At 38.3% G+C, this 72,089-nt stretch overlaps 2 protein-coding genes and 1 long non-coding RNA gene across 3 annotated transcripts in view; 1 reads left to right on the top strand and 2 right to left on the bottom strand.

Annotated features, from left to right (window-relative positions):
* The window catches only part of cd79b (CD79b molecule, immunoglobulin-associated beta), an 8,465-nt gene extending 1,457 nt beyond the window's left edge, over positions 1 to 7,008 (bottom strand). Inside the window, exons 1-4 of the mRNA XM_067369527.1 lie at positions 6,837 to 7,008; positions 6,077 to 6,373; positions 5,874 to 5,992; positions 4,843 to 4,896 (exon numbers count right to left, since the gene is read on the bottom strand). Of these exons, the coding sequence (XP_067225628.1) occupies positions 4,843 to 4,896; positions 5,874 to 5,992; positions 6,077 to 6,373; positions 6,837 to 6,888 (522 nt within the window). The 5' untranslated portion in view covers positions 6,889 to 7,008. The remainder of the gene's footprint in view (positions 1 to 4,842; positions 4,897 to 5,873; positions 5,993 to 6,076; positions 6,374 to 6,836) is intronic.
* Positions 7,009 to 10,508: 3,500 nt separating this feature from the next.
* On the top strand, positions 10,509 to 13,307 carry LOC137008111 (uncharacterized). The gene is made up of 3 exons (XR_010892753.1): positions 10,509 to 10,815; positions 11,809 to 11,885; positions 12,976 to 13,307. It is a non-coding gene; the product is annotated as an uncharacterized lncRNA (long non-coding RNA).
* A 6,252-nt stretch (positions 13,308 to 19,559) lies between these two features.
* scn4aa (sodium channel, voltage-gated, type IV, alpha, a) lies at positions 19,560 to 60,723 on the bottom strand. The gene is made up of 26 exons (XM_067370175.1): positions 60,695 to 60,723; positions 53,664 to 53,967; positions 53,419 to 53,539; positions 53,220 to 53,319; positions 51,481 to 51,609; positions 49,323 to 49,414; positions 48,828 to 49,082; positions 47,542 to 47,605; positions 47,211 to 47,352; positions 46,937 to 47,131; positions 46,633 to 46,791; positions 45,117 to 45,237; positions 43,169 to 43,407; positions 39,995 to 40,168; positions 39,449 to 39,805; positions 29,346 to 29,711; positions 27,559 to 27,685; positions 27,292 to 27,446; positions 26,961 to 27,134; positions 26,090 to 26,212; positions 25,211 to 25,483; positions 24,842 to 24,895; positions 24,129 to 24,266; positions 23,924 to 24,028; positions 23,518 to 23,788; positions 19,560 to 21,952 (listed from the first exon to the last, which is right to left on the bottom strand). The coding sequence occupies exons 2-26, from the start codon at positions 53,913 to 53,915 to the stop codon at positions 20,652 to 20,654; spliced, it is 5,487 nt and encodes a 1,828-aa protein (XP_067226276.1). The 5' UTR covers positions 53,916 to 53,967; positions 60,695 to 60,723; the 3' UTR covers positions 19,560 to 20,651.
* Between the last annotated feature and the right edge of the window lie 11,366 nt (positions 60,724 to 72,089).

Here is a 72,089-nt window from a genome sequence, read left to right as displayed (position 1 = left end):
TTCAGTTCTCAAAACAAAGAGACATTTCTTAAAACATTTAAAGGGTTAGGGGTTAGTTCACCCAAAAATGAAAAGTCTGTCATTTATTACTCACCCTCATGTCGTTCCACACCTGCAAGATTTTCACACCTGTGATCTTTTTGGTGAAATCTGAGAGTTTTCTGTATCTCCATTGACAGCTACGCAACTACCATATTCAAGCCCCAGAAAGGTAGTAAAGATGTCATTATCCATGTGACTCCAGTGGTTTAACCTCAGTTTTATGAAGTGACACGAGTGCTTTATTTGCATTAAAAAAAAAAAATTTACGAGAGCGTTCACGTGATAAATGCGTGTTGTGTTGACGCGAGAGCAGATGTTGTTGCGTGAATGCTTGTTGGAGATGAATATTTTGTAAATAAAATGGTAAATTATTATTTTTTTATGTAAACAAAGCACTCATGTCGCTTCATAAAACTGAGGTTAAACCACTGGAGTCACATGGATTACTTTAATGACGTCTTTACAACCTTTCTGGGGCTTGAAAGTAGAAGTTGTGTAGTTGTCAATGGAGGGACAGAAAGCTTCATTTGTGTTCTGAAGATCAACAAAAGTCTTACGGGTTTGGAAAGACATGAGGGAGAGTAATTAATGACAGAATTTTCATGTTTGGACGACTATCCCTTTAACACGTCACACATTCCAATTTTCTCCATGATTTCTGCAAAACTCTACACAAAACACCCTCACTTTAACCATGTTCTCATTCATAAAACACAAAACACATAATATAATTAACTCAAGTGTCTCATTGTGAACTCAAATAGCACACATTTATCCATCAGTAAACATGAGTTTTTTTCAACTGCTTACACACATTTTCAAAACTTGCCTCTTTTTTTCCAAACTTTACACACAAATCCAAGAATTGCACACACAAAATGCAAAATGCCTTACATAAATGAAGCACTGCATTCAAAATATCACAAACACATCTCAAAAGCAAACATTTGTCTTATGTTGCAAACACCTTTGCTGTAATATTCTATTTTTGGATATATCATATGCACACAGTTATTCAAAGCCTAAAGCTCTTCTTTCATGAGCTCCTATGTGCATTTCTGTACAAGACTGGAAGTAATTGACAGAGAGATGTTGAAATATTCATGAAAGTAATATTGAAACCAAACTATTTCTTTATTGTAAGCATTTGTGGTTGTGAATGCAGTATTACACAGTAAATAGAAATTGTGTGACAAGTAAGGATTTTCTGTGTAAGCTGTTGAAAAAAAACTGTAAGTAGCAAACTGATGATCAGAATCTCAGGATAGTATAAACAGGAGCACAGATGATTGTGTGCTTTAGAAAATGCACTGGAGAGAGAGATGAAAGATCTACAGGGTTTTTAACCTACTTACACATATAATTACAGTACAGTACAGTAGTTTAAATGAGGGAAATGTCACTATACAGTAAACAGAAAATGTTGTACACCCTCAAACTCGTGATTGACAAATTTATTTGTAGCCGTTTGTTTTACATGTACTATATTTTTGCAGAACTGAGAAATGCAGAGAAAGTTTTTGTCAGAAGACCAAGAAACTGCTATAATACTGTAATGAAAGTTGCAGCGGATTCTTGATTTATTTACTTTTTACTGCACTGTAATTGACAGTATACTGTATTGTGTTGCATACCAAGTACATATTCAATTCTTTATAGTAGTATAATGAAAATTATTACATTGGTTGTATTTTACTGTATCTGCACTCTTTCGTTTATGTTGTATGCTATAATAGACATAAAGCAACACAAATATTCCTGAATCTCAATAGGAGGTGTTTGTTACAGTGTTATGAGTTGATCTCATTAGTGTTCACTGGGCAGGAAAGTAGTCTGAGTATTTGTAGGTTTTGTGTGTCATCTGAGGCCAAAGTTTGATTCTGACAAATAAAATATTTGATTTTGACATGACAGATTGAGGTTTGTATACACTGATGTGTGCAGTTGTGAGAAAATTGTTCCATGAATTGTGTTAGCAATCGAGCAAAACTATAATATAGACGTAATAAACTATTCTTCTTAGACCAGAAAAAGGTTTATAATTCATTAGTGCTAGTTAATTTGTCTATTTTAGTTCCACCAAATAAATTAATTCCAAATGAAGCCAACGCAGAATCAACTGTCGAGTGGTTCCTAACAATGCAACGCAAAATATGGCGGAATAAGTCATTGTGTCACTGCAGCTTGTTTGAAAAGCTCTGGTTGCAATAGAAACTGTCAGTATTTTGAAACATGTGCCTATGACTGCACAGGCGCATTGGCTGGTCCAGCATGAAAAATGCAGGTTTTTTTTTACCATGATTTGTGTTTAGAAACAAAATATACGAGACAGTCGTTGTCATATTTCATTGGTGATTTCAAATATGAAATTTAATTGTAAGATTGGTGAACAGATTTGGAGAATTTGATGTTTCCCCATGCAAAAAGATAGGAGCTGCACTTGCATGACTGAAATAGCTGCCTGAGAGGCGTTTCAAAGATGGCTGCCAAGTGAAATGACTTGCCTGAAATGGACTTACAGTCAACAGAATGTCATAAGGTACTATATTTATACAGTAAAACAAGTCAAAAATACATATTTTGCAGTACAACAGGACAGTCTGTCTGACAAAGACCAAAGGAACTCTTGGAACGCTGCTCAGCCAATCAAATTTGAGGACCGGAACTTGAAAAGGTTAGAAATGTTCCAATAGAGGGTATGCATTGATGTCACGCTCCCTCGGCCAGACCGGGTGACAAAAGAACCTGCTGCATGACTGGATTTAATAGAAGAAACTGAGAAAACATGAGTTAAACAAACGATTACCCTGAAAGTTGGGCTTGAAAGTGTTCCTTATAACGTCAAAGAAACCTAATCCATGGGTATTGACATGCAGCCAGGAATCGGGTTTCCCGACATTTATATGTGCCTGATTTTGACGCCGGGAAATACATAAAGCAAATCTGCCTTTGAATGCTTTTTTATAAACTACACTATAGATATGTCTAAATTGGAGTAATCACTTATATCTGTGGTTCCCAAACTTTTTAGCGTGGAGTACCCCCTGAAGGCATTACCATCCTTCTGCGTACCCCCTCTCTTCCACTTCGACTGCAGTCACACCTTTACCATTAAGGGACAATATTTGCCCCTAAATTGATTTTCCAGTGCATTTTTTTAGCTTTATGAATAACTTTATGAAATAAATAATGTTTTAAATAAAAATGTTCAATAGAGAAATATGAAATGATGGTAAAACTAAGTAAAACTGTTAAATATTAAACTAAAACCGCCAGTAGGTGGCAGCAAGTCACTGTTTTTAGGAGTGAGTCATCGAGTCATTCATTCAGTAATGAAGCAAGTGGCTGTGAATGAATCATTGAATCGACTCTCACAATTCGTTCAAAGCCGCAGAATTGTTCGTGAAACACAGACGTGTGTTGTAGTTCTGCTGTGGTTTTCGTTATTATTTCATTGCAAAATAGAGTAAATACTGGCAGTACTGTGTTTAAAATGTACGTTTTGTTTTTTGACCTATTGTATAATAATGTCATGTTTGCAGTCATGTGGATATTTGGGAACAAATGCATTCTTGCTCGTTATCATCATTAAATACAAGAACTCACACAAGGTATGTTTTTGTAGGCCTACCGGAGAAAGTTTGAGTCTTAAATCGAAATTAATTCATTAGCCTATCTGTGTCTATATTTGTTGTTCATGCGAGTAAGTGCTAAATCCCCACTTTTACAAAGGTGCACTGTCATGAACGACAGTAATTTAGTGCAATTTAAGGCAGCAGATTCGGCACACAATCTATAATATGCTGCTTGTGTGGACACAACTCACATGTGGAGTCATTTTTGACTGCAAATGATGAGGTAATCTGACTAAATGTACTGGATTTACGACATTTTGGCAGTTAGAAACACATGCTCTATTTTAATATTATTTTAATGTAGAATTAAATGAACTACGCAGCATTTTGTTCGCGTACCCCCTTTTGTCATATCACGTACCCCAGTTTGGGAACCACTGACTTGTATCAATGTTATTTGGTCATATAGTCCAGCCCTAAAACTTGTATAGTTTTTGTCAGTATTTATTTAAAAACACCCAATTATGCAGAATATAAGATGCTAAATATTTAATTTATGAGTTGTCAACACAATATTTAACAATACATAAATAAGGTATGATTTTACCCCAAAATACAACATTTTGACACAAAATGCCTGGAATACAGCTGTTTCTGTGAATTGCAGCGACCTTTTTGCTTTCTGTAAAAAACAAAAAAACAAAGCTCTTTCCCGTTTTGGATGTATTTTGTGTGTTTGCCGCAGTCATAACGGTCGACGGTGACATCACATGCATACCTTCACAACAGCGCCATCTTTGATTTTTAACAGGAATGAAAGCGAGGCTGAGGAAAAGACATGCATCTCTTCAGTGGCTTGTACTGTTATTTAATGTGTTTTTGGATTGTTCTGCAGACAAACGCTGCAAAAAATATCTTTTCAGTAGAAAAAAAACTGGAATATGTAATCTAGGAGCTTTATACAGCTTTTTACGACGGATGCTATTGAAAACACGGTAAGTCTATCCCTCACAGCCTCGCTTTCATATAAGGTCTGTTTGCTTTATAAAATCGTGTGTACAGCACAAATATTATTTCATGCATTGTCTATCACAACAGACCATGTGTGTTTTCACTTCCTGTAGTGCATGCAACAATAGCTGCAGCACTCTGAGCTTAAAACCCGGCCAACCGTAAACCAACACAATGACAGTAACTAGATAACCGAATTAACCAAAACACTCACCTCATATATGTGATCATCCTCAGGTTCTTCATAATCCGCTTCTTCTTTCTTCTCCTAAAACCGAACACAATGAGAAACCGCTGTAAGTGCTTACTACGGCAACAAATTGAGGTAAAAAGTTGGGTAAACTTTATTTTGATGGTCCACACTACTATGTAACTACATAGCAGTCATGAGAGTATTAGCCTAGTACACTCTAAAAATCTTGAGTTATTTTAAGTCCTGGGTTGAGCCTTTTGGGTCATTTTTTTGGGGGGTTATTTTTCCAGATTTTGTGTTACCCAGCTCCTGGGTCAGACGTATTAACCCAGTGTTTGGGTAGTTTTTGTTTTACCCAGATCCTGGTCGATAAGAACCCAGGGGTTGAGTTATTTATTGCTTTTTGCGACCTCTTCAGGAGAGAGCAGTACAGCTCCGTCAAATTGGTGCATGTCTTCTGTAAAATACAGGTTTGTGTAAACTCAGGACGGCGGTCTGAAGTTAACAGTTCCCCCGCCGAATGTGAGACATCGGCGCCATTACGATGGAAACAGGACAACAGAAACTGGTCGATTACACTTGAATTTCTTCTAAATATTTAGAGGATTTAAGTTCATCCGTAAACATTAATTCATGCATGAAGTAAAAGAAAAAATAAGCTAGAATTATAGTAAAAAGGAATCAATCCATTGATGGGTTAAATAAACAACTTAGTTTGCTGGTTAAAATTAACCCAACATGTGTTCTGTTCTATATTTACCCAGCCCTTGGGTTGAAAACAACACAAATTGAGTTGTTTTTAACCCAGAGTTTTTTAGAGTGTATAGAGTCTGCTTCCCAAAAGACTTTCCATTGACTACAAGTAACTTTGCAACTACATGCCAACTTATTACTAACCCTAACAGTCTACTTATAGTCTAGTTGCAAAGTTACTTAGTAGGATGTCTAAAATGGACTATCAAAAATAAAGTGTAACCAAAAAGTAATGGATACCTCACACATTAAATACATCAAGTGCACAAAGCAATAGAGAATGTTTGTGTGGCTCTTACCAGCTTGTAAAACTGAATCAGAGGAACGACAATGCATAAAATCAACAGAAAAGCCTGAAGGAAAATGATAACATCCTTGATTCTCGATCTCCGCATGACAGCTTGGGGCTCACTGTATCCTGTGGAAGAAACAAAAACTAGTATGGTACACAGGCTAAGCGAAGAAAGAAAGTGAATGACATCAACAACAAATCAACACTTACTGGACACTTGTAGAGCAGTTCCCGGTCCATGCGTATTATTCAGTTTGCAAAAATAATTGCCACTGTCTTCAATCTCCACTTTCCTTATCGTAATGGAGGCATTTCTTTTATCAGTCCTCTCGTTTATTTCTATTTTTTGGTTTTGGTTCTTGAGTGGATTGGAATCCTGGTCTTTGAACCACTGTACATTAGCCGGCAAAGACGGTTGAGACGACACACAGTATATTATCACACTCCGACCCGTCTTAACGCCAAAAAATCGTGGCTTCTGGTACACGTGGATATTCCTTTCTTCAGCTGAAATTATGAGATGGATAAAGAGAAAATATATAAGACAGAACCGGTTTAATATCGCAAAGGTGATTTGCTGTAATTTATCAGCAGAAGTAAAAAACACACTTGGCATTATCACTGAAAAGTATGTGCATCCCACATTAAAACGGCTTATTTTTAAGTTCTGAGAAGGATATCTGGCAAATGCAAACTTGTTTTGAAGCGGTGGGACTTCCTCTTTCACTCACAGATGGAAAGGAAGAACAACAACACTGAAAACAAGTCTTGGGCAACCGTAATATGCAAAATGTAATCATGCAACTTTCAAAGGTGAAACAAAAATTATATGAATTGGTGGTAAAGACCTGCTGTCCTAAAGAATTCCTTCCAGAACTTAAAAAGTGCAACAAAATGTAGCATTTAAGTGAGCAACATTTTTAAAAGTCAAACAAAAATGCAGTTTTTGATGTGTCGAGCAACCATTTACCTGAGAGGTAAATCAGCGCCATGACTGAACATCCCAGCAGGAAGTAATGCATGATTCTTGGTCATGAAATGTACCTCTCCAAGAAAATGTAGAAGTCAGAGCAGATCACATAGAACAGAAATAAGACAGCTACACCAGAGTACAGTCCTACATCTCTCAGAAGGGTGCAGTTCGTGAAGCTGTGATGATACAATTCCGTTTCAGAGAAACATGCAAATTGATACACTCATGCATCAAAATGTTAAGGAGCAAGTGAATCATCTCGATGCAAAATACATCAAGACTGATGAAGGCTACTTTACCATTTATGCACAAAGATGACTGACAGATCATGAAAATGACCAGTACATCGCAAAAAAAAAAAAAAAAAAAATGTACTGTCCATTTTTGTCTTGTTTTCCAGTATAAATACTCTTAAATTAAGATACTACAAAATTACATAAGTCTTGTTTACTGAAAAAATGATCAAAATTAAGTGAAAATTAAGCTTAAAACAAGAAACATCTTCCAATGGGGTAAGAAACATAATCTTGTTTTCCTTATAAAATTAAGTTGATGTTATAAATATGTTATATTCTTATAATTAAGTTTGAATTTCTGACCTTTCTGGCAGCTCTTTATTGATTTAAGATATTTGCAATGGGATGTTATCAACGTGATTGATATCAATGTGTAATATCAATAAAATACATCAACTTATGAAAGGATTGTTATTGCCGCTTCCATAGACATCAGTGCGTATTTTTAAAACTAGAGATGTTTTTGTTTCTAATAGGCTACTATGTGTATTTACATTATGTGGTTGAAAACACGGAACAGAATAGTGATATGACAAGCACTGAACGTGTCCATCTCTGGTTTAGCACCAGCCAAATAATGAATGCAGATTTGAATGTAGCAGTGTCACGTGACATACTGAATGTTCTAATTATACCAGTGTGATCTTATCAACTGTAAAATAGTATTATTTCTGTTCTGAGGGGCATGTGAATGGGCATAACACCTCTGGTATGCTATTGGACTGTATTTTTTGGACTTGAAGTGTAGGCCTCAAAAAAAGAAAAAGAAAAGAAGAAAGAAATGTTGCAAATTTAATACCCCTATGAAGAGTTAAATGCAAAAACCCTGATACATATATTGCCTTCTGCAATTATTGATTACTTAATGGGATAGTTCACCCAAAAATGAAAATTTGATGCTTATCTGTTTACCCCCAGCGCATCCAAGATGTAGGTGACTTTGTTTCTTCAGTAGAACACAAATGATGATTTTTAACTCCAACCGTTGCCGTCTGTCAGTCAAATAATGCTAGTGGATGGGAACTTCTACTATAAGAATAAATAAAACTTGCATAGACAAGTCCAAATTAAACCCTGCGGCTCGTGACGACACATTGATGTCCTAAGACACAAAACGATCGGTTTGTGCGAGAAACCGAACAATATTTATATCATTTGCTCTGACAGCGGCAGTGATGTCTCGCGCATATACTTCAATGAGAGCTAGACATACCTGCCGCTGTCAGAGCGCGATCAGACCAAACGAATCGAGTGATGAATGCAGTTGGACATAGTGGTGTATTAGAGTTAAAAAATGATATAAATACTGTTCGGTTTCTCGCACAAACCGATCGTTTTGTGTCTTAGGACATCAATGTGTCGTCACGAGCCGCAGGGTTTAATTTGGACATGTCTATGCAAGTTTTATTTACTCTTATAGTAGAAGTTCACATCCACTAGCATTATTTGTTAACTCCAAACAACATTATTTGTTGTTTGGAGTTAAAAATCATAATTTGTGTTCTACTGAAGAAACAAAGTCACCTACATCTTGGGAAGATTCAGCCTTGTTGTGTATAGGGTTATAATGGCTGCAGACAATAGCTGTTTACAGTTTTTTTGTTTTGTTTTTTCAACTGCTGACACACATTTTCAAAACTTTGCTTCTTTTTATTTTTGAAACTTTACACACAGTTCCAAGAATTGCATGCAAAATGCCTCACATCTCTTGCAAAATGAAGCACTGCTTTCAAAATATCACAAACACATCTTAAAAGCAAACATTTGTCTAATATTGCAAACACCTTTGCCATAATCTATTTTTGGATATATCATATACACACAGTTATTCAAAGCCTAAAGCTCTTCTTTCATGAGCTCCTATGTGCATTTCTGTACAAGACTGAAAGTAATTGGCAGAGAGATGTTGAAAAATTCACGGTAGACATGAAAGCAAGATTGAAACCAAGCTATTAATTTTTTTTACTGTATGCATTTGTGGTTGTGAATGCAGTATTACACAGTACGAAAGAAAGGAAATACATCAACCATGTGTAGTTGGACAGAAACAATGGTTGTGTTTGAAAAAGGAAATCGAAACTTCCTGTTAGATTTTTGTGTTTTACATAGAATTGTGTGTTGTGTTCTGCAAAAAGTGTTTTATGAAATTGAAAACTGAGTCGAAGGCTAAAAATTAGTGTATGGTTTTTCAGATTTGGTGTGTGGTTCTGGTGTTTGAGTGTCAGGTTTCAGAAATCATGTGACAAGTAAGGATTTTGTGTGTAAGCAGGTAAAAAAAATTTAATTTGCAATTATATTCTATCCACTGGCGGTCATATTTCAATGTGTCTTGTATATACGCCATGTTCACGCCATGATGTAATTACGGTAATTATGACGTTGTACTCTGAGCTGTTATCCATTTCTGTGGCAACACTGTCAACAGTAAAATGAATCTGCAGCAGTCAGATGGTAGTGCGGTCACTGGTCAGAGCTCCTATGCTCCGACATGGTGTGAATGTCCATTATATGGGTGTTCAATCCTGTTCTTGGGAGCCACCTTCCAACAGAAGCTGCACCTGAAAGCTTAGGCAGCTGACTTGTTGCCTCGCTGACTTTGTAGGCAGGATTTGCACAAGAAGGTACCTCACGAAACTGATTTTGGTTAGATGTCTGAGGCAGCATAATGGTTTAATGAAAAAAGTTTTGGTGATAACTAAGTGAGTATTTAATTACTACAATAGCAATTTCTTACTAGAAAAATGACATCAAAACAAAAGTGGAAATGTTGGTCAAAAACATACACTATAAAACGAATAGTCCCACCCCTTGATTCTGAATGGTTGAGCTGCATTCGAAGCCGTTGTAAAATTCCCAAAAACATACAACTGACCGCATTACATAAGTATTGCTGCGCCACTGAGTGTGTATGTTGCTGCGTCTGTCTTAGCAACCACTCTTAGCAACGTAAACATATGTTTGAAAAAATTGATTTTGTTCATTGAAGCTTACTGCATTATGTAAAAGAGTATTGTGAAAGAGATATTGAGTGACCGAGTGTATTACCTGCATTCAGATTTAGCATTTTCCTTCAGGTCAGTCCAGTGTTCATAAAAAATCTGTCTGAATGTCTGCTGCGATCTTGTCCTTTTAACATTTAAGGGGTTTTCCCGTGCCCTGCTGACACTGACAGCACAAGCCAAAGCATTTATCATTTGCGTCTTGTTCCATGTTCACAACAAGTTTCAACATAAAAGTCTTTGCGACTGAGTTACTCGCTCATAAAGACAGTCTTTGCTGCCATCTAATGTTGTAATAATGTAACTTCGGTTGCTGTTCACAGTCAGGGACTATTTTTTCCAGCGGAAGGGAGGCTTTTACACTCTAAAAACTCCTGGGTTATTTCTTTAACCCATTTTCTGGGTTATTTGTGTTGGGTTAAAATTATGGGTTATTTTTTCAGAGAGTAACCATTTTCTGGGTTATAGGGCTAATATTTTGACCCAATTCCTGGGTTGTTTAGGTTTCTGGGTTATTTTTCAAAGAGTAACCCATGTTCTGGGTTAACGCCCCTTCCCCCGCTCCCAGATGTTCTGGAATTTTCTCACAACAGTCGTTTGAAATAACCGTCACTTGAACTTGAACGCACTCGATCCGTTTTGGCCTGGGCTTCTTCGGTGCAACTTCGTCGCGTATTCAAGGTAAGCAAGTATTTTCAGTGTCAATGTAACGTTAAACGTCTGTGTCCATGTCCCCGTTGCTATTTTAGCACCATTTGTTAAAAAAATGACCATGGCTTACCATGGTAATTCTGTGGTGAGCATGTAGCCGCCTGCGGATATCGCGACAACATCTACATTAACTAGCTTAAAGTCTGTGTAAAGTCAAAATAAATATGTGTTTTGAGTTTGTCAGACTAAATAAGAAAGTGTTATTAACCACCCAGCCAAATTTGACGTAACGTAATAATACGATAAGTACAGTGCAGCTAGTGGCGACTTCATGCCGCGTTAAGGGGGTCGAACACCGGACGAGAAGCACCGCGCTGCGCCGCGTCTAGGACAACTCGAGGTATCATGTACTTTCTCAGTTTATGGCCAGCAATATTGTTATGTTTTAGGACATTGTGGAATTAAGATAATGTCAGTACTATGTTATGGTTGTACTGTATAATTAAATACAATTGTTGCTGAGTCTGCAGTCTGAACACTTTACCTCAGAGTGTCCGTTAACTGAATGAATTGAGAATATCACCTGAAAATCCAATAACATAAGCAATTTTTATTCATGCAGCTGATTACTGTAAATTAATGTAAAATTAACTTTATATTGCAGCACATGGTGAAGTCAGTATATACATTAACGACGATTTGAGACAAATAAGTGTAAATTTAATATAAATCTATGTACGTGGCACTGCAGGATTTTGAACAAGGTCCTGAACCGTTGCTGGGCGCCGCCGGTGTGTGTACACTCATAGAGAATAATGTGTTTCAGTTTTAAATACGCATCTCTTCCGGTGTGCGACCCCCTTTAGCCGCGGCTAGAGCGACGAGGCAACACAATAGTTGAGTTATGTTAACCAGCTGCGCTGTGCTTATCATATTATACAGTGCTCTACGGGCTTAAGTAGTGAGAGTTAAAGAAGTGTGTCAAGTGTTCAAATTGTTGCTAACCTCTATTGTTTTCTCCAGGTCATTTTAAATGGACAGCTTTGTTGCCGATAAGCTAACTGAGTGGCGGATGTCTGAGCTGATAGAGAATTTTAGAGGTGAGCGTTTTACTCTTTTAAGGGATAGTTCACCCAAAAATGAAAATTTGATGTTTATCTGCTTACACCCAGGGCATCCAAGATGTAGGTGACTTTATTTCTTCAGTTGAACACAAATGATGATTTTTAACTCCAACCGTTGCCGTCTGTCAGTCTTATAATGCGAGTGAATGGTAACACAATTTATAAGAGTCAAAAAATATGCTTAGACAAATCCAAACTGAACCCTGCGGCACGTGATGACACATTCATGTCCTAAGACACGAAACAAACGGTTTGTGCGAGAAACCTAAGCGATTGTTAAATGCAGTTGGACATGGTGTTTTAGAAGTAAAAAATTATATAAATAATTTTCGGCTTCTCGCACAAACGTGTCTTAGGACATCAATGTGTCGTCACGAGCCGCAGGGTTTAATTTGGATTTATTTTTGGATTATTTTTTGACTCTTATAAATTGTGTTACCATTCATTCGCATTATAAGACTGACAGACGACAATGGTTGGAGTTAAAAATCATCATTTGTGTTCTACTGAAGAAACAAAGTCACCTTGGATGCCCTGGGGGTAAGCAGATAAACATCACATTTTCATTTTTGGGTGAACTATCCCTTTAACTGCCCTCATATCATCTCTCTATACTTAAATATTTTCTTTAATATGGCTTTAATATGTCAGTGCAAGATTTTGTGACAGTCACAACTTCTTCGACAGTGGGGAATGCATCTCTATAATAACCCTTATAGTTAAAAGATACTTGTGCCTTGTCTTTAAACTGTTATGCATAATAATGGGCCAGATATTCACCTTTGAATTAATGTCATTATTACACTTGTTAATGAAAGAAAAGATGTACAGTATAGACTGTCATTCACACAAAATGGGTAATGCTGCAAAAGAACCACATTAGTTAACTAGCAAATTGGGCCACGTTTTTTTTTTTTTTTTTTTTTTTTAACAAAAAAAAACAACAACATCATTCCCTTAAAAGTGATTATTTGTTAGCTTGATAATCAAAGAGTGTCTGGTGAGTGGTTCACAATTGTCTCGACTTATTAACAATACTCATGTTGTCTTGTTTTCTGTCTTTCAGGTGAAGACAGAGATGAGGAGGCATTTCTTCTCTTAGATGAGGACACTATCAAAACTCTTGTCCCTCAAGTTCAATCCAGTTATTGAATGTTGTCAAATGTTTGAGAGAGAATGTGTTGTTTATTTTTCTATTTTTTCTAATGTCTAATGTTATTACAGTGTGACCTAAAATAAATAGGTCCAAGTGTGTAGAGTTTATGTAGAGTTTAATTTAATGCAATAAAAATGTAAAAGTGCCTGAAGTGTGTAAGTGCCTGAAGTTTTATTTTCTGAAATAAGGCATACTGGCATAGTAACCCAGGTTATTTTTTACCTTTGACCTTTGGTTAAAAAGGGACCTACTAATTTCTGGGTTATTTCAACCCAGATATTGGGGTTGTTCTTTTGACCCAGAAGTTGGGTTATATTAACTACAATTTTGGGTTATTTTAACCCAAAATTTGGGTTAGGTATTTAACCCAGAAGTTGGGTCAAAAAGAATAACCCATTTTTCTGGGTTGAAATAACCCAGAAATTAGTTGGTCCCTTTTTAACCCAGGATTTGGGTCAAAAATAACCCATTATGGGTTATTTTTGACCCAGGAGTTTTTAGTGTGTAATGATTTTACTTCATGAAAGTTGCATTGATACATATTTTTTGTCTTTAATATTTGTATTGTGTTGTAACCGTTTTATAAAAGCAATAAGCCCCAATAAGCCGTGGTTTACAGTGAATTTATAACAGGGCCATTGTTAGGCACGACACTGGGCTTATTGCTTTATTTTTTAGCTCAGCTGTCACAGAATGGAAAGCACAGGATTGTGGGAGATCAAAGGCAGTGAATGATACATATATGCTGCCTTCAAAAATATATCAAATGAAGGTATCTCATGAGACAGGAAGTGAAGCTAACATTGGATTGGGATGTGCCTTGATACCTTACAACCTTGGAATGCATCTTCCGAAGGCAGCATTTTTAAGCTTTCAGACGCAGCCAGAGTTTAGCTCCAGCCCTAATGAAACACACCTGAACCAGCTAATCAAGGATCACTAGAAACTTCTAGGCAGGTGTGTTGGAGCTAAACTTGTCCTCCAGCTTATCTATTATCTTTATTTTGAGTTTTTACTCTTGCTTGTGTTTGTTGTTGCTGTTTTTGCCCTTTGCTGAGGGTGGTCAGGCTGAATTTTGTTGTTTCCCATGCAAGTGTCTTTAATTTTCATGCATAAGTTGGTGCTTTCCATGCGCATCTGCTGTGCAGTCCGTCACAGTGGGTGGAGCAGCAGTCGTTGAGCTGAAGTGTACAGCACTCAGTGCAGCTGTAACCACACTCACACGGACCCAGTTATCAGCTAATGTCAGAATTGTTTGAGGAGGCAAGGGAAGCTATATACCCTTCAAAAAACTCAGATGTGGAAATGAGCAATGGTACAAAAATAAAACTAAATAAGTAAGCAGTAGCCTCCATGTGCTGTGACTGACTCAATACTTAATGTTATAAAGCTATTTCTGGTTAATTCACCCACTGTCTACCCCCCACACACGAAACACTTCACTGCCTCACATTCTCATTGACTCAGATGCTGTGGGAACAATTTCATGACTTTCACTTAAATACTGTCTAGCTGTTCTAGGAACAGTATTTTTATAAAAGTTATTTGTCCAATATAATCTTTTGTATAGCATTTCTAAACACTGAACAGTAATACAGGTCAGCATTCAGAACAACCACCTCAGTTTATGATAGTTCTATCAGTCAACATGCTTGTGAAAGATAAGTTACATAAAAGTCGGCATGAAAGGGAAGTTGCAATAATCTTTGCTTCCCTATTGTGACGTACACTCATCGGCCACTTTATTAGGTACACCTTGCTAGTATCGGGTTGGACCTCCTTTTGCCTTCAGAACTGCCTTAATCCTTTGTGGCAGAAGTTCAGACAGATTTTATGGTCTATTTTGCTGGAATCAAAGATTTTGGTCAAAATTGTCATGATATCATCATGCAGTTGCTGCAGATTTGTCTCCAGTTCCAGCACATTACAAAGGTGCTCTATTGGATGTAGATCTGGTGAATGTGGAGGTCATTTGAGTATAGTAAACTCAATTTCATGTTCAAGAAACCAGTTTGAGATGATTATGACATAGCCTGTTATAATGCTGGAAGTAGCCATCAGAAGATGGTACACTGTGGTCATAACCAATACCCAGGTTGGCTGTGGCTTTTAAATGATGCTTAATTGGTACTAAAGGACACAAAGTGTGCCAAGAAAATATCCCTCACACCATTACACAGGATGGATCCATGCTTTCATGTTGTTTACATCAAATTCTGACCCTACCATCAGAAGATTCATTAGACCAGGCAATGTTCTGTTGTCCAATTTTGTTGAGCCCGTGTGAATTAGCCTCCGTTTCCTGTTCTCAACTGACAGCAGTGACACCGGTATTTCTTCTGCTGCTGTATCCCATCTGCTTCAATGTTCAACATGTTGTGAGTTCAGAGATGCTCTTTTGCAGAACTTCCACTCACTGGATAGTTTCTTTTTTTCAGACAATTCTCTGACACTGTGGCTAGAGGTTTTCCAAAGTTACTAGCCACACGGCATTTTCACTGGCCACAATTTTGACCTTAATATCATGGGAAAAAACTGCTATATAGATATTTTTATTATCTCATAATTTGGCAACAGGTGAATTAGGCTGCTGTCACTTTAAGACCTGATGCACAGATCCATTATACTGTTACGCATGCGTTTAAGCATAACTGTGTTTACGTGAATACTCACCAATTTTGACATTATTTTGTGTATTTGACTCTTTAAGCTCAATAAGAGGTGGAAAAGAACTCAGTTTAGTACTGAGAGGAGGCTTTATGTTTGTGACATTTCCGCGCAATACACGCAATCCCACGCTAAAATTCAAGCCCTTTAACACCAACAATATTCATCCGGAGCAAATGAAACAAGTGAGTGAGGGGAGGCGGGTGTGTGTGTCAACTCGCTGTCAGAGAGATGAGAGAAAGAGAAAACGCAGCTGGTAACATGTATCTATTCTGTGGAAAATGAGCATTGGAAGCGTTTTAGATATTTCAGTATCGATATGTATAAAAAAAAAAAATAATAAAAATCTGTATTTTTTGACAATACTACATTGCACTTAGTTTATAATTTCAGATGTCTAAAAATGACTACAATTGAAAAATGTATGTTATATATAAAATTCAACCCACCAAAGTGTCTAGTAGGAGTGACTGTGTTACATGCCACTAATGAAATCCACTATAATGTCAAGCCCTGATTTTACATATTACATATTTTTTCCATCAAATAAATCATGGAAATATTGATGACTTTGGCTTTTTTTATACCCTAATCGGGCAACTGGGAGATACAACTCATAAAATCCAAACTATATCAAATATTTCAAAAATTCCAAAAATTCCAGATGATATAAAAAGAAATGACATCAAATGATTTTTTTGCTGATCATTTTCCACTTTTGCTTGTTTAAGGGATAAATACCTACTCAAGAGAGTATGCGATTTCAGACAGCCTAAATCTGAGTGAAACGGCTTCTCGAATAAGAAAAAAATGTGGGGTGGGACATGAGGAAGTGATTGGATGGTTTGCTATTTGCTTTGTTCAAAGGTTACGAGAGCATTAAATATAAAATATTGATGTGCACAGATAAATATGTTAAATACTGCAATATTCTATAAAAAATAAGATATATCAATTTAGATTTCATTGCTATTTTAAAAATGTAAAATATGTAATTAGCCAATTAAATCCTCTTAACACGCATGCCAATGTATAGACCACTGGATTCCAAACTTATTAAGACTGGTTACCTGAGGTGTAGACATCTCTGGTTGGGGGTAAAAATAGAAAGTGTGAAACGAGAACAGCTATCTGGGCAGGGGCCACTGTGACACACAGAAAAAGTCATATGGAGCCCAAGTCTAATGGAAAAATGGGCTTGATAAACACCTCTGGGGAAACATATCCACAAACAACACATGATAGCATGCTAAGGCTGTAAACGCCACTAAATCTTCACATGAGATGAACTGTGATATTGAAGAATTGCAACCTGAGACCAATTCAAACCTTTAAAGCACGAAGAGACCCATGCTTATCTTATCAAATTTATTCTATGAACATTTTAAATGCACATTGAATGAAATGTTGTTAAGTTATGGTACAAAGAAAAGACAGCATCTGAGAAATTCGCTTCTATCTGCAAAATGTATATACAGGCAATTAGAGGCGAGCAAAACCTAAAGCACTGCAATGTCTGTCTGCTTGATAAAAATGTAAACAATAGAAAATTATATGCATATTAACAATATCAATATGAAACCAAAAAGTGCACAAAACTGCACACAAGCGCCATGAGATTTTTTGTTTTTTTCAAAATTCATTCTCATTCAAGCATACAGTAAATGAACATATGAGAGATAACATAAGTGTTAATGCTTTTTGATAACGAGAGACCAAATCTAAAACTATACAAAAGGTAAATATAAATATCTAAAAAGTGCTTAATTTATACATTTAAGAAATAAGACATTTGCAGTCACATTAAGACTTCAGAGGAAATCTATCATTAAATGTCTCTAAAACATACAACTCACAGGTACTAAAACACTGAATGTAGTTGGGGAGAATGAACTTAATGGTTTAAAATGACAAATTTTAAATTTTGATGAAAGGAATTCTAAGGAAGATGTAAACATCATAACCATATCTTCAGTATGTAATAATTATACATTTCACTTAAAGATTAAGTAAGAATTGTGTGTGGCGCCTACAGGACATTTCATCCTCTTTTTGTAATGAAGGGAATCGGATATAAAGCAGCTAATTGGGTAATGCCCTTGTCACCAAACACATGTTCCTTTCTAAGTTTGAGTAACATCTCATCTGCATTTTCACAATTTAGTTATCAATTTATGATGACAGTATGACACTCCAATAAAAATGGGACACATTAGTGCTGATGATGTCTGTGTTAAAGGATTAGTTCACTTTAAAATGAAATTTTCCCCAGCTCTACCCACCCTCAAGCCATCCTAGGTGTATATGACTTTCTTCTTTCTGATGAACACAATTGGAGTTATATTAAAAAAATATCCTGACGCATCCGAGCTTTATAATGGCAGTGAACGGGACCAACGAGTATGAAGCTGAAGAAAGTGCATCCATCATAAACAAACTCCACAGGTGGGGTAATAAAGGCCTTCTGAAGCGAAGCAATGCATTTGGGAAAGAAAAATATCCATTTAACAACTTATAAAGTAAAATGTCTTGCTTCCATCCAACATGTTCTCCAACCAATACGACCATAGAGGTCGTTTGTCACTTCCCTGAAATACGACTCATAGGAGCGTTTACTAAAGTGGCGCCCCTATCGACAACAGGACACTTTCATTTTAATTCATGAAATACGACCCATAGGAGCATTTGCTTTCATTTTAATGCATTGTTCCCTTTTATCTGCATCAGGTTTCGGGTTTCGCGTAGCTCAACTGGTAGAGCATTGCAATAACAATATGCAATCATGTGATCATGCAATCGTGGGTTCGATCCCAGGGTATACATGTGATCATAAAGTGTAAATGCACTATAAATCACTAAGGGTAGGTTTAGGGGTGGGGTGTATGTAGTCATTAACAAAATTTAATTTTTGTAAATGGAAATTGGAGAAATGGTGTAAAAAGTCCACACATTTCATTTAAATGAACACGCATTTTGATTGGTAATGACAGTCATACGTCATTTCATGACGACAGACGTAACACGACACTGTCATTATTTTTACACCCACTAGAGGGCGCATGACTTCAAAATGTAAATATAGGTCGTAATATGGTGCTCGTTGCTTCCATCAGACTGCCTTCAGTATTCAACTTAGGAAGAAAGTGTAACGGCTCTCGCAGTTCAAACGCTTATGCTACGTCCTACGCCTTCCCAATTCAACTTACGTAAAAAGCGTAACTGACACAAAGTATCTAGCGGAAGCCATGTGGAGTACGTTTATGATGGATGGATGCACTTTCTTGAGCTTCATGCTCATTGGTCCCATTTACTGCCATTATAAAGCTCGGGATATTTATTAATATAACTCTGATTGTGTTCATCAGAAAGAAGAAAGTCATACACACCTAGGATGGCTTGAGGATGAGTAAAGCTTGGGGTAATTTTCATTTTAAAGTGAACTAATCCTTTAAATCTCAGTTTAATGTATGGAGTTATTTTAACAAAGTTACTTTAATAACTTCTCATTAAGTACATGAAAACCAAATTTGTATTTACTCTACAGGCATGGAAGATTTTCAACCAGCTGTTGTGAATAGTGAATTAAAAATGGGCAGCAATCAAAACTATGCTTTCAATGCTTCAAGTTATTAATTAATAATTAAAAATATATATAAAAAAGAAAAGTATAAGAAAAGTAGAATCACTGGGCACTATAGCTTCGCTGTTTATCTATATCTTTCATTGTGGCACATTCTGCTCAAAGTGACTCTATACACACCCCACTGTAAAGGATCAGTTTCTGCTGTAAACTTGTAAGGCATGAACTAAGATTATAAATAGTTCAGTAGACTAAACCGACTCTGAACAGACTGAGAAGACTTGTTAGAGTGATGACAAGTACCAGTGGTTCTTGTTCCTAATGGTTCATGAGATCTGTGCAGCTATACATCAGAATTATTCAAATTAAATCTTTACTGGAAACTTTTTTTTTTTTTTTTAAATATTAAGTTTCAGGGAGCTATAAATAGTGATACAATTTTACCTGTAAAATGGAGCTTATTGAGGAAAAAAAATTGGGTTACACTTTATTTTAAGGTGTCTTTACACGGTAATTATACATTTAAGTACTAAGTAATAATAACTACATGTACTTGCTATAGGGTTAGGATGAGGGTTTGGTTTGGGGTTAGTTGCATGTAATTATGCATAATTTATAGTTATTACTATAGTAACTACATGTAACATATGTAACAATGACACTGTAAAACTAACGGTGCTACCAAAAATTGTCCTTTATATAACCCATATACTGTAGCCACATACAGTAGAATTACTCAGTGCTAGTGTGTGGGGGATGAAACAGCTACATCATAATAGTGATTTCATTTCTGCTATGATATATTTTCCACCATATCTGATTGCATATTTGAGTCCTAGGTTTTTCACACAATAGGATTGGGTTTTGGATTCAGATTTGTTTAAAGTGGGCGTGACCACTTTTACATAAATGACTATAACTCTTGAATGGAATGAGATATTGTAACCAAAATTGGTACACATGTGTATGGGCTCAATCTGAGGTCGCATGAAAAAATTTGTGGCACTTGTCCACTTAGTGGCGCTGTAACAGAAAAAAAGTTAAAATGGCTCTAACTACTCAACTGTAAACGTATATATGTATATAAGGGCAAAAGAACTTGGCTAAGTAATGACAAATATACTGGGGCATTTCTAATTGGGAACAAATAAGAATAATCCTGAATATAACATTTAAATAATAAAAAAACAGTACTCCCAATAAATGGCATTCCAATGCTGTCACAGTGTAGCAGTCCTGTGTAATCCTTTAAGAAACTGTTGTTCAGTGCGTGCAGGTGATACTCCATTTTACACCCAAGGATTATCTTAGTCCATACTCCAAAGACATTGGCTGCCAGTTATACTACTGACTCTTTTATTGTTGCATCCTCTGAACTGCACAGGCCATACGTTGTGGGAGCAGATCGGAGGATCACCTCCCTTGTGAACTCCACTGGGATTATGAGTTGTCCCTGCGGTCGAGGGTAGGTCACTGATGCCCTGTGCTGCGGGACCGAGGGGGGCTCAGGTGGCTGTGAATCAGACGGCATAGGCCTAGCCTGCAACTCAAGAGCCATGGCAAGTTCTGGGTTGCTACCATACAAGGCTTCCATTTTCCTTTCAATTAACCCTTCGGTTTCAGGAGGTTCTTCATCGTCCTGACTCCTAACTTTCCTCTTTGAGCGACTCATAAAGCAGGCATGGCGGATAGCACGTTTGAGGAGATGTCTACGGTATGTTCGTTGAACCGCAATAGCTGCTCGCTCTTCCTCCTTCCTCCTGAGAGTGGTGGTGATTGGCTCAAATGAGGCAGATGTGGGGTTGTTCATTCTGAACTTGGCTTCAATGCTCTCCTTCATGGCAGCCATCTCAATGGTGTCGCCAAGAACCTCGAAGGTAACTGCCAAAAGAATATCCAGACAGTGGATTTTGTCCCCTGTTACAATAGGCAGATCCATGGTGATTAGTTTGAGGCGGTTGGGTTTGGCAATTCGCAGAGGTTCCTGCAAGGCGTCGACAAAGTCAAACAAGCGGTTGTATTCGATGAACTGTGTGGCATCAACGTCAAACTTTTCCCACGTCTCGTCGAACATCTCAAAGTCATCCTCACAGAGTGGGTCTCCACTCTCCTCTTGAGCAACATTGAAGTTCTCAAGAATGATGGCAATGTACATGTTCACAACCACCAGGAACGACATGATTATGTAACTGCAGAAAAACATGATGCCCATGCCAGGATTCCCGCAGTTACCCCGAACGTCTGTACCAGGGTTCTCTATGTCAGGGTCACAATCTGGAGGGCCGCTGTTCATGATAGGCAGCATGAGCCCATCCCAGCCTGCCGAGGTTGTGATCTCAAACAGGCAGATGATGCTGCCGCCAAATGTTTCAAAGTTGAAGATGTCATCGATGCCTGCCTGCTTTTTCACATAGGCAAAGTTAGACATGGCAAAAATAGAGAAGATGAACATGATGAGGAACAGAAGCAGTCCAATGTTGAAGAGGGCAGGAAGTGACATCATCAAGGCAAACAAAAGAGTCCTAATGCCTTTCGCACCTCTGATGAGACGTAGCACGCGGCCGATCCTAGCAAGTCGGATGACGCGGAACAAGGTGGGAGACACAAAGTACTTCTCAATGATGTCTGATAACATTAGACCTTGGGAAAGAAGAAATATGGGTTACTATACACAATTTAGTGCAGTTACAGTAGGTAAGTATGCACAGAGATGCACTTAGAACTGTAAGAATATAGTTTATTAAAAACTCAGCAACAAACTATAACGGCATGATGTTCAACAACAATAATTCTACACCAAACTAGGTTCATTGGAAAAACATGGCTCTATACTCCTACACTTCTGCAAAACTACAAAAATATTCCTATACATAAATTTCAATGCAAGTTTTAGCTTAGACAAACAACAGTGGCAGTAGAACACCAACTAATTGTATTCCTTTTCACACAAATTATGATTATGGGGCAGATAATCAATTAAAGGGTTAGTTCACCCAAAAATGAAAATTATGTAATTTATTACTCACCCTCATGTAGTTCCAAACCCTTCGTTCATCTTCGGAACACAAATTTAGATATTTTTGATAAAATTTGATGGCTCAGTGAGGCCTGCATTGCCAGCAAGATCATTTCCTTTTTCAGTGCCCAGAAAGGTACTAAAAACATATTTAAAACAGTTCATGTGACTACAGTAGTTCAGTCTTAATATTATAAAGTGACGAGAATACATTTTGTGTGCCAAAAAAATAAATAAAAAAATAGCGACTTTAGATAACAATATCTAGTGATGGGCGATTTCAAAACACTGCTTTACGAATCTTGTTTTGAATCAGTGGTTTGGAGCGCGTATCAAACTGCCAAAGTGACGTGAACTATTGAAATTTTGAAACACATTTGACATAACAAAGCCTTGTTTACTGAAATCACATGATTTTGGCGCTCTGAAACACTGATTCAAAACAAGATTCGTAAAGCTTCGAAGCTTCATGAAGCAGTGTTTTGAAATCATGCATCACTAGATATTGTTGAATAAAGTTATTATTTTGTTGTTTTTAGCGCACAAAAAGACACTTCAAAAAGTTGATTCTCGTCGCTTCATAACATTAAGGTTAAAACACTGTAGTCACATGAACGGTTTTAAATATGTTTTTAGTACCTTTCTGGGCACTGAAAAAGGATATGATCTTGCTGGCAATGGAGGCCTCACTGAGCCATCAGATTTTATCAAAAATATCTTAATTTGTGTTTCGAAGATGAACGAAGGTCTCGCGGGTGTAGAACGACATGAGGGTGAGTAAATAATGACTGAATTTTCATTTTTGGATAAACTAACCCTTTAATAAAGACTTCATGTGGTTCCTTGCGCAACACTATGTTGTTACCTCAAAGCGCTTTTTCTATAGTGCATGATTTGTAAACTCCATATGTATGGCTTTTCTGACATAGTAAACTTGGTACAGCATTGCACTTGTGATGTGGAGCACTCTGAAACAAGTCCCGTGAAACACAAATCAATAAAAGAGCTCAAACCAAACCAAAATGGCTTGGTTTTGCCCACACTATCAGTTAGGTTTAGGGTACATTTAGTGAAGGTGCTACATTACATTCAATTTTTGTGAAATGCACAAGAAACAACATAACATAATTTTGCAGAAATGTCACCTTAGGCACGTTTTTACAATGAGCCTAGGTTGTTCTACACTTACCTGCTACTGAAAGGATGACCACAACAAAATCAAAGACGTTCCAGCCAATAGTGAAAAAGTACTGTCTGAGGGCAAACATCTTAAGTATGCATTCCCCTGTGAAGATGATAATGAACACCAAATTGATCTGGTACAGGATATCCTCTTTCTCAGGACTCTGGTCATCTGTCTCTATCATCATGGTCACCATATTGAGGCAGATAAGCACCATGATAAAGATGTCAAAGAACTGTTTTGTGATGAAGTCAAACACCACTCCCTGGATCTCATTCTGTTAGAAGAACAATATAGTAGATTAGTTTTTAAAAACCTCAAGAGATTTAATGCTGATGTTCAAATAAAAAAATCTGACAGCCACTTAGTTGTTATGGTAAAAATCCAGCAATGGAAAAATAATGGTTCATACCGACGGCCGAGGGATAGGTTTTGCAGGTTTTTTGGAACCCAACTTTTTCATGGCATTGTAGTACTTTTTCTGTTCCTCTGTCATGAAAATGTCTTTCCCTCCAAAGTGCAGAAGAAACAAATATTAATTATTATTTCTGTTAAAGAACAATTCAAATGTGCATCACAAATTAATTTGGAGGTTAGTTAAAAAAAGAAATGCTTATCTTTGACTTTTGCTGATTGAAGTTGTCAATGATGACACCAATGAAGAGGTTGAGAGTAAAAAAGGAGCCAAAAATGATGAAAATAACAAAATATAGGTACATGTAAAGGTTGATCTCATATGATGGCTGCTCTTCCACCTGACATGGAAAAGAAACAATCAATGCTATTGAGAGTAAGTTTCGAAACTCTTAACAGAAATAAGGCATTGTTTTTTTAAAAATAGGTCACTGCTCATATAATCACAATATTTTTAAAATCATTATACACTTTATTATTCCCTAACCTTCGCTACAGATCTCAAATCAATAATTCACAACTTTGATGTCATGAAGTTTGGTTACAAGAACCAACAATGCTCGATGTTATTGACGTCCAACCTGAGCCATCCATATTTGATTTGAGAGTTGGTTCATTACACAAAGCTATTGAATGGCTTCAAAACACTTACACTACAGTGCACAAGTAGTATGGACTACATTTATGGTTTTTTAACAGCATACATGTTTGGAAAGTCATGAGGGTGAGCATATAATAGTAAAAACCTAGAAATTGCATGCAGCAAGGACAACCTAACAGAACATTGTATTGACTATTTATTGTCAATTCAAAAGCTCACAACTCACACTACATTATATGCATACAACATATAGAATTGCTTTGCAGCAGTTGAGCATTGTAACTGTTACAGGTGGAAAGCTTGTCATTCACATACCTCTCTAGAATCCACTGCAGCATACATGATATCCATCCAACCTTTGAATGTGGCCTATATGGAGAGAGTACTTTCTGAATATCAGCATGTCAAGTAAAACACATTGATTCAATATGGATTTGTACTGTGTCCTCTGATGCAAAAATAAAGAAAAGGGCACTATGTGTGAATATATATTTTTTCTGATGTCACAAATTTGTTACATTTTTTTTTTGCCTAGTATCAATAAATACTTATTTGACCTTTTTTGAGTTCTGAATTTCTGTTTTCATAGTATATCAAGCTCCCCCCCCCAAAACAAGTTCACACAAAATTTGCTTCCTTCTGATAGTACAGCTGTTTATGGCTGAAATTAATGGGAAAACTTACAATTTGCAGTAGAGAGAGGTAGCCTAGACCCACGTTGTCATAGTTGACCTTGACATTGACCCAGCGTGCCTCGTGCATCAGTGCCATGCAGTCACTCTTGTTGTTGACCACATCCATGGGGAAGCGCTCCTCTGTGGTTGTGTTGATGCAGTGGTAGAACTTTCCAGCAAACAGATTGACCCCCATAATGCTGAAGATGAGCCAGAATATCAGACACACCAGGAGCACATTAAAAATGGAGGGAATCGCACCAACCAGTGCGTTCACCACCACCTGTGTGGAGTATGAACACAATCATGAATTAGAGACAAATGAGAGATGTTTAAGAACAACTTCAACGTTATCATAAAAATAAAAATTCACTTAGGTTCTGCCCCTCAGGATGATTAAAATAAAATCAGATGGCTCAGTGAGGCCTGCATTGCCAGCAAGATAATTAACACTTTCAGATGCCCAGAAAGCTACTAAAGACATATTTTAACAGCTCATATGAGGACAATGGTTCATCCTTAATATTTGAAAACGTCGGGAATACTTTTTGTGCACCAAAAATAACAAAATATCAACTTTATTCAACAATGTCTAGTGATGGGCGATTTCAAAACACTGCTTCACGAAGCTGCAAAAATCTTTTGTTTCGAATCTACTGAACTAGGGAGCTGATTGAGATGCACCTCAAGGTTTAACAAATAATCCTGAAAAAGTGGAAAATGTCATTACATCACACACCGTTAGGAAATTGAAATATACAACATTGACACCATCACATATTAAATCAAAATCCAATTTAAAGATAATCCGTGTCAACTTTATATCTTTATTTCAGAATTTAAGAATCACACACAAATACACATAAATGAGAAGAGAGACATTCTTTACCCTCATTCCCTCAAATCTTGACAGAGCTCGGAGGGGTCGAAGAGCCCTGAGTGTTCTGAGAGATTTGATCGCTCCAAGGTCAGAATAGCCCATTAAATTGGCTGCTAAACTGACCAGAGACACCTTAAATAAAATAGAAAGTGAGCAAATCAATACACACAAACGTTGGCATCCAACAGATATTTGCTGATAAGGGTTAAAGGGATAGTTCACCCAGAAATGAAAATTTGATGTTTATCTGCTTACCCCCAGCGCATCCAAGATGTAGGTGACTTTTTTTCTTCAGTAGAACACCAAAGATTATTTTTAACTGCAACCGTTGCAGTCTGTCAGTCAAATAATGGGAGTGAATGAGAACAAAATCAGCAAGAGTCGAAAAAACTTCCTTTAAACCCTAAGGTGAGGTCTGATCGCGCTCTGACAATGGAAGTGATGCCTAGCCTTCATTGAAGTATAAGCGCGAGACATCACTGCCGTTGTCAGAGCGCGATCAGACCTCACTAAGCGAGTGCTGAGCGCAGTTGGACATAGTGGTGTATTTGAGGTAAAAAAATAATATAAATACTGTTCGGTTTCTTGCATAAACCGATCATTTTGTGTCTTAGGACATCAATGTGTCGTCACGAGCCGCAGGGTTTAATTTGGATTTGTCTATGCAAGTTTTTTTCGACTCTTATTGCTCGAGTTCCATTCACTCCCATTATTTGACTGACAGACGGCGACTGTTCCAGTTAAAAATCATAATTTGTGTTCTACTGAAGAAAAAAAGTCACCTACATCTTGGATGCGCTGGGGGTAAGCAGATAAACATCAAGTTTTCATTTTTGGGTGAACTATCCCTTTAAGATGAAAATTTTACACATAGACTCACATCCACAATGAAGAAATCCAGCCAGCACCATGCATTAGTGAAGTAGGTCTTGAAACCGTACGCCACCCACTTCAGTAACATCTCCACTATGAAAACGTATGTAAAGACTTTATCAGCATACTCCAAGATGATCTTGATCACTCTGCGGCGCTCAATGTTGATATCCTCAAAAGCCTGACAGAATTAAATAAATGATGCATCAAACAAACATGAATAGATTTATAAGTTTCCATTTCCATAAAATTAAACTAGGAAGGATTTAATATTGCATAGAGGTAATAACGTAACTATAGCGCAGAGAAAAGCATTGGCTCAGTATTGACAGACACACCAGTGCTCCACTGCTAAGGAGGATCATAAAGATGATGAAGGTCTCAAAGTAGTCATGCTCAACGATGGTGAAGCATGTTCTTCGCAGATTCCACCACCGTTTTCCCCATCCTCCTGTGGTGTCCACGCTCAAACATGGACATCGCGTAACACAACCTATTTAAAAAGAGAGAGGAAAAAAATTACCTTGAACAACCAGTGAACACTAATATTCATTATGAGTACTGGTAAGAAATGGTGATAAAATTGAAGAAAAATGCATGCACACCCTCTGTGAAACAGGACTCTGGCTCTGCAGGCTCTGGTTCTTCTTCCTCTTCGGGCTCAGGCTCAGGTTCTGGAGGCCGGTAGTCCACTGTGCTACAAACTGAAGAGTCGTCATCATTAAGAGCGGCCTGTGCAGCAAAAGACGTAAAGAATATGAGATGTTTTGCAAGATGTATTGCTAGATTTCGAAACAGTTATGACGTAACAAAGCCCGTTTACTGTAATCACATGGATTTGGCAGTTTGAAACACGCTCCAAACCCATGACTTGAAACAAAATTCGTAAAGGTTTCAAAGCTTCATGAAGCAGCGTTTCGAAAGCACCCATCACTACCCTGTCTATCTTTGATGTTGTTTGTGTGAGTTTGCTATGTTTATGTTCAAGTTTATGTTTAGTTCATGTTTTTAAGTGAAGTAAGGTCATTGTTTCCTTTGTATTTTGTTCATGTTTGGATGTAAACAAAATGCACTTGGTTTCTTCAACTTGCCTTCAGTTGACAAGTACAAGAGCACAGCTACCATAACTTTTTAATGACAATGAACACAAAAAAACTAAGGACTTAAATACACAGAGGAAGATAACAGAACAGGGAACAGGTGCACAGCAAAATCTCCAGAGTCAAATCAACTCTGCTCAGAGAACACATGGTCCCTTTCTACATAGAGGTAAAATAACAATGAAGCAGAGTTAAAGTTAATGAGATAATATGCTGTTTGTGGAATTGTTTAATCAGATCATGAGAGATTTAATGTCTTTTATCTTCAGTTGATTTCATCTAAGACTGTGGCTGGAAGTCATTTGTAGTTATTGTGTTTCTCTTCAGTGATTCTGCTTGTTAACAGCAGGTGTTCATCACTAATGCTCAATCATAACTTAATTAATCACTTAATTATCTCATTAACTTTAACTCTGCTTCAGTATTACTTTAACACTATATAGAGAGGGACCATATGTAATCTGAGCAGAGTTGATTTAACTCTGGGGATTTTGCTGTGTGAGAACTAATTAGAAACCATGACAACAAATGAATCAACCAGAACAGAGGCAAAATAGCAATAACTCAGGGGCCATTTACATGGCACTGTTTTTAGCTAAAAATGGAAAACTTTTTTATGTGTTCATCCATTTACATTTACATTTACATTTATGCATTTGGCAGACGCTTTTATCCAAAGCGACTTACATTGCATTATACTATACATTTGTATCTGAGTATGTGCAATCCCTGGGATTGAACCCATGACCTTGGCATTGCTAGTGCCATGCTCTAACCACTGAGCTACAGGAAAGCTATTTACATGACAATGGCATTTTGGGGGCCTGAAAATGCAAACGGTCCCACTTTATATTAAGTGGCCTTAACTACTATGTACTTACATTTAAATTAATAATTTGACTTATTGTGAACATACAATTTTTTTCATTATACTTATATTTTAAAAACACCTGCATGTAATTACATCTGTAATTAATTTCTGTAATTACACTGTTGACCCATCCCTTACAAAGTGACATTGCCAACTACTTGCCTAGCATGCATAATACAATGTTTTCATCGTTTTCGTGGATCCGTGTGAACAGGGATCATTTTGACAATGTTGCTGTCTGTTTCCATTTTTAGTACATCGTAGTCATGTAAATGTGCCCTATGCAGAACAAGACAATGAAAACTAAACAGAACGTGACTGTGACAGTATCTTTTCATTTACCACTGGAGTTGAACAATCCAAAGTGTATATTCTAGATAATAATGGAAAGAGACTGAAGTAGAGTCGATTGACCCCTTACCTTTCCACCCTCTTCATCACAAGATTCATCCGAGTCCTCTTCAACATCGGACTCAAAACGAGCAATAGGCACAGTCAGTGTTTCAGACAAACAGTTGGTCAAGCCATCTGCCATTTTCCCCTCATCCAGGTGGTTTAAAGCATATAGTTCTATGTCTCCTTCCCCTCCTCCCTCATTATTGTCGGGAGGTTTCTTTCCTAGAATCTGCTGCACCATGCTGGCAACGAAGGCTTTGAGCCAATCTATGCCCCTGGTGATGCGACCAATGGCGATCTGAAGGTTGTTCATCTCACCATCGTCATCACCTCCAGACAGGTTATCCCCACTGAAGGAGCTGAGCAGCAGGGCCAGGAACAGATTCAGCACCTGAGAAGTAAGGGTAAGAATGAGCCTGGCAGGTTATATAAGACAGTCCTATAGATAGAAGCATGGTGCTAACAAGGTCAAGGGGTTCACACACATGATAAAATGTATACGACACAAGTCACTTTGGATAAAAGTGTCAGCCAAATGCAAATGTACAGACATACAGGGCCCTATTGTACACCCGGCGCAATGTGTTTTTTTGCTAGTGTTTTTAGCTGCGCCACGTTGTTTAAATAGCAAATGCATTTGCGCCCATTTGTGCACCCATGGGCGTGCTGGTCTGAAAACGACATGTTCAGGCGCATTGTTTGCGCGTTGCTATTTTGAGGCAACTGATATAGACTGTGCCATTGACAAACAAAAACCTGACCTAAAGTCAGGAGCAATATTTGTTTTGTTATTTAAAGAGCGCTTTAGTAATATGCACCTATATGCGGGTGCACAATGCACATACTACACTCTGCTTATTACACACAGGGACACGCAGCAGCACACAAACATGCCAAATATTAAAAATAAAAGGATTACAATGCAAAAGATTATTATTGTGTGCATAAAGATAAAAATGCTTTGGTGGAATCCGGCTTTTACTGTAGATGATCTGCTCGCACACTTTAACCTTGCGCACGAGCAGATCCGTTTCTTGCAAATTCCACCATGTAAAAAGTAATTTTTAGTTTTATTTTTTTATTAAAAATAATGGCTCAATCTTGGCTAACATTATTCAAGTCTCAGTAATAAAACTAGTTTCCAAGTTGTACATAGCCAGGTTTGTCAATTTTAGGTAGGCTCTGTTGAAATTAAGTTTCATTAAATATGTTGTCTGGAAGCCTGAGGCAGGGATGCTATCTTTAGGATCTAAGCACATTAGACATAGCACATAGTTACAGCAGCCATGGCTGGCCTCATTTACAGGCTGAGAAATATAAATAAAATTAAAGCTGCAAGCAGCGATGAAAGGGCCCTCACACCTGTGCCACTGCCACCCGGTGGCTTTGGGAAAACAAAGCACAGTGTGCAATATGCATTTAAAGGGTTAATTCACCCAAAAATTTAAATTCTGTCATTTATTACTTACCCTCATGCCGTTCCAAACCGTTAATCTTCGGAACACAAATTAAGATATTTTAGTTGAAATCAGATGGCTCTGTGAGGCCTCCATAAGGAGCAATGACATTTCCTCTCTCAAGATCCATAAAGGTACTAAAAACATATTTAAATCAGTTCATGTGAGTACAGTGGTTCAGTATTAATATTATAAAGTGACGAGAATATTTTTGGTGAGCCAAAAAACAAAACAAAATAACGACTTATTTAGTGATGGCCGATTTCAAAACACTGCTTCAGGAAGCTTCAGAGCATAATGAATCAGTGTATCGAATCTGCTGTTCAGAGCGCCAAAGTCACCTGCTTTCAGCAGTTTGCCCTGAGTTTGCCGGTTTGACACTCGATCTGAATCATGATTCGATTCGCTGATTCATTATGCTTCGATGCTTCCTAAAGCAATTTTTTTTTAAATCGGCCATCACTAAATAAGTTGTTATTTAGTTTTTTTGGCACACCAAAAATATTCTCTATGCTTTATAATATTAATATTGAACCACTGTACTCACATTAACTGATTTAAATATGTTTTTAGTACCTTTATGGATCTTGAGAGAGGAAATGTCTTACGGGTTTGAAACGCCATGAGGGTAGTAATAAATTGCATAATTTTTATTTTTGGGTGAACTAACCCTTTAACCCATATAAATATAGGAGGACTACATCAGTCATTTGTATTTTCCACATTTCCTGTTACCAGCTGGTGGCACTTTGACTATAACTAAATTTTGTCTTTAGGCCAGGGCACTTATCAAATGTGATGTTTGAGGCAGATCGGACAACTTCCTGTTTCATGATGATAATAGCATGTTTTAGCACTCAGCTAAGAGTTGCAAGCATGTTTAAGAATGTTTGTAGCATGCTTAGCACTCAATTGCTTATTTTAGTATGTTGCTAGTAGTGCATCACAGTGTTAAACACGTCACTTTCTGTTGCCAACAGGTGGTGCTATGACTAACTGAATATTTGCATTTAGATGTGTTCAGGCCAGGACTACTACAAAACTTGTCTAGTTTTGGGCAGATTGGACATTGTATGCCCAAGTTACAACAACTTCCTGTTTCATGGTGAAACATCAACATTTGTCAGGCCACTACGGACACGCCCTTCAGTGAAAACTCAAGATCTTCACAATTTAACGTCACAAGCCTTTAGATTAGATTGACCAAATATGACGTTGATCTGATTAAAGCTCTAGGAGGAGTTCGTTAAAGTACAACATCTGGAAATGGCAAAAACTGCACAAATTCTGCAGAGAAAATTCAAAATATCTGACTTCCTGTTGGGTTTTCAGAATTTGCTCCCAGGGACTTTTTTATAGGTATTGGGCTGTTACATTTGCCTGGCAAGGCCAGACTGATATATCTTCTACAAGATATATCAGTCTGCTCAGTCCACCCTCCGTCGCGATTCGAGTCAACTCCAAACCGTACCGTGCAATTAGATTTGTTTATTTCAGTGACGCAAACAGCGTCACTCTAGTGTGGCGAAAGTTCCTTCAATATCAACAAAGATTGCGCACGGGAGACCCGAGAGTTTGTTCTATTCAGCCGTGAATTCAGTTTTAAATGTCCAAAAACACATTAATTATTTACTTTTCGCTGTTGACTCTCTTGTCGCTTTGCTAACGTCATATCCGCCCTTCTCTGATTGGTTTACTCCGCTTCCTGTTTACTCAGATTTGCTCCGCCCTAGAAATCAAATTGATTCAATGGCCGACCAGACTCATCCACTGGTACAGTGGTGAGGCTGGATTTTCCAGGCAACTGTTACATGTGTGTACTGAATTTCATACTTGTACCTGAAATGTAGTGTGAAGGGTGCTTAATTGAAATTTTGAAGGTGGTGCTATCGAGCCATTTTGCCACACCTTATTCTGAAACTCATATCAGATGTAAATTTTCACCACTTTTGTTGTGTGTGCAAAGTGTTGAGTTTTCAAGAATATTTAGGCCCTCAAAAATGTGATTCATTTTGGAGAAGAAAAACAATTCACTGAGCAATTACAATTGGGTCCTCACACCATCGGTGCTCGGGCCCTAACAAGACAGCATGAGACGGGAAGAAAAAGGCAGAATGTTCATCTATTATCAACAAATCTTGTGTTTTAGAGCCACTTTAAAAAAAAAAAATACAGGATAGATCTTGAGAATTGCATATTATTTTGAGGAAAAGCATCAAAACCAGGCATAATTTTATGAAGATAAAATTATCTTTTCAAGAAAAAAGTTGTAAGGAATATTTTTTAATGAGAATTAAGTCAATTAAGACATTCGTTTATTGCTGATGTCACAGTATGGTATATTTTAAAATATTACCTTTTCTCCAGATTCAGTACTTAAAATATTTTTGACACTTATCAGGGTATGTGGGTCTATTTAAAGCTCCAAAACAAGAAAACATCACTACCAATTAATCCTCCTTAGTCAAGTTACTAAATACTATATTAATCATAATAGTGTCATGATTCTATATTAATACTCCTGTATATCAGAGAGCACACATTATTTGGCACTCAATCACAACCTAGTGCAAAATGCCCAGACCATTTGACAACATATCAGCCTAATGTATGAAATACATCAAGCTTCCTGAAAAACACACCAGTAGAAGCAGGTGCTGTGATTTTCACATTGCACATCATAGTTACATGCCAAACGAGGACACTGATATTTGGTTTCCCATGTTACACTCCTCTAGCATACCTTTTTCATCCAGCCCACTAAACTTAGAGTGCAGATTACTCATGTGGAGTAATCCAGTTTCAGTAATGCCAGGTTTGCTTTAGGACCCTCTGTTTTTGCTTGGTTTTTGGCCTAATGGTTAGAGTTTCAGACTTGTAACCTGAAGGTTACAACCTGTACCAGCAGGAAGTGTAGGTGGGGGAGTGAATGAACAGCACTCTCTTTTACTCTCATTACCCACAACTGACATGCCCTTGAGCAAGGCACCTAACCCCCAATCACTCCCCGCAGCGAAAACGGCTGCCCACTGCTCTGAGTGTGTGTTAATGACATGAGTGTTCAATACTCACTGCTGTGTGTGTGCACTTGGATGGGTGAAATGCACAGCACAAATTCCGAGTATGGAACACCATACTTGGACACACGTAACGTCACTTTCACTTTAAAGGGTTAGTTCAACCAAAAATGAAAATTCTGTCATTTATTATTTACCCTCATGCCGTTCCACACCCGTGAGACCTTCGTTAATCTTCGGAACACAAATTAAGATATTTGTGTTGAAATCCGATGGCTCTGTGAGGGCTCCATAGGGAGCAATGACACTTCCTCTCTCAAGATCCATAAAGGTACTAAAAACATATTTAAATTGGTTCATCGGAGTACAGTTGTTCAATATTAATATTATAAAGCGACAAGAATATTTTTCTATAAAAAAAAAACGACTTATATAGTGATGGCTGATTTTAAAACACTGCTTCAGGAAGCATCAGAGCATAAATGAATCTGCTGTTCGGAGCGCAAAAGTCACATGATTTCAGCAGTTTGACACAGGATCCGAATCACGATTCAATACACTGATTCGTTATGCTCCAAATCTTCCTATAGCAGTGTTTTGAAATAAGCAATCACTATAAAAGTTATTTTGTTTTTTTGGCGCTCAAAAATATTCTTGTCACTTTATAATATTAATATTTTTTAATAATAATTAATATTTAATATTTAATATTTTTAGTACATTAATGGATCTTGAGAGAGGAAATGTCATTGCTGGCTATGGAGGCCTCACGGAGCCTTCGGATTTCAACTAAAATATCTTAATTTGTGTTCCAAAGATTAACGAAGGTCTTACGGGTGTGAAACGACATGAGGGTAAGTAATAAATTACAGAATTTTCATTTTTGGGCGAACTAACCCTTTAACATAAAAATTAAAAAAAAAAAAGTTATCCAAATTTAACCTTGGAATTTACATTTAGAATTAAGTTATGTCCTGCAGTCTGTTCATGTTGGCATCTATGTAATTCGATTTGATTAAACTGATCAAAACTGACAGTAAAGACATTTCAAATGTTGTTTTTTTTGTTTCAAATACATGCTGTTCTTTTGAACTTTCTATTCATCAAAGAATCCTAAAAAAGAAAATGTCTCATGGTTTCCACAAAAAAAAATATAATGCTTTGATTTTGTTTCTTGAGCAAATTAGAATGATTTCTGAAGGATCATGTGACACTGAATACTGGAGTAATGATGCTGAAAATTAAGCTTAAGAGTTAATTTAATTGATAACAATATTTCACAATATTAATGTTATTTTTTTATCAAATAAATGAGACTTTTCAAAAACATCTTAAAAAATCTTACCAACCCCAAACTTTTGAATGGTTGTGCATTGTGAGCTGCTTTTTCTTATTTGCATTTTCTCTGCTTTCAATGACCCAATTTTGGGTCATGGCCCATCAGTCATTAGTATATAGTATAGGAGGGGAGCTGCCACATGGATCTTCAGCTTCTATCGCTGTGTATCTCAGCTGTCCGTGTTTGTTACTTGCGCGCCAAGACACTCACTTGAGCTGGGTCTTAGCACACAGCCAAGATCAAAACTTTTGTTTGCTTGCTCCAGTCATATGATGTAAATAGACAGCAGCAATAAACATGTAGCTGTGGCTTAAATGCCTGTTTGTCCAGAAGACAAGTGCAGGAGAGGGAAACCACATGAAGAGTGTGTGTGCGTGTGTGAAATGTATGTTAGCCATGGGCCATGTTGAGTAATGATGCTTTTGTTAGCTTGCTAAGACAGGCCATTTCCTTTTCTCACTATGTATAACCTGAGAGGAAGTGTATTCAGTCAGCGGCTCCAATATGGTAATTATGTGCACAGCTGCTAGCAGATCATCTGCATCTCCTTGTTCTGTAACAACACATGAAGTTAGCAGGCTAGTTTTTACTTAAAAAGTCGAGTCAAATGTATTTGTATAGAGCTTTTCACAACATATATTGGTACAAAGCAGCTTTACATTGACCTGCCTAATTCCACCTGCGCAGCGGTGTCTTTAGCCATTTTCAAGAAACTGCTAAAGACACATCTCTTTTGTCAACACCTATTAACACTAACACAAAATCCTTGCTGCATGCACTGTGCTAAACTAAGTGAGAATTGTCTCAGCACTTATTCTATTGTTGCCCTTTTGCTGGATAAATTGCTTTGATTGTTCAATAAATAAATGTAAATGTTTATAATATCTTCATACCTTACAGTCACATTTAGCAGAGTAAAGCTGGGCGATATAGTTTAAATTTTGTGACGATACAAGCAATCAAGCACATTTGCTATATAGTATGCACTGCTTTACGAGAATGTGCTGTATGTATGCGGATATAGTTTAAAATATATCATACTGTGATGTCAGCAAGAATTTGTAATGTTGGGTTTAGGTTTTATTCATTTTATTCATGATGTCTTTTATTTTGTAATTCATGCTCACAGTCTAAAGCTATGTTCGAAATCGCCCCCTATATGCTCCTTCACTATTCCCTACATTACTCCACTAATATAGTCCACTTGAAGGAGTGAATGAAAACAAATGAATGAATTCGGACACTGAGTTTATGCACACATTTGCATAGTTTGTGCTTGCTGTAATGCTATTTAATAATTATTTGAAACCAGTAGTACTTAAAAGATTTATCTTTAACTCAGTCATGGAAACTATCATGTATAAACCTTAATTAAACAATTATTATTATAATTGTTTAAAAAAAAGAATTATTAATAATATTATAATTATTAAAGTCAATTATTAATAATAATTGACACTCTCAAAATAATTAATCATAATATTATAATTATTATTATTATTGTAATTCATTAAAAAAGAATTCATACCTGTATGATATTACACTGTACCCACATTGGACCAGCAGTTTAGAAAATGGATGAATAGATGATTCAGCAGTGGGCGCCATCTTCTGGCAAGACACAAGAATTCATTCGGCACGACCCTCACAGTGCATTATAGGTTTCTGTAGCCATTGAGCGTACATCAGTTGTAAAATCTTTATTGCGGTGCATTATGGGATCGAATGAGTGCATTCAATAACATCCACTATTGTTTCGGACATAACTACAAATGGCTGTTCCCTCAAATAGTGCCCTATTTAAGGGTATGGGGTGATTTCGGACACAGCCTTAGGCCTAATAGTTTCTTACTCAGTATTTTTGTATTGTTTACAATATCTAAAAATTCTTAAATCAAGATAAGTTTTTCTTGAAATGCAAGATGACCTAAGATTTTAAATCTTGTTTTCGGAAAAATGTATCAAAATGCAGGGATGGGGAGTAACGGAACACATGTAATGGTGTTACATAACCAGGATACAAAAATCCAGTAACTGTAATTCATTACAGTTACGTCAAAAAATGTAGTAATCAGATTACAGTTACATTTTGAAAAAAGGGAAATACTATCAGGATTACAATGGTTTAATTTAAAACTAAATAAATCATTATTTTACCATAATAACACCATATTATCCTTCGGATGAGACGTTAAACCGAGGTCCTGACTCTCTGTGGTCATTAAAAATCCCATGGCACTTCTCGTAAACAGTAGGGGTGTAACCCCGGTGTCCTGGCCAAATTCCCTCCATAGGCCCTTACCAATCACGGCCTCCTAATAATCCCCATCCATTGAATTGGCTCTTTCACTGTCTCTCCTCTCCACCTAAAAGCTGGTGTGTGGTGAGCACACTGGCGCCGTTGTACTGTGGCTGCCGGCGCATCATCCAAGTAGATGCTGCACACTGGTGGTAGATGATGAGAGACCCCTGATATGATTGTAAAGCGCTTTGGGTGTACAGTAGTACATATGAAAGCGCTATATAAATGCCTCATTCATTCATTCATTCATATTAAGTGCTGCTTGATTATAGAGTAGTTCCTGGTTCTGTTGCCAGTAATGCTGCCCATGGGGGAAATGCTTGAAACGATGCTGCCCGTGGGGGAAATGCTTTCAATTCATGGAAATTTCGCTGCTATTTTGTTTTCAAAGAAGAAAATGCAAACAACATGATTGTACAGTGCAAACTCTGCCTTCCAGCTATGAAAACACTTTCTTTATCAAAGGACTAAAAAAATAATCTGTAATACCATAATGTAGCCACTAGATGTCTGTATAGCCATTTCCATATATATATTCAAGGCTGTGTATTCCCAAGTTGTGGAAAGAAGACATGATTGCTTAGTTTAAATAGGTTTTAAAAGTAACCAAAATGCTAAACATTAAAATTAAAGCAGAAAACGCATGAACAGAAATGTCTGATCCGAGCTTGTTCAGTTTGGTTATGATGTGATGTCACTTTTATAGGCCTATTTTTAAGCTCTAAATAAGAACAATGTTAATATTGCAATAGATAATTTATCAGATTTTTAAAAATATTTCTATTATGGAACATGTAACATTTAAAAACATGCAAAAATTGAAAAGAAATAATTAAAATTAAAATTAAAAATGCAATTTATTTACAGTGAAGTTGACCCCTTACTTTCTTTATATAGTAATCCAAAAGTAATCAGATTACATTACTTTGTTTTTGTGGTACTTGGCTCATGTTACTGAATACTTTTTTATGAAGTAATTTGTAACTGTTACTGAATACATTTTTAAAGTAACCCTCCCAAGTCTGTCAAAATGAGGTGAGTTTATGCTTTAAAAAAAATAAAAAATAAGATGTAATATCTTAAGTCATTTTCCTTCTCAAGTAAATGTATCTTGATTTAAAATTTTTCAGGTATTTGTGCTGGAAAAGAAGCCAAAAATACTAGGTACTTTTTTCGCAGTGTTGTGATACAATACACTAAAACACTAAATCTTTATAATAACCTTGCTAAAATAAGTTATATCTATTACAATGTTTAATAATTTATTTCTCATCGCAATATTCTTAATTGTTGGCAAAGGACATTTAAAGAATTTTTCCCATTGAAATTCAGAAAATGGTTATACACCCCTGTTGAAAAAAAACAGCATATGCTGGTTAGGTATGTTTTGAAGCATGGCAGCTGGTTTGAGCTGGTTTATGCTGGTCCTTAGTTGGTCATGGGCTAGCTATAAGCTGGTCCTAAGCTGGAGCTAGTTGCTTAGGACCAACTAAGGACCAGTTTAAACCAGCTCAAACCAGCTGCCATGCTTCAAAACATACCTAACCAGCATATGCTGTTTTTTTCAACAGGGACTATAGAGTGCCCTACATATGAAAGTTTAAATGTTATGACTAATTATCACCTGGTTACACAGAGGAATCAGATGCTAACTGCCATGCCACCTGAATGTCAACAACAGCCGGCCTGCCATCAGCTGTGCTGAAAATCCTTTGGGTTTGGCTTGGTTGCTATGCTAAAGCTTCAGATCAGGACAGCTTCAGGGTAACAGTTATAAAGATTAACAGCTTAGCAGTGGCAGCAGATGTAATAATAATGTCCCCTCTGAGTGCAAAAGAAAATAGTAACATATTAGAGCAATGCTGCACTGAAAGCTTTAGACATTCTTGCACATGCAATGTGCTGTCATTTTGCAGAACGCTTCTAATTGATTCACCAAATCAGCAAAGTTCAGTGTTTTTCTGTCAAGATGTTTGTACAAACATGATAAGAATCAATCTGCGCTTCACTTACCACAAGGTTTCCAATGACCATGACCATCATGAAGACTATCAAACACATGCTCGCTCCCGCCACCTCCATGCAGTCCCACATGGTCTCGATCCACTCTCCACACAAGATCCGAAAGACGATGAGGAAAGAGTGGAAGAAGTCGTTCATGTGCCAGCGGGGCAGCTCGCAGTCCTGAGAGATCTTACAAACACACTCCTTGTAGCTCTTGCCAAAGAGCTGCATGCCCACCACGGCAAAGATGAAGACGATGATGGCCAGGACAAGCGTCAGGTTCCCCAGGGCACCTACTGAGTTGCCGATGATCTTGATCAGCATGCTAAGGGTGGGCCAAGATTTAGCAAGTTTGAAGACACGTAGCTACTTCCAGCACATCCGTCAGAGATGGGCACAAACATACACATAGAGACACAATTGTATACAAAGTTAAACTACGCACCATTTTTATGTGAGGTTGAAGTACTTTGTGAATTTTAACGTTACAGAGGATATCAGTCACACAAACCATAAAATAATGAAGCAGATCGAGGGGTTGAGATTTAGACTTACCAAACGGAAGGACCTGAGAACGGACAATCCCTGAACATTGGCCAGTCCCAACTCTACCAGACTGAGTGTGACGATGATACTGTCAAAAATGTTCCAGCCCACCTGGAAGTAGTAGTAGGGGTCCAAAGCAATAAGCTTGAACACCATTTCAGCTGTGAAGATTCCTGTAAATACCTTGAAGAATAAGGTTTAATGCTCTGTGAGATAAGAATGGAAACATAAGTGGTCAATTTAAAGGTACACTATGTAACTTTTGGTGCTCTAGCTAGTGGTTAATAAACAAAACTTGTGGCAGAACATTGTATCCGGAGCTGCTACTTCTAAGTTACAGAGTGTACCTTTTAAAGAGATGCTCCACCCAAAAATAAAAATTCTCTTATTATTTACCACATGCAACAAAACAATAGGTGTGTGAAAACACTTATATTTAATAATTTTTTTTTAACTATAAACAATCGCTTCAGGCCAACCGTCAACACAGTGTGAAGGCAGAAGCACAGAGGACGTCGCTTTGTGTGAGTTTCACAACATTTCACTTTCATTTCACTTCAGAAGACACTGAAAATCTTCTTTTGTGTTCAGCTGAAGAAAGGAAAGCATATACAGATGGGATAGCATGAGGGTGAGTAAATGATGAGAGAATTTTCATTTTGGGGTGTAGTATTAATACTAAACCTTCAATACTGACCTAAATTAATGACCTGTTAATCATGCTTTGCTGTTATTAACAGTTGCTTTGTCCTGATGTTAATGCCTACACTTAAAGGTGCCCTAGAACTTTTCTTTAAAAGATGTTATATAAGTCTAAGGTGTCCCTTGAATGTGTCTGTGAAGTTTCAGCTCAAAATACCCCATAGATTTGTTTTAATTCATTTTTTAACTGCCTATTTTGGGGCATAATTAGAAATGAGCCGATTCAGGGTGTGTGGCCCTTTAAATCGGGTGCTCCACGCCCCAGAGCTTGCGCTTGCCTTTAACAACATAAAAAAAGTTCAAACAGCTAATATAACCCTCAAAATGGATCTTTACAAAGTGTTCGTCATGCAGCATGTCTAATCGCGTAAGTACAGTGTTTATTTGGATGTTTACATTTGATTCTGAATGAGTTTGATGGTGCTCCATGGCTAACGGCTAATGCTACACTTTTGGAGATTTTTATAAAGAATGAAGTCGTGTTTATGAATTATACAGACTGCAAGTGTTTAAAAATGAAAATAGCAACGGCTCTTGTCTCCGTGAATACAGTAAGAAACGATGGGAACTTTAACTACATTTAACAGTACATTAGCAACATGCTAACAAAACATTTAGAAAGACAATTTACAAATATCACTAAAAATATCATGATATCATGGATCATGTCAGTTATTATTGCTCCATCTGCCATTTTTTGCTACTGTCCTTGCTTGCTTACCTAGTCTGATGATTCAGCTGTGCACAGATGCAGACGTCCTGCCCTTGTCTAATGCCTTTCATAATGTTGGGAACATGGGCTGGCATATGCAAATATTGGGGTCATACATATTAATGATCCCGGCTGTTGCGTAACAGTCGGTGTTATGTTGAGATTCGCCTGTTCTTCTGAGGTCTTTTAAACAAATGAGATTTATATAAGAAGGAGGAAACAATGGAGTTTGAGACTCACTGTATTTCATTTCAATGTACTGAACTGTTGTTATGTAACTATGCCTTGGTAAATTCAAATTTTGAATCTAGGGCACCTTTAAATGACTTTAATAAAATAGGAAAGCTTTTGTGTAGAGCTGTGCAAAGATATATGATTTCTCAGGCGAGCCCAGAAAGGGAAAATACAAACATTCAACCTATTACAGTTGCTGTTCACACAGTTCTTCTGATCTTACAGTATTTTGTTAAACTTCACTGATTTGAGGTCCCATGCTAGTTCAAGCTGGTTTAGTGCTGGTCTCTGTGTTTTTTATCTGCAAAAAATGTTGGTCAACAGCATTGCCCCAATTAAGCTACACAAAAATGCTGGGTTAAAAACAACCCAAGTTGGGTTGAAAATGGACAAACCCAGCAATTGGGTTGTTTTAACCCAGCGGTAGGGTTAAATGTTTGCCCAACCTGCTGGGTAGTTTTATTTAACTCAACTATTGTTTAAAAATTAACCCAAAGTATGTTGGAAATGAACATTTATTCATGTTCAATGAATAATTATTAAACAATAAACATTTATTAAATTGCTTATTAATAAATGTATATTAATAAACTATTAAACTATTAAATTTATATTAATAAAATATTAAAGCTTATTAATAAACATTCACCTTTTGTCTATTATTGTTGCCTCTAATTGCATCTGGTTTTTAATTTCCCAACTATTTTGGGTTCATTTTAAGCTAGCCATATAGCAATTTTTAAATAAAAGTTGGTTTAAATAAAACTACCCAGCAGGTTGGGCAAACATTTAACCCAACCGCTGGGTTTGTCCATTTTCAACCCAACTTGGGTTGTTTTTAACCCAGCATTTTTTAGAGTGTAGTTAAAGGGTTAGTTCACCCAAAAAATGTAAATTATCCAATAATTTACTCACCCTCAAGCAATCCTAGGTGTATATGACTTTCTTCTTTCACTCAAACACAATTGGAGTTATATTAAAAAAATATTCTGGGTCTTCCAATCTTTATAATGGGAGTGAATAGTAACTGAGATTTTGAAGTGCATCCATCATAAAAGTATATGGATATTTTTCTTTCAAAATCATATCGCTTTGCTTCAGAAGGTCTTTATCAAGGTCTTTATGGATTACTTTTATGATGGATGGATATGCTTTTTTTGGACTTCAAAATCTCGGTTACTATTCACTCCCATTATAAAGCTTGTAAGAGCCAGAATATTTTTTAATATAACTCAAATTGTACTTGTTTGAAAGAAGAAAGTCATATACACCTAGGATTGTTTGAGGGTTAGTAAATTATGGGATAATTTTCATTTTTGGGTGAACTAAAGCTTTAAGATGACTGGTAGGGACATCAGCATATTCCATGCTGGGCAGCAGCATCCAAAACACAAATATGCTTTAAGATAAATGCTGTATCTGATATAAAGTATGCATATATTTCAGGTCAATTTCAGGTTAATCAGGTAAATCCTCAAGATTAATATTTCTACAGAGTTCAGACAGTAATTTAGAAGTATTGATGTAACACTAACCAAGTTGCCCACTGAGAGAACATGTTCGAAATCCGGACTCATGGGGTAGTGCTCCATGGCCATGAAAAGTGTGTTGAGCACAATGCAGATGGTGATACCTAGATCAACAAATGGGTCCATCACTATAAAATGAACCCAATTCTTAAAGATGATCCAGGGAGCGCAGCAGTCCCATTTAAGGAAAATATCAGCAAACTTATACCAGGCTGGGGGACAAGCCCTCTGAGCCTCTTCCAACTCTGGTGAGACAAAGAGATAGAGAATGTACAGTGAGCGGTAATAGCATTAAGAGCAATGAATGAACATCAGCAGAGTGACAGCAACAAGCTCTGCCAGTCTACAGTCAGTCCGTGGCTCTGAAATAGCCCAAAGATTAGCACCACTCTGATGAAGTTAACAGGTTTTTTCTCTACACACAATGTGACCTTTGCTAGTTCCAGACAATAGACACTCTCAAACTGTTCTGTCAGACCACAATACACTAATCTAGAAAATGACACTTTAAATTAACCCTTAAACAGGCAAAGTGTACCACGAGTTACATAGACTTGTTTGGGGCATAAGAACGATTTTTTCATAAAATCCTTTTATCATTTATCATAGTTTGGTCTGTCTTGAGTATGCTGATCACATGATTTGTTTCAAGTTTTCTGTGATCAGTTAGTCAGCCTAAATCCAACATGGGCGCCATTGGTGCAGGACATTCAGATTTTGTGAAAAGTAAATATATATTAATCTAACTTTTTTTTAGAAAAAAATGCAAAACAACTGCTAATATTAATAGTGAGATGTTGAAAAAGAAAATTAAGTTATATGTTGAGTTATATGTTAAGCTATTTTCAAAAATATGTATCTCCCAGGTTACGTTGCCTGTTTAGGGTATAAAAAAGCATTATCCACAGTTTTGACTCTGAATGGTGTTTCAAGGTAAACTGGGCTCCCTTTACTGGTCATTGCATTATTCCAGGGTGATGAGTTGAGAGGTGGGTTGTGGGTGGTGGAAGGGCCAGTAGAAATCTTGTTCCAGAACCGGGGCCCCTAGGGAAGACCCTTATAGGCCATCCAGGCCTCTGGGCCCCCTTCTCAATCTATGTATTTTGAGTTTAAAAAATGTGAAAATGTTAATATTCACAAGTAAAAATGATATTATTACATTTTGTTGACTACATCTTTGCATTTTAACTAGATATTTTCTTGCAAAGTTTCACACAGCTCATTTTATGGTAGAACAGGGTTGTCCAATCCTACTACTGGAGGCCCACCACTGTCCTACTGTTCCTACCTGAAACACAAACAAATCTTACCAAAGTCTTCAGGAAAAGATGTAGTCAACAAAATGTAATAATATCAGTTTTACATGTGAATATTAACATTTGCAATTTTTTTTCATTGACTGAAAATACATAGATTGAGAAGAGGGACTATGGAGGGCCCAGAGGCCTGGAGGGCCTACAGTATAAGGGTCTTCCCTAGAGGCCCCGGTCCTGGAACGAGATTTCTACTGGCCCTCCCACCACCAGCCCGGGGGCGCCGCTAAGGGGGGGAAAGTTGGGACGATTCTAAGTGCCCACACACTTTTGGCAGGTTGGCGGGTGTTAATGTCAAGCCCTGCTTGCAAACCATATCTTCCCAAAACCAAAAAAAATTAAAATGCAGTTGTTGGGACTGTGCAGTTCTTGGTAATATTAATAACTTCAGTGTTTGATTTTAAGCACATTTTGTTTACTTTTGTATAACAAACAATTTTGCCACTGTGTTGGGACACCACTTGATGTTCAACATATAGTCCTGACTCCTGACATATTGGGACATCTGGAGAAGCACAATAAATTGGAAAAACTCTTATGGCTTTTAGACATGTTCCTCAGTGGCAAAGCTAGTTAATGAGGTATCCGAAGGAACATCCTTTTAATTTGCAGCTAATCAAGGAGTTTCTTCAAGCTAGTACCCTCCATCGTTGCAGTGAGCACACTGATAGCACTAGCTGTTCTCTTGGAGAGTTTGGGCTGGTCCAGGTACTGTATGCTGTGTTTGGAGCTCATGGACTTGTGATCCTCTTCAGCTGATAACTGGAGGAAAAATGAAACAGTACAGATGTCAAAACATGTTAAAGGCTTTTTGAACTATCAAGACAGTGAAGCAATTCTAATTTACAATTTAAATGACTAGAAAAAAGACTTTTATTTACCATTCGGTTTTTACATTGAGCATGATGGGATGCATCAAAATGTCATTAAGATCATGTGAAACATACAGTGTGTTGAAACGTTTGACTGGTTGTGTATAAATAGTACACTAATCAAGTATAAAAAGTTCATAAGAGTTAAAGTACATATGTCAAAAATTAAAAGTCTAAATACTGTACCTACCTAAAAATATTATTGTGTTATGATGAAATAGTATCTAAATTGTACTTAAGTTTTTGAAAGTTGTAAATGTTTTAGTATTTTTGATGCAAAAATTACTATTTTCATTTAAATGACTATTTTATCATTCTTCTGACTACGTAAAGCTCTACAACACAGCAGATGTTAAAGTAAACCAATATCCTGTAACCTAAATATTTTCATCTAAAATTTTGATTATACAGCAGATGATTATACAGTTGTTTGACATGTGAATATAGTGATTTTTAGGGTGTTTTCACACCTGTAGATCGTTTTCTTTGTTCCAAAACAGGGACTTGTTACAATTTGACATTTTCGTCTTGGTTTGGTTCACTTTTACAAGGAAACATTTCAAAGAGTATCATAATAAGTTTATGCAAATCACATGTGAGTAAAACTGTCCTCTTATATATATAAAATATATAATGTAGTTAGAGCGGGAATCAAGTCTTTGTCAGGACAGCATATATATATCGTTTCATAAAACATTTCATAGCACATTTCCTGTTATGAATTATAATACCGTTTGGTTCATTGGTCAGTTGGGTTTTTTTTTGATTGCTTTCTCACCTAAACCGAACTGCTCCGGAGTTCATTTTCAATCAGTCCAAGACCATTCGAAGCGATTGTTTGGTGCGCATCTGAGTGTGATTGTTGCGATTTTTATATATGCATTAAACCGAACTAAGGGAGAAAACGCACCAGGTTCCAAACCGAGCCAGGTGTGAAAACGGCCTTAGGCTAATAATGAAGAATAATCATGAATCGTGTTCACACTTGAGTTCATCCATCAACAACAATGGTTATTATAAAAACACATTACTATATACTCAAAAATGAACATTCTGTCATCATTTACTCACCCTCATTTTTCAAAGTCACAAAATACTATTTTGAGAAACAGTTTGTCATGTGACATATGTACTTTGTACTACATGTGTACATGAAATTGTAATAGAGTAAAAAGTATTATTTTTACAGTGTAAATTTAACTGAGTAAAAGTACTTGGTTTTAACAGAACTCACAGAGTACCCCAAAATAATAAAAATACTCCTAATCTGAAAGTTTTGCATTACCTCTCTTTCCGAGGAGACTCTGTTGACGATAAGACGAGGCACCAATCGGCCATTACAGTCCTTTATGGCATCATCACCGTCAAGACTGTGCAGGGAACCTGTCCTGTTTGACCCTCGACTTCGAGTTGTCTGGCTGGCCAAAGATGCTTTACTACCTACCTGTTATTTGTGATAGAAATAAACCACTATGAAACAACATATCAGTGTAACGTGTATCAATATAAATCAATAAATAATGAGTGTTTTGGGTTTTTTAAATAATTTAACCATATTTTGATGTGAAATTATATGGTAGTCACCTGACCTCTTGGTTCCTGAGCTGCTCTAGCAATCTTTGAAACTTCTCTTCTTTTTCACGAGCCTCAGCCAAATTGGCATCATTCTGCTCATCGTATGCCATCGCAACCACAGCCAAGATCAGATTGATGAGGTAGAAAGAGCCCAGGAAGATGACCACCACAAAGAAGAGCATGTAGGTCTTCCCAGCAGCACGAAGGGTCTAAACAAGATGGAAAAGATGGAATTTAATTCACTTATACTATTCCAACAGATGAACAGACGTAAAAACTACTACAGACCAACTGGAAGAGATTCTCCCAATAGTCCTGAGTCATGACTCTGAAGAGGGTGAGAAAGGCCCAGCCAAAGGTGTCATAGCTGGTGTAGCCATAATTTGGGTTTCGCCCAGCCTTCATACATGTGTATCCTTCTGGGCACCTCCTATAAAAAAAACAAACAAACCAGACAACAAATGTCATCTTTCATACATAAATCTGTATTGGCTTTTTGTGGCATTACAATTTGCAATTTGCAGAAATCAATGAAAGCACCTGATATTATAGACAAGACAGCCTATATTAAATTACAAGCATTTTTATTACCACTAAATAGGAATGCAAGCAAACTTACCCAGCATCAGAGCTGTTACCACATATTAAAGCATCTAAACTTCCTTCCAGAAAGTATTGGTTTTCTGAAAAGTATAACAAGTATACCAATTTTATAGTAGACAAGTGCTGCATTCAAGTCATGTCATATGTACGAGTTGAACGCACATGAACGCCACCACCAAGTTGTAAATACGAGTGGGAAGCTCAGGGTTTTCTTTAAAGGATTAGTTCACTTTCAAATAAAAATTTCCTGATAATTTACTCACCCTCATGTCATCCGTGTTCTTCTTTCTTCAGTCGCAAAGAAATTAAGGTTTTTGGAACCACTTGGAAGGCGAAATTGTTTTTTTTTTATATAAAGCACATACATTTACATTTTTTTTAGAAAATGACAGATCGTTTTTACTAGATAAGACCCATATTCCTCGTCTGGTATCATTTAAAGCCCTTTGAAGCTGCACTGAAACTGTAATTTTGACCTTCAACCGTTTGGGCTCCATTGAAGTCCACTATAAGGAGAATAATCCTGGAATGTTTTCATCAAAAACCTTCATTTCTTTTCAAGTAAAGAAAGAAGAACATGGACATTTTGGATGACATAGGGGTGAGTAAATTATCAGGAAAATTTTATTTGAAAGTGAACTTATCCTTTACGGCCCAATCTTGATGAGTTGGGGGCGTGTTAGTGAGAAATGTGGCGAAATACCACAATATTTATAGGTATTTAGCAGTGATGTTGTCAACAAAATAAGATAATGCCCTGCACAAAATATAACAGCATTGTAATATAACATGATATTTAACGATTAAGTTTACAGTGGCTTCATAAATGAATAAAAAAACATGAATGCACATTCTTTGTTCTCATCAGATCAGAGTTTAAAAACCTTGCTTTTTTGTGTAGTTAATAAGGAGAATGTACACTGCCATCTTGCTCTGATGAAAGTGACTTGAATGCACTTCCCAACTCGTAAATACGAACTTCCCAAGAGAACTTAAATGCATCAAAAGTTTATAGTAGACAATATATTAACATTTTTATTGTAGGATGACTTTAAAAATGCATTATTATATCTGTGACTAATATTTCCCAAATTATGTCACAAAAAACACCTCAAATTCCAATAAACAGCATGACACAACTGTAAAAAATTGTTGGCAATACCATTCTAATACCTTACACATTTACAAAATTATTATTGTCCTGCAATTACAAGTACTGCTGGTACTAACTGTAGTACTAACAATGTGATGACATAGTTGAGTAAAATTTGGAAATATTTAATAACCTTGACCTGACTTCACCTTCATTGTTTATGTATGCTTTGAAATCGAAAGTATCTGTGACGTTGAGGGTGGTGTCATTGACCATGGTGGAGTTGTTGACATCAAAGATGGTGCTGTTGGGAATGGGCCAACGGATGCACTTATGACGTAGATTTCCCATGAACAGCTGCAGGCCAATGAGGGCAAATACAGCCAGTGCAAAGATGGTCAAAATCATTACGTCAACCATCTTCTTGACTGACTGAATCAAAGCCCCGACAATGGTTTTCAAACCTGGGTGGAAAGTACAAGGAGAGATTGACACAATTTTTTTTTTTTTTTGGTGTATTTTTCAGACACAGGGTGTGAAAAAACAATACAATGCAAAGGTGTCATCATTAAATTAAAACAATAAATGTAGTTGCATCCAAAGACATTAAAGAAAAAAAAAACAGAAAACATTTGCTCTTGTGTGCTTTTCCTTTTGTGTGTGCCTTTTAAAGAACTGCAACATTACAAGCAATTATTACATACCAGGAATAACTGTGATTGTTTTGAGAGCTCGAAGCACACGAAACGTCCTCAGTGCTGACACATTACCAAGGTCTACAAACTCTGTGACGTACCTGGAAACAATCAAACAACAAATCAGTGTCAAATGGGCACAATAGACAACACCAGCTACAATATGAATCTTACAATATTGATATATTGTGCTTTTTCATCCTTTTGTAGTCCCAGTAATTTCATAGAAAAAGAGATCAACACAGTCTTCAGCAACTCAAATATTTTGTGTTCCACAGTATAAAGAAAGTTTAAAATGATAACATTCAAAAGAGATTATTCCTCTAATCATTTCTTTGTGTTAGCTATTCCTTGCAGTGGAAAGGAAAGTGACTGGTTTTAATATGTTATATTTAGATCTGTCAACCACTTTGGCCAAATGGCAGCATTAGCTGACAGTCACTGAGAAGGTGTCTGAATGATGTCGCAGTGAGCATGTAAGATATGCCGCTGCTGCTGCTACATGAATAGACATAAGCTGCGTTTCCACCGCAGGAACTTTCCCCAGGAACTAGGGACTTTGGGGTGGTACACGGTATGTTTCGACTGCAGGGACCAGGGTCTAAATGAAGTTTAAATTTTGTCAGATATTTTTTAATTTAGTCTTAGTTCTGTGTCAAATGTAACTTTTAGTTTCTATCATATTTAGTCAATCTTTCCTGTTTTTGTTTAGGCAAGTTTTAGTCAACTAAATGTCTGAGCATTTTAGTCTCGTTTTAGTCAATGGAAACTTACACATTTTCGTCATACTGTTTAATGGTTCATATAAAAAAATATTATTTTGCTCAATTTTAATTCCAATGATTGCTGTCGTTTGGGAAGTTTGGGAACCAATAAGGACAGGCATGGTTTATTTTACCTCATGTAGTGTACAGATTTATTAAAGCCTATCAATTATAGCCTAAACTAAATAAACACCAAAAACATTAGATATACACTCGCCCTGTCTTCATTATGAAAACTGTTCAAATAAAAACCTACTCTCAAATATTATAACAGAGAAATTCCTAATAGTAATTCCAGTAATTCCAAGTTGCATTAATGTTTCTCTATTAAAACATTGGCAAAAAAAGACACATATTTCCAGACAGAGGTTCCGTAAGTACAATTAGCAACTACAATTGCAAACAATACAGTCGAGATTCATGACAGAACACAGACTGGCTGACTGACACTATCATTTAAGCAGAATACCTCAATTGGAGATGGCTGAACTTTAGTACAGCTTTGTGTATGTAGGTGTTTTCAGATCATGGCACCTCCGAACTCAAATCCGGTTAACAGAACTGATTGGGGGATATAAGCTCTATTGCATGTTGATATAGTCACAGTTATCGTTTTAATGGCCTTATTATTGTCTCATCATCGTCTCGTCTTAGTCAAGGGAAAAAGCTTAGTTGACGAACATTTTTCATCATAGATTTCGTTGACGAAATTACCACTAGTCCTAGGTAAAAATTTGCCCTTCAGAAAGTCCTTGCCTGTGAGGTAGTACTTTCAAATTCAGAAACTCCCAGGGGTGGCATTTGGGAGCTGAACATGCTGATTGGTTGACTCCACAGCATTTTATTTCAACCGGCATTTTTAAAAGTCTGTTGCGTTCGGCAAGAGTTGTGTTTTTTGCTATTCAAATCAACAATGGAGTTAAAAAAATACGACCGGTGGACTGACGACGAGGTTCAGGCTTTATTAAGCTTATATTCGGAGTACGAATTCCAACAGGAAGTGAAAAGTCACGCGCAGTCCTAAGTCACCGGACTTAATCTTCTCGGTACTTTACACTGATGGAAACGCATTCGATGGAAATCGACAGGTCTGGGGAAAAAAAAGTTCCTGGGACGAATTGTTCCGGATAATTTCAGCGGAAAAGCGGCTATACATAAATCCTGTAGAAGATCTAGGCAGGTGGAGCTGGGGGAGGTGGAGGTTTTCAGAGGATCTCTCATAGCGCAGTGCAGGACTAGCCTACAACAAACACTGAAACAGACTATTTAAATATTGAATAAGCATTCTCAATGGCAATGGTGTGATTGCTTGCATATTGCATGTAAGGACCTATCAGCCTGTGCCATCTAGAGTTTCATGACTGAACATGAAGGTCTATATATGTGTGTATTCAAATACTCACGCCATGCTGATCACCATGAAATCAAGCCAGTTCCATGGATCACGAAGGAATGTGAAAGGTCCGATGCAGAAGCCTCGTGACAAAACTTTGATTGTTGCTTCAAAGGTATATATACCAGTAAAAACATACCTACAATAACAAATAAATAAACAGAAATAAACATATTTCTTCTGAATTAATAATCATCAATAGGAGCTTCAGAGTCACAATTATACTGCACTAGTATTAATAATGAACTGAATCAGTTGTAAATGATAAGTAGGCCTATACAACATTTTTGGGATATATTTAAGATACAAGTAAATATATATATATATATATATATATATATATATATATATATATATATATTAGGGCTGTCTAAATAACGTGTTAATTTCGATTAATTAATCTGAGAAAAAATAACGTAGATTAATCCATTCCGTATTGACCTTTGAACATGGAGCCGTTCTAGCCACCATTCGACTGTAAAATGAAGGAGGGAGACGACTGCTGCGCTGATGGACAGAACGAGCAGAGCTCCTACCTTGTGTGCGCGAGAAAGTAAGAACCGTCTTTGCACTCTCTCTACTTCACACATAATATCTAAATCAACTGACACAATGCTAAAAGTTCGTAAGACCGAATCCATGTTTCACGAGGCGCATTTGGAGAATGACAGGCGCCCTGCACGTGCAGCTGACATAAACCACACTTTCAGTAAACAAAAAGAAAATCCTATCCAGTGGTGAAGTGTTTTCTGTGTTGACAAATCTTTTGCGATATCCTAATAACAGTCGCGATTTGCACACAACGCGTCAACGTCCGCTAATGTCCGATTCGCGACCTAAAGACTCATTTCAAAAGATTCATTTTAATGAATCATGACAACAACTGATCTGTCCACACGGTCTATAATGAATCATTTACTTGAACAACTCTGAAATGAGAACATAAGTGTGCTTACCCCATTTAGCAAGAGTGGTTAGTAAAATTAGCCCTAATAATCCACAATATTTTCAGGTTATTTAAATGACAATATGTAGTAAATTAGGCCTACCTATAAAATCAGTTAGTTTAGACTGGAGTGAGGTGAAACCAGAACAAAGCAAGTTGTTGTTAGCTAGGTGCATTCAATTTTATATGGTAGAAAATTATATTATAAGTTAATATAACTTCTAAATGCTACTTTTTAATACTTTTCAGGTTTAGCAAAACAGCATCTTCTCTTACAAAGCTATACAATCACTTTTTTTTTTTTTTTTTTTTGCAAAGAGGGCAAGAAAGAATTACAGTGAGAGTGACGGGTACTTTATTGTCAGTATCGGGTTCGCAGGTCATGTGGGTAGGGCACTTTTTACTGTTTGTGTGGATGAACATGTCTGTCACCACCGAAGACCATTTTTGACCCAGGACAAACCCTGCATTGATTCATTTGAATTGAAATATTTAATACTTTCACAGCAAAAATTATGTATGCAATTAATTTAGATTTATTAATCACTGAGTATGTAATTAATTAGATTAAAAATTGTAATCGATTGACAGCCCTAATATATATATATATATATATATATAAAAATATATAAAAATGTAAATAAATAAACCATCAAGAAATGTGTTATTTCATATTGATATTTTAAAGTTTTTTTTTTTAACTTTATATTCTTCAAAATTATTTGAGACTTCTGCTAGTACTAAAGAGATTCAACAAGTCACTTTTACTAAAAATGTGTATGTTCACACCAGGCAACTCTTACTCGACTGTTTTACTCCAGGCTGGAGGGTTACTCATTGTCATGAACACGCAGTTGGACAAGATGGTGATCATGATGAACATACTAAAATATTTGAAGCACAGTCAAGGTAAATATGGTAAACAGCTCATTACTGTACCAATCATGATAATCATTACAAAAAAAATGTTGTTTTTTATCAAAAAGATGGCATGAAAAGGATATGAATGTATAAGAATTTTGATGGCTCCTCTTCTGACAAGACTAAAAGGACTGATACAAAACAGTGCTGGTTCAGCTGCGAACCTGTAGATTGTGTTTCCCTTGCTTATGACAATAAATGTCTGCAAATGAGAAAGAGGTTAACACAAAGGCTTGAAAACATTTATAGACACCAGACGAACAGGTTTAGGTTTAAGTACAGGGCACACTATTTAACATTTATGGGTGTGACCGTGTGAGACTGACTTTCTGTGCTTTATAAAAGGGGTCGATATCCTCCAGAGGAGTGTTGAGGAGATGCTCTGGTGGGTCACCATAGATCATGGGCAGGCACTTTCCTGCCTCCAGATCACTACTCGGTGCCTGTGGTTCCTCCTCAACCCCATCTACTTCCTCTCTGGTGCTCCTCTCCTGGATGAGCCTTTCGATCTCCGCCAGTGATTCTGGGGTGAATTTGCGGAACGCGTTTGTGCCTGTGCGAGGGAGCAGGCTTGCCATCTTGGCATTGCGAAGAGATACCACCTCAACGGGGAATCTCTACACCAAGCTCCTGAAAGGGAGAGAAGGAAAAATAAATTTGATCAATGTTACCATGGACTTCATGTATGGAAGACTTCATCTAAGTAGTTTTCAAGTGCATTTTGAGGACAAACAAATTAAAGGTGCCCTAGAATTAAAAATTGAATTTATCTTGGCATAGTTAAATAACAAGAGTTCAGTACATGGAAATGACATACAGTGAGTCTCAAACACCATTGTTTCCTCCTCCTTATATAAATCTCAATTGTTTAAAAGACCTCCGAAGAACAGGCGAATCTCAACATAACACCGACTGTTACATAACAGTCGGGATTATTAATATATATGGCCCCAATATTTGCATATGCCAGCCCATGATCAAGGCATTAGACACGGGCAGCCAGTATTAACGTCTGGATCTGTGCACAGCTGAATCATCAGACTAGGTCAGCAAGCAAAGACAATAGCGAAAAATGGCAGATGGAGCAATAATAACTGACATGATCCATGATATCATGATATTTTTAGTGATATTTGTAAATTGTCTTCATTAGCATGTTGCTAATGTACTGTTAAATGTGGTTAAAGTTACTATCATTTATTACTGTATTCACGGACGTTATTTTCATTTTTAAACACTTGCAGTCTGTATAATTCATAAACACAACTTCATTCTTTATAAATCTCTCCAACAGTGTGTAATGTTAGCTTTAGCCACGGAGCATGCTATCAAACTCATTCAGAATCAGATGTAAACATCCAAATAAATACCATACTTACACAATTAGACATGTTGCATGACGAACACTTTATAAAGATCCATTCTGAGGGTTATATTAGCTGTGTGATCTTTGTTTATGCTGTTTAAGGCAAGCGTGAGCTCCGGGGGCGTGGAGCACGGGAATTTAAAGGGGCAGCAGCCTGAATCAGCGCATATTTAATGATGTCCCAAAATAGGCAATTCAAAAAATGAATAAAAAAAATCTATGGGGGTATTTTGAGCTGAAACTTCACAGACACATTCAGGGGACACCTTAGACCTATATTACATCTTTTGAAAACACGTTCTATGGCACCTTTAAAATAAATAACTTTCTTCATTCCAAAAACTTTTTGCTGTTTGCTGTGGATGTATTGCAAGAGATGCAATAAATGCAAAAGCAATTTATTCAGAGTCAAGCATCTTTAAGAAGTCGATTTATTTATATAGCACTTTATACATTAAAGATCGTTTCAAAGCACCTTCACATTATTAAAACAGGAAAAAAACAGTGTTAATGTTATTAAATTATGAAACAAATTTAAGTTGTAAAGCAGCTCTAAGAAGACAAAAGGTTGATATCCAGCTCAATTTAGTCAATTCTGTTCAATGTGAACTAAATGCGTCTGTAGTTAAATGAGTGTGAAATATGCTAATTATGTCATCAATTGTGGTTCCCTTCTACAATGTAGGACAGCCTAGCACATGAACCCCAAAGAACACCAACCAAATAAATTGAAATTTGAAGACAAACAGTCTTGGGTGTGAAACAAAAGTTTATGTGTCTAAGTACTATAAGTTTAAAAATTGCATTTTGAAGTTTATGCACTCAATAACAAAAATTTCTCCATTCTACATTTAAAAACCAGGCCATCCAGGACTAAATTTTATGAGTATGCATTCTCTTGTATGTGACAGTGTCTACTTTTTTCCTGTCACTGACAACGAAACTGTGCATACATACTTACATTTACATCCTTATTGTTTAGTAACATCTCCTAAATAAATAAAAATAGCTCAAGAATGGTTCAGGAAACAAATTTCTGTGCCACTAGTTACACAGAATTTACACATTTTTAAATGTATTTTTTGCCTATAATCAGAATGAGATAAGGACATGATCCAGTAAAGCATGAAATTTTAGCCTGAAAAATATTTTTTTTAAATGGAAAAAAATATAATAAATGTATATAATATTAAATATTTGATCAACCCATATTTCATCTGGTTTTAATGGTACAATATAGTGAGAATAAAAACACCTCTTACACGTTTTGAGAAGCCCATACTGAGCAAAAGTATGCAATTTGGTGCAGTTGCTGATATTTATATGGCAGTAAGATTAAATTCTGATAACTTGTAATGTAAATCAATGAGATCAATATAACAATATAGTTTAAAATGCAGTTTTATGCAAGTATATACATATCAGTTAAATCTCTATATTTACAAATAATGTCTTTGTAAGATGATATTTAAATGCTTTATTTTATTATCAAAACTGTAGTTTTAATTGTGAGGGTAAAAACATATACAATACAATACAATACAATACAATGATGATTGTGAAATGAACCCTAACATGTTCAAACGCATGTACTTGAAACTTACTTTTTAACATGAATCTTCTAAAAAATGATTCATGGAAGTAATTCATCAAGTAAACCTAAGTTGCTACAGTCCAGTAAGTGTTTATCTTGAAATATTACTAACAATATAAAAGTTATTCTCAGATTTATTTGATAAAAATAAGATTTCACAGTGAAAAAAGCAGGTGTATCTGAACTGAATTTCTGTGAATGATATTTGAAGCAAGGCCTTTTACTTAGTAAAAAGTAATAAAATATCAACCAGACAACAGAAGGCATGTGGTAGATGTACAACACGCTTTTCAGCAAAGTTTTGATCATGCTGATAATTTAGAGGCCGTAGAAATATGCATATCAAATTGTCACAGATCCCTTGTCTTCCTGGACTCCATATCCCATGATCCTCCTGTTTCATCACCTGCACTCACTTCCCTCGTCAGCTCCTCATCATCACAGATCACCTGCACCTGGACTCTATCATCTGCACTCCCTTTATAATGCACTCACTCCCTGCACTCCTTGTCCGTTCTCTGTTGTGTTACCGTGTATGTTTGGTGTTCCTGCCCAGTTTCTATTAAAGAAGTATCTATATTGTGGAAATCCGTATCTGCCTCATCTCTCTACACCAGCAACCGTAACAGAAGAACGGACCAAAAACTTTGGATTTCCACAGAATGGAGACTTTCACCAGCTCCCTGGCTCCTGCTCCTCCAAGGCCTCTCTCCCATCTGGCAACTGGCGATCGGCTCATCGGGCTTCTTCAGGTGGGTCGTTCGCTGGAAAGGTATGTGGAGGAGTTCGTTGAGCTTGCTTTCTTGTCTGACTGGCCTGAAGCATGTTTAATCTCCCTGTTTCTGGATGGACTGGACGACAACACTATCCGTTTTGATGAACCTGATTATCGTTTCTCCTTAAGCGAAACAATCAATTTTATTTTGTGGTTAAATGGCTCCAAATTCTTCGTGGATGAGGTTCAGGATAAGTGTATGTCTCCAGTCCATCCAGAAACACGGCTGGCCGGGCCAGTCAGTCAACCTCCGTCTTCCTCCGCATACCCCTCCAGCAAACTCCCTGCCTGCCCCAGGCTGGACCCATATTCCGCTACTGGGCCCAGTAAGCGGAGGAGGAGGAAGAAAGCGGCTCCAGTGTCTCCAGAGCCCGCTCCAGTGTCTCCAGAGCCCGCTCCAGTATCTCCAGAGCCCGCTCCAGTATCTCCAGAGCCCGCTCCAGTATCTCCAGAGCCCGCTCCAGTATCTCCAGAGCCCGCTCCAGTATCTCCAGAGCCCGCTCCAGTGTCTCCAGAGCCCGCTCCAGTGTCTCCAGAGCCCGCTCCAGTGTCTCCAGAGCCCGCTCCAGTGTCTCCAGAGCCCGCTCCAGTGTCTCCAGAGCCCGCTCCAGTATCTCCAGAGCCCGCTCCAGTATCTCCAGAGCCCGCTCCAGTATCTCCAGAGCCCGCTCCAGTATCTCCAGAGCCCGCTCCAGTATCTCCAGAGCCCGCTCCAGTATCTCCAGAGCCCGCTCCAGTATCTCCAGAGCCCGCTCCAGTATCTCCAGAGCCCGCTCCAGTATCTCCAGAGCCCGCTCCAGTGTCTCCAGAGCCCGCTCCAGTGTCTCCAGAGCCCGCTCCAGTGTCTCCAGAGCCCGCTCCAGTGTCTCCAGAGCCCGCTCCAGTGTCTCCAGAGCCCGCTCCAGTATCTCCAGAGCCCGCTCCAGTATCTCCAGAGCCCGCTCCAGTATCTCCAGAGCCCGCTCCAGTATCTCCAGAGCCCGCTCCAGTATCTCCAGAGCCCGCTCCAGTATCTCCAGAGCCCGCTCCAGTGTCTCCAGAGCCCGCTCCAGTGTCTCCAGAGCCCGCTCCAGTGTCTCCAGAGCCCGCTCCAGTGTCTCCAGAGCCCGCTCCAGTGTCTCCAGAGCCCGCTCCAGTGTCTCCAGAGCCCGCTCCAGTATCTCCAGAGCCCGCTCCAGTGTCTCCAGAGCCCGCTCCAGTATCTCCAGAGCCCGCTCCAGTATCTCCAGAGCCCGCTCCAGTATCTCCAGAGCCCGCTCCAGTATCTCCAGAGCCCGCTCCAGTATCTCCAGAGCCCGCTCCAGTATCTCCAGAGCCCGCTCCAGTATCTCCAGAGCCCGCTCCAGTATCTCCAGAGCCCGCTCCAGTATCTCCAGAGCCAGCTCCAGTATCTCCAGAGCCAGCTCCAGTCCCCACAGAGCCAGCTCCAGTGCCTGTGGGGATTTTAATTGTATTTGAGGGGATGAAATGGCCCTCAACCCCAGTCTCCGCCGAGCCAAGTTCTCCAGCCTCCGCCGCCGAGCCAAGTTCTCCAGCCTCCGCCGCCGAGCCAAGTTCTCCAGCCTCCGCCGCCGAGCCAAGTTCTCCAGCCTCCGCCGCCGAGCCAAGTTCTCCAGCCTCCGCCGCCGAGCCAAGTTCTCCAGCCTCCGCCGCCGAGCCAAGTTCTCCAGCCTCCGCCGCCGAGCCAAGTTCTCCAGCCTCCGCCGCCGAGCCAAGTTCTCCAGCCTCCGCCGCCGAGCCAAGTTCTCCAGCCTCCGCCGCCGAGCCAAGTTCTCCAGCCTCCGCCGCCGAGCCAAGTTCTCCAGCCTCCGCCGCCGAGCCAAGTTCTCCAGCCTCCGCCGCCGAGCCAAGTTCTCCAGCCTCCGCCGCCGAGCCAAGTTCTCCAGCCTCCGCCGCCGAGCAAAGGTCTCCAGTCTCCGCCGCCGAGCAAAGTTCTCCAGTCTCCGCCGCCGAGCAAAGTTCTCCAGTCTCCGCCGCCGAGCAAAGTTCTCCAGTCTCCGCCGCCGAGCAAAGTTCTCCAGTCTCCGCCGCCTACGAGCCCTCAGCTCCAGCCGCCGCCGCCGAGCCAGCCGCTCCAGCCGCCGCCGCCGAGCCAGCCGCTCCAGCCGCCGCCGCCGAGCCAGCCGCTCCAGCCGCCGCCGCCGAGCCAGCCGCTCCAGCCGCCGCCGCCGAGCCAGCCGCTCCAGCCGCCGCCGCCGAACCAACTGCTCCTATGAACTGTGTTTTTGAACTCTCCAGCCCAAAGACTGTTTCCCCTCCCTGCCTCCCTCTCCCGCCTCCGTCCATATGTCTCAGCACTGTACCTCCACCTCAAGCCCCTTCGCCCAGATCTCCACCTCGGACCTCTGGGCGATTACCTACACCCTGGCTCCAACCTCCCTCGTCTCCACCATGGCCCATCAGTCCACTAGTCTCACCAGTCTCCATCCTGCCCCCGTTCACACCTTGTTCCTTCGTCAGCCTGCCCTCACTTCTGGACTGCACTCCTCCGTCTCTGCTCCGTCCCTCCGTCCCTCAGTTCCAGTTGGCCTCCTCACTCTCCCCGGTGTTCACTTTGTTGTATGTCGTCTGCCTTCTACTGCGGCTTTCTGGAGCCCCGGCTGCGCTTCGGTCGGCGGAGCCGTGGATTCCGCCATCTCCCGCCGGTCCTTCAGCGCCGCCTGGGCTCGACGGCTTCAAGGCTTCGGCTCCTGACCCTCCATGGCCGCCTTCGGCTCCTGACCCTCCATGGCCGCCTTCGGCCCCTGACCCTCCATGGCTGCCCACGGCTCCTGACCCTCCATGGCTGCCCACGGCTCCTGACCCGCCATGGCTGCCCACGGCTCCTGACCCGCCATGGCTGCCCACGGCTCCTGACCCGCCATGGCTGCCCACGGCTCCTGACCCGCCATGGCTGCCCACGGCTCCTGACCCGCCATGGCTGCCCACGGCTCCTGACCCGCCATGGCTGCCCACGGCTCCTGACCCGCCATGGTTTTTGAGCCTGCCCTGGAGACCTCCACTCCAGTCTACTCCTCCCCCTGCTCCGGTTTGAGGTCTCCAGGGCGCCCACCCCCCTCCCGGTTGTTACATCTACGGCGCGAGGACGCGCCTACCGGGAGGGGGAGGTACTGTCACAGATCCCTTGTCTTCCTGGACTCCATATCCCATGATCCTCCTGTTTCATCACCTGCACTCACTTCCCTCGTCAGCTCCTCATCATCACAGATCACCTGCACCTGGACTCTATCATCTGCACTCCCTTTATAATGCACTCACTCCCTGCACTCCTTGTCCGTTCTCTGTTGTGTTACCGTGTATGTTTGGTGTTCCTGCCCAGTTTCTATTAAAGAAGTATCTATATTGTGGAAATCCGTATCTGCCTCATCTCTCTACACCAGCAACCGTAACACAAATATGATACAGTAGTCTTTATAATAGGGTTAAGACTCTAAGTTGATATCAGAAAAGTTCAACCATATGTAGAGAGTTCTGATAATATTATGCTGTGAGTCACTTCAGGTCACATTAATAATTTAACGATCTATAAAGTATCTCATAACAATAAATGTACACCACTGAGGTTTGAAATGTCAGTTAAGATGACTGTGGACTGCCAAGAAAGGCCACATTACAAGCTGACCTTGAAGATGTATGCTTGGCAGACTAATACTCCATCTAAGACATGAGCCACAACCAGCCGAACCTCCAGTCTGCAGACTCCACCTGTGAGATCTGAACTATGAGGCAACTCAAATAAATGTGCCAAAGCAATGACAAAGTGTGTAGGACAGGCTTGGGAGCAACAGCAAGACACTTTCCCACAGTACCAAAGAGAACTGAACATTACTCTAGAACATCATATTACTTATTAATTTAGCAGACACAGTCACCCCTGCCAACTCACATAGATCATGATGAGCTCACATGCCCACAGCCAATGGCTGCCCACTACTACAGAGGAGGTGGTTACCTGTGTCAGGCTGCCATTTTGTATCTTTCTGTTTGAACACAATTTCTAATGTGAAATCAAACACTACATCAAATAGACTATATATACTGAAACATGTTAGTATTAGTTAACTACTACATGAACTAACAATGAAAAATAGCTCTGAGCATTTATTAATCTTAGTTAATGTTATTTACTAATACATATACTAAGAAATGATTAAAATAAAAAGTTGTATTTGTTAACATAATTTGATGGACTTGGGCTGACATGAACTAACAATAAGCATGTGACAGTAGGGCTGGGCGATATGACCAAAATCTTATATCATGATATGAATAATTTTATATCACGATAACAATATATATCACGATATAGTTATTTTTGCTTTAAATAAGATGTTAATGATATCAACATTTTCCATATCATTGAAATTTCATAATTATCATCAATTTCAATATAATTTAAAAAAATTATACTAGCCTAAAAAACTCTCAAGCTTACTGAAGACAAATAAACTGTGATAAAGAAAGAGCAAAGAAGACAAACTACAATAGAATCAAAGGTATAAAAAACAATGCAAAGTTTAATTCTTATTAAAGTTACAAAAGCAAGCAGTGAGAGATTTTCTCTCTTTTTTGTTGTCTGGTTAGCTTTAATAATGACAGCAGGTAAATTTGGATGCTGTTCTTTTTAAGACTGATTAACTCGAGAGAGATTAACTTGAGCCTTGTCTTTCTCAACTGTACCTTCACTTAAAAGCACTCAGTTCAGTCCTTACGTGCTCTATGAGCAGCAGCTTCATTTCACGCGTCTCAGACGCTGCTGAGAACACAGTCTCTCAGAGAGCACGTGCATATGCTGAAATTAGTTGTCTTTCGCTGCTAATTGCACTTAAACAATTTAAAACCACTTGTTTTTAAACCGCAATGCTTAAAAACACATGCAAATTATAATCTTTAGCAACCTCATGTTAGCGTAACCTTGACAGAGACGATAGTCCAAAATCTCTACCAGTTGACAAATTTCAATCAGCTATATTGCCCACCCCTACTTATTGTGCCCTAATACACTTTAACATTGTGCACGTCTCTAATTTGCGATCCACTTCTGAGAGAGGCAGGTTTCATGTGCGCACTTTGGAAGTGTGTCAGTCAGCAAGAGCGCTGGACCAAGTTCCTTTTCAGGATATATTGCGCTTATAACTCTTTTAACATCAAGCACGTCCCGCTTTTTATAGTCTCATTCATGCATTTCATCACTTTTAAGTGTCAACAGTGCAATATATTTACATACTACGATATATACGATATAGCAAAATCTCTAACGATAGACATTTTATTTCGTGGTAACGATATCGTAATATCGCACAGCCCTATGTGACAGTATATTTTTATATTTCGATATTTCCTGAAGCTTTTATCACTGAATTGAATTGTTACAAAAAAGTGTTGTCCTCCTATCAGGTTTAATAACTTTTCTTGTAACAAAAATAACTCTTTAAATACAATAAAGCAATACACAAAAATGTATAATAGAATAATAGGTAACACTTTACAATAACCCTGACAGCAACATAGTGTCGGCCCAGATCCGGCCCACATCTGGTCCGCATGTAATCCACATGTACCAGATGTGGGCCGGATCTGGGCCACACTTTGTTTGTGTCTGGGAAGAACTGATTAGTTAAAGGCACAGTATGTAAGTTTCGCCACTAGAAAGGCACAGCTTGATGATAGCACTGAATGAGCATGGAATCATGAGCTGTCGTCTTCACCTCCACAGCCAATGGAAAGCAATCCAACGAGACTCGTTCAAATCATGTTCATGGATGAGCAAATGTATTAAAGTTTTATTAACATTACTGTGGTATAAAGCAGGGCGGAGCCAAGAGCCTGAGACATTTTACATTGCTGTTTTTATTATGCTTATATGCCGCAGTCGGCCACTGCTGATCCTTTCGTTTTGTTGCTTATGTTTATTAATGTTAAAGTTATGTTTAACGTCGGCCTCCTTCTTCCCTAAATTTGAACTGTCACAGTTATGTTTGATCACCTAAAATCACTGTGGCGACCAGGGCGGGCGAGAGCCGTGAGGGAACGGCGCGAGGCCGGTGGCGCGAGTGTTAATGAGCTTCACCTGGGAGGCGTACCGGCCTTGAGTCCCTCACGGAGGAGCTCCGGGAGCATAAAAGGAGGAGCGACGACCGTGGAGGACGAGAGAGGACCAGGCCTGGACTTTATTTTATGTTTTATTATGTTTGTTTTGCCGGCAGACGTCCGCGAGGGTCTGCCGGCATTACTTTCGTTTTGTTCTTTGTTTATTTTATATTAAAGTTTGGTTCAACGTTCACCGGTTCCCGCCTCCTTCTTCCCACAACTATTAACCTCGTTACATTGGTGCCGAAACCCGGGAGGAAGGAGGGACATGCTGTCGGAGAGCCCTCGCTGCTGAGGGGGATCGCGGTGCTGCGGAGTTCGAGCAGCGCGGGAGTGAAGACCGCGAGAGGCTGCCCGAGGCGGTGGTGCTGGAGCCTAGTGAAAGGTGGGACGGAGATCCGGATGCCGTGCTCCTTGGACGAGGTGAGGTGGCTGCCGTCCTGGACCTGGAGGGAGCGGAGGAGTCGCCGTCGTCCGCCATGAAGGGGAGGAGCAGGGGACGGGGGACTAGCTGCCGGCTGCCTTCAGCCGGAGGAGCCATCGCCGGCCGCCAGGAGGCGGTCGAGGATCGGGCCGTCCACCAAGCGTCCAGTGCCATCGCATGTGGCACCGCGAGAAAGAGCCTCTTGGCAGGCTGAGGACCGAGCGGCAGTGTGTCGGGGAACCGGACCCAGAATTTTTTTTTCCTCTTTCTTTTTCCTCTCTCCCCTCTCTCGTCCTATCGCTCCTCTTGCTTCCGTCTCCTTTCTCTCGTCTCGTCTGTCCTTACCCCCAGGTGCTGCGGCCGCCGAGACAGGCCCCGGGGGGGAGTAAGCGCAGTCGCGGGAGTACCCCCTGGCCTGCGAGGGGCGATGGGGGTATGTGGCGACCAGGGCGGGCGAGAGCCGTGAGGGAACGTCTTGAGTCTCTCACGGAGGAAGGAGAAGTGACTACCGTGAAGGACGAGAGAGGACCAGGCCTGGACTTTATTTTATGTTTTATTATGTTTGTGTGGCTGGCAGACGTCCGCGAGGGTCTTTGTTTATTTTATATTAAAGTTTGGTTCAACGTTCCCGCCTCCTTCTTCCCACAACTATTAACCTCGTTACAATCACATTTTATCTTTATTCCAGTGAAACAGCTGCAAGTGCTGAATTACTACTCATACAGCTCACTTTATCTGACAAATATTAAAATTGTGCGGTAACACAGCACTGTTTTGCTTTGTCAATTATATTAAAATACATTTGAGTGATATAATGTTACTATGTGCGTTCACTCAGTGGCTGGAATGAGACACCTGTTGCACACTGCAGTATGCTAGATCGATATTAGAATATCATATTAATAAAAGTTGGATGACTTGTGTTGCTAAATGGCAATTCATTTAAAAATGTATTGTATTGTGGATAAAATGCTGTATTACTGTTATTACAAATAAAGCTCTTTCTGATTATGTTATGTTAGCCAGATGACAAAATAGTGTTGTCTCTGAGGCATGTTACAAACATGTTACTCATGGTAAATCAATAAAATGAGATAAATAATTATTATCTAATTCAAATAATAAGACTCTAACAATGACGGATATGACGTCATTGACAGGCGACACGATGCCATGGGCCGTTACACTGGTTAAAATAGCTGATTTCTCTGGATTTAAACATTGTTGGAAACATTTGGGATAATGTAAGTACACAAGTCATCAAAACATATAACACTGTTCTAGAGGTTTTTGAATATTTTGATCCAAAAATCTCACATATTGTGCCTTTAATGTTAGCTAATACATAATTAACATTAACAAGGAGTGGTTACATTACGTCAAGGTGTCCTTGTTACAGTGTAAAAATATATTTAAGTACTGAGTAATACTAATTTACTACATGTACTTACTATTGAGATCAGTTGCATGTAATTATACATAATAATACCATTATTACTATAGTAAGTAAATGTAACGTGTGTAAGAAGGACACTAAAATAAATGTTACCCATTGAGCAATACTATAGCTACATTTGTTACAGTAGTTATTAATCTTTGTTAACATTAATGAAAACACAACTGTTCATTGTTATAGTAGCTCATGTTAGCTCAGATACAACTTCTGATTTGAATAATGTTTTGAAAAAGACTAATGAATAGACAAATGTTTTGTTCATGATTAGTTAATGCAATAACTAACGTTAACTAATTTAATGATTTAATCATATTTCAATAATAAAAAATAAAAATAAAAATCTTTTTTTTTGGTTGAGTGGTAGTGAAGTTTGTCTTTGTAGGGCAGCATACATAACATGGGCACAAGTTGAAAGCATGCACACATACATACACTGTAAAGGATTCAGTGTTTCTTTATGGGGGCCAGTATACAGGGCTGGGAGACTTACACTCTGTATCAATCCAATACACATGCGTACCACACAAGCACTGATATGGTTGCTGCTCAGCTGCCGTGGGCCATCACAGTTGAGCATCGAGTTACAGAAGCCCGATGACTCTGCTAATTCCAGCCTCACTCGCATCGCACCAATAAACAGGCTAACACGCCAACTCAGCTCCGACCCACACCTCATCGCCCAACTTATGAGACTCCTTTCACCATTAAAAACAAATGATCCCTCCCCTTGATCCTTCCACCTATTACAGCACACAACTTCTTGAGTTTCCTCAGCAGGTTACTGTCACTCCATTACCAATGCATTTTAATTTAATTCAACCCATCTCTTCTCTTTATGTGCTCATGGTTGTGTGACCACTGTTGGGGAAAGTCACTTTTAAAAGTAATACTTTACAATATTGCATTACTCTCTAAAAAGTAATTAATTGCGTTCCATTTTATGAAAAGTAATGCATTACGTGTCCTTTGCGTTATTTTTTCTCACCTGGGCTGGACTTGGTTGTTTGTTTGTTTAATAACAAGATAAAAAAGTTCTGTTTTTGGCAAATGTAAAAGTCCTTTCACCCTAAAAGTGAAATGATCCAGGAGAACAGTTTAACACTCTTACTAAAAACAAAAAAATGAAACACAAATGTGATGTTTAACCAAAGTAGTTTTTTGTTTGCATGGATGAATTAGATCATTGAAGGTCAACAGCAAAGACATAAAGGTTAATAAAGTGATATTAAGTACATAAAATATCTATTATTCAATAGGAGCTCCGCTGCGAGTCGACACTTCTATAGACTATAGTTAAAGCAGAACTAAGTAACTTTTTTTACCTTCATAAATAGTTTTCTAAGTCCTTACAATTGGTTAATTGACTAACCCCTTCTGGCACGTCTACGCCAGAATACAGTACTTGCAAGTTGAGCTGCATCGACCTGACACAATCTCGCCTCATGTTCACGTTCACGCGAGAGTGACAAAATGCTTTACGGTAATTCAAAAGCAATGTCTATATTATGACTTTATAAGACAATTTCGAAAATTACCCACCTCCATCGAGTGTACTGTATTTGCAAATTACCCACTTCCTCTTGTACTGTATTTGCAAAACTACTGCGCTGGTGAGCGGTGTCGTCGTTGTAGTCCAGAGCTACGCTTGGAGTATTTACGACAGTGTGATTCACTGAAGGAACCTGTAGGGGGAGCTTCGCAAATCTTACTGAGTTCCACTTTAACCTAAAATCTTTGCAGGAATTGCTCTGCAAATTAAATTGAGAATATAACTAATGCATATATGCTATTTTAAATACTGTAGTTTATGCCAGAGACCTGATGTCTGTGAAAATACCGTGTCAGGCATACCTATTGGAAAGCCCGGATGAGTCATTAGTTGGGAAATAAAATAACCCTTTCGCACGTAAGTTTAAAATATTTTGGCGACCGTAATTTAGAACGTATCACTTTATTGTTTCCATGGTGACGCGTCATTGCTTGTCACCGCAGCGCTGTATGACAGATGATCTGCTTTTATTTTAATTTTCCTTTTTTATTCAAAACATTCACAAATTTGTTAACTATATCATGAAATATCTGATATTCCGATTGTCAAATATGAGCACCTTTATAATGATCGCGTTAGTTGAGCTATACATGTTATGGGCGCCGCCATTTTAGTTTATGCCGCAGGTTCTGTTGGATTTACAACATGTGAATTCCTCCAATTCTCCTGAAGTAAGTGGTGAACTGGGGAAGAATAGAGTAAACTTTAAAGTTACTTACACAATGTGTATCTGATATGAATAAATCGTGTCCTCTAATTATAATGGAAAACATTGTTATTGCCGCTTCTATATAGGCTACATCAGTGTGTATTTTACAAATTCTAAATGTATTGTTTTGTTTGTATGTATTTAAATTAAAAATAATTAAAATGATCCCGTCCCCACCCCCACCCGACGATACCATCACAATGTTTTACTGTAAACATCGTCAACTGCCAATTTAGGGGACATCGCCCAACCCTATTATTCAACATTTTAATTATTGCAGTTGTGCTTAATAGTTTGAAATTTCAATGTTTTTATTTGTTTTGTAGAATACTGAATCTGTTTTTGTGCAAGTGAGATGCTCACATTTAGTCTAGAACTACAATAACCATGCCTGTACTTATTCATGATTTCTCTCAACATGGAAACAGGAGAGGTGTCAGTCAATAAATGGGAAAACAAAGTAACTTGCGTTATTTGAAAAGTAAATCAGATATTTTGTTGAAACTTTAACTTTAAAGTAATGCTGAGTAATTACCGATTACTGTAATTATTGTAATCTGATTACGTAACTCACGTTACTTGTAATGTTTTACCCCCAACACTGGTTGTGACATCATTAGCATTTCTTTTCCCACCAATATTAAGCTTCACTGTGCCATCTCAAATGGAGCTATTAAGTCGCCATCAAGATCTCCTATATATCACTACAGGATGAGACAGAGTGCAACCCCCTCCTCCACTTTTTAAAACTCTCAGGACTTCTTAAAACTCTAAATCAGGTCAGGGGCCCAGTTTTCCCCTAGCCTTAAAGGGGACCTATTATGCCCCTTTTCACAAGATGTAAGTCTCTGGAGTCCCCAGAATGTGTCTGTGAAGTTTCAGCTCAAATTCCCCACAGATCATTTATTATAGCTTGTCAAATTTACCCATTTGTGTGTGAGCAAAAACACACCGTTTTTGTGTGTGTCCCTTTAAATGCTAATGAGCTGCTGCTCACGGCCCCCTTTCCAGAAGAGGGCAGAGCTTTAACAGCTCGTGCATCGCATACTCAACAACAACAAAGCTGGAGGATCTCACGCAGCCAAAATGAGGATTGTCAGTAACAGTGTTCAGCTTTGCATTGCTCAAACCAGAGTCGGACACTGATGGAGAGACACAGGAAGAAGTTACAACTTTTAGAATGCAACTGGACGTTTCTGAATGGTTAGTGGATAAATTAGACGATAATAGAGTTAAGTTGATTCAACTCATCGACTAGCATGTAACATCATGATAATCTTTTGTGCAAATCCAGCATTGAACTGACCCTTGTTTGTGAAAACTTTTGCTGAGTCTTTGTTGAAGATATTTCCTGATTTCATTATAGAAGATCAGATCTTCAACAAGTAATAGCTATACCACAGGATAGTCCAGCAACTTGCTCATGTCTTTTTTTTAGCTGTCAATAGAGATTTGCCTAAAACCAGCACACAGGTCAAGACTAGTGACACTGACTGAAGTCTCAATTATAGGACAGAAGAAGTTGTAATGCTGTCTGATGACATGATAATATTTGTGGCTGGTGTTGCATCTTACTGTACCTCCACCCAAGAACAACAGGCAAATAGAGATCTCATACTGTTATGCACTCAGAATTATAGTGAAAGATTCTCTTCATTTGAGTGATCCTTGCCAAACTTTTTCAAATGACTGATGCTCAATGTTTGGCAGCAAAACACAGATGTAAAAGACAATATTAAAACATATAGGAAATGTCCAACAATATACATACACATAATTGCATAGATTAAAAAAAAACATCTGTAATGTTTAAGAAAGATAGCATAAGCACACCTTCAAGCAAAATGGTTTCAATTATAAAGCAATATGTTCATAATGAAGATAGAACTTGAGCTGAGTTAACTTTCTAGTGATCTGTACCTGACCCAAATCACCTCTAACCCAAACCTGACATGCATAAACAGTTATCTTAAAAAAAATCCAACCTTAGACAGACCTGATAAAATTAGACCTGACTCAATGGCACTGGCAATAGCACACATCAGTCTCCAGGAGGGTTTGTAATTTACACATAGATTAGATGCAGATTTAGGGGGTTTACTAATATCATTTCAATATGTATATGTTTTAAATAATAAAATTTTGTTCTATGCCAAAAAATGAATAATGGAAAGTTGGCATTATTCATTTGGTTCCATTTGGTAAAACCACATTTAATTAAAATTATAAGGTACCTGCATTGGGTTTTCAGGTCCAAGTGAACCTGTGAAGACTCATTGTTCATAAACCTATTTTAACTGAAGGAATGGCTCAGAAAGATCACAAAGTGCAAAACAAAATGTCATCTGCAATTACATTCATACATATTTAGAGCAGCTTAACTGTCCAAATAATTTTTGGGTTAACTATACGTAGGCAACCACTTGAGGTGTTGTTAACACATGATCTTTTTTTTTAAATTCTATTTTTACTATGCGGCAAAGAACATGCCTATTCCAGGATTGAAAAGCATAAATAGCATTAAAACTATAAAACAAATATGCTGACACAACTGACATTTCAACAGAGCAAAACACCTCTACATTTAATTTAAATAAGATCTGGAGTAGCTTGACTTCAGTATATGTGACCTCTTGACACCTGTACTTATGCCTATGAGGTAAGTTGTAAACAAATGATCAGTAATAAAAACAAGAGATTTTTTACCATAGCGTGATGACATGAGGCATGCTCTGGGCCTATGTCTTCTTAAAGGGTCATATACATGTCTCTCTTTGCTCTCTTTAGCACTGCCGTATCCACTTAACCTTGCTCTCTGGTCTCTATAAGGCTTCACACAAAGCCCTAATGAATGAAGATGTCTCAGATCCACTGCAACTGAAATCACTATGTCATTTCATTCCAAATATGAGGATTATTCATCTTCTAAGGTCTGTATATCTATTTGATAAAATGTGGGACTCAATACAAACATACAAGCATGTTAACACTACAGATATAATATGTATCATGTATACGTCATATAATTAGAATAATGTGAAAAAGTTCATTTTTTATTGTAAATTATTTAAAAAAAATGAAACTTTCATTTATACTAGATTCCCTACATGTAAAGTAAAACATTTCAAAAGGTTTTTTTTTTTTTTTTTTAAATTTGTTGATTAGAGCATACAGCTCATGAAAGTCCAAAATCCAGTATCTCAAAATATTAGAATATTTACATTTGTGTTACTTTAAATGACCATACCTACAGTATAAATTCCGGGTATCTCTTGTTCTTTGAAACCACACTAATGGGGAAGACTGCTGACTTGGCAATGGTCCAGGATACAATCATTGACACCCTCCACAAAAAGAGTAAGTCACAGAAGGTCATTACTGAATGTGGTGGCTGTTTACAGAGTGATGTATCAAAGCATATTAAATGCAAAGTTGACTAGAAGGAAGAAATTGGGTAGGCAAAGGTGCACAAGCAACAGGGATGACCACAAGCTTGAGAATATTGTCAAGTAAAGCCAATTCAAACACTTGGGAGAGCTTCACAATGAGTCAAATGAAGCCGAAGTCAGTGCATCAAGAGTCACCACACTCAGACATCTTCAGGAAAAGGACTACTGAGCCACTTCTGAAACAGAAACAACGTCAGAAGCATCTTACCTGGGCTAAGGAGAAAAAGAACTGGACCGTGAACAGTGGTCGAAAGTCCTCTTTTCAGATAAAAGTAAATTTTGCATTTCATGTTAAAATTATGGTCCCAGAGTCTGAAGGAAGACTGGAGAAGCACAGAATCCAAGCTGCTTGAAGTCTAGTGGGAAGTTTCTGAAGTTAGTAATGATTTGGGGGGGGCAGTGACATCTGCTGGTGTTGGTCCATTGTGTTGTATCAAGTGCAAAGTCAATGCAGCCATCTTCCAGGAGATTTTGGGGCACTTTATGCTTCCATCTGCTGACAAGCTTTATGGAGATGCTGATTTCCTTTTCCAGCAGGACTTTAGCACCTGCCCACAATGCAAAAATCACTTCCAAGTGGTTTGCTGACCATGATATTACTGTGCTTTATTGGCCAGCCAACATGCCTGACTTGAATCTATGGGATATTTTCAAGAGAAAGATGAGAAACAGTCGATCCAACAATATACAGATGATCTGAAGGCTCAATAGTGCCTCAGCAGTGCCACAGGCTGATCACTTCCATGCCACACTTCACTGATGCTGTAATTTGTGCTAGGAGCAAGTCATTTGCTGTAATGTGTGCTGCCGACTTGAACTTTTCTGTTTTGCAAATCCATTTTTTGATTGATCTTAGGAAATTTTCTAATATTTTGAGATACTGGATTTTGGACTTTCATGAGCTGTACGCTCTCTAATCATCAACATTTTTAAAAAAAAACCTTTGAAATGTTTTACTTTACATGTAGGGAATCTAGAATACATGAAAGTTTCACTTTTAAAAATAATTTATAATAAAAAAATGAACTTTTTCACAATATTCTAATTATATGACCAGCACCTGTATATGTTTAATATGTATCATGAAAAGCGCTATACAAATAAATGTGAATTGAATTGAATATAATTCAGATGAATCATGAGCAATGAAGTATTTTGTAGCAACAGTCTTTCTGTGAGAAAGACTGACATTTAAAGGGTTAGTTCACCCAAAAATGAAAATTCTGTCATTAATTACTCACCCTCATGTCGTTCCAAACCCGTAAGACCTTCATCTACGGAACACAAATTAAGATATTTTTGATGAAATCCGAGAGCTCTCTAACTCTCCGTAGACAGAA

This window comes from Chanodichthys erythropterus, chromosome 19 (assembly GCF_024489055.1).
Source record: "Chanodichthys erythropterus isolate Z2021 chromosome 19, ASM2448905v1, whole genome shotgun sequence".
NCBI lineage: Eukaryota > Metazoa > Chordata > Actinopteri > Cypriniformes > Xenocyprididae > Chanodichthys > Chanodichthys erythropterus.
The sequence above is the reverse complement of the archived record's forward strand: the minus strand, read 5'-3'. Positions and strand labels throughout refer to the sequence as shown.

Excerpts from the sequence above, each read along its gene's own strand:
- scn4aa (XM_067370175.1), bottom strand. The coding sequence starts at position 53,915 with ATGGCAAGCCTGCTCCCTCGCACAGGCACAAACGCGTTCCGCAAATTC. Across the intron at positions 45,238-46,632 it reads GAGTCTCCTCGGAAAGAGAG|TTATCAGCTGAAGAGGATCA; the intron begins GTAATGCAAAAC and ends TTTTTCCTCCAG. Across the intron at positions 26,213-26,960 it reads TGGATTTCTTCATTGTGGAT|GTGTCTCTGGTCAGTTTAGC; the intron begins GTGAGTCTATGT and ends ATTTTATTTAAG.